Genomic DNA, 68,711 nt, shown 5'->3' with positions numbered 1-68,711 from the left:
TGTGTGACATTGTGTTGCACCACTGCCCTGCCTTCCGCCGAGTCTACCTGCCCTACGTCACCAACCAGGCCTACCAGGAGCGCACCTACCAGCGCCTGCTGTAGGGCTGGGGACTCGGAAAGGGGGGAGGACAGAGAGGTTCTCGGGTGGGAGTAGGCGTGGAGGACTGGGTGAGGAAGGGTGACCTGAGAGGGAGGGCGTCCCTGTACAGGGCTCTGTGACCAGCGTGCAGGAAGGATGTGCTGGGAAAGCACCTGAAGGACCACGGGGTGGCTGGGTCACGGATCCCAGGAGTTCAGACCCAACTGTGACCCCAGGCCCCTCCCCAATTTCCAGCCTGGAGAACCCCAAGTTCCCTGGCATCCTGGCTCGCCTAGAGGAGTCTCCCGTGTGCCAGCGCCTGCCCCTCACCTCCTTCCTCATCCTGCCGTTCCAGAGAATCACCCGCCTCAAGATGCTGGTGGAGGTACCTACAGGGCACAGGCTGCAGTGAGGGCTGGGCGACGGAGATGCCACTGTGAACCTCCACAGCCCCTTCTGGGCGGGCGCCCATGGGTGGGCAGGGTCACGGGGGAGGCCCTGGCCTGCCGCACTGAACCGACCCCACCCTCCAGAACATTTTGAAGCGGACAGCACAGGGCTCTGAAGACGAAGACATGGCCACCAAGGCCTTCAATGCACTCAAGGAGGTGAGCTTGGCAGGGCAGGGGCCTTCTGGCTCCCAGGGACCTCCCCAGAGCCCCGGTGTGTCTGGAAAGGTCCCCACGTGGGTGTCTGAGGCTGGGCTGTGGGAGCCGGGGCTGTGGGGCTGCAGATGACCCGCCCACGGCCTCCCCAGCTGGTGCAAGAATGCAATGCCAGTGTGCAGTCCATGAAGAGGACGGAGGAGCTCATCCACCTGAGCAAGAAGATCCACTTTGAGGGCAAGGTGCATGCCCACAGCGGGCGGGTGGGCACACAAAGGGCAGCTCTTGTTCCCTCCTTCCCTGGGGGCTGCAGGCCAATTCATCTCTGCCCCCCATCCCTCCCTGGCCCGTGCTCTCTGCCCTGCTGCCCCGGGTCTGACCTCTTCTCCCTCTTTGCCTTCTCCTTCCGCCCAGATCTTCCCACTGATCTCCCAGGCCCGCTGGCTGGTGCGGCATGGGGAGCTGGTGGAGCTGGCCCCACTGCCCGCGGCCCCCCCGGCCAAGCTGAAGCTGTCCAGCAAGGCGGTCTACCTGCACCTCTTCAATGACTGCTTGCTTCTCTCCCGACGGAAGGAGTGAGTCGGGGCACGGTGTGGGGGGAGGTAGATTGGAGGTGGGCTCCCTTCTTCCCCACTAACGGGCACACAGCCAGTCCGTCACTGGGCCTGGGAGCCCCAGCCTGCACCGGACGGTGTTGCCAGGGCACCCTGAGCCTGGGAGGCTTCAGCAGGAAAGGCAAGTTCATCTTCTAGAATCAAGGGCTGGACTATGTACAAAGGATTTGAAGCTGCTCTGAGCTTAAGCCAATTAGAGCACAGCCCTGGAGTCCCAGCTCTGCCCCGAGTCATAATGATAACAGCCAGCATTCAGCATGCGCCTGTCCTGTGCCAGGCATGCTATGTGGATCGCTCCCTGTTGCCCTCTAAATATTTCCCTGGTAAGTAGGCTCCCTCGTCATTGTCAGTACCTTGGAGCTGATAGTGCGGGGGTCAGGAGGAGCCCCAGTCTGTCTGACGCTAGACCCCACGAAACAGAGACGAGATCTCATCAGAGTTGTTGCCCAGCTGGCTCTTAGAATGGGCTCAGGGTAGAGGCTCAGAGAGAAGCTGACAACATGCCTGGGGTCAGAGGCTGGTCTCACCCTCCACCTGCCAGTGATCTGGTAGGAACGGAGTTCCCAAGCTGACTCCTTCTCCCTTTAATCAGAACATGGCTGGTCCTGAGGGTGGGGCCTGGGAGCCTGGGCACGGGCCAGGCTGACCTCGCCTCCCCCGGTCCTGCAGGCTGGGCAAGTTTGCCGTTTTTGTCCACGCCAAGATGGCCGAGCTGCAGGTGAAGGACCTGAGCCTGAAGCCCCAGGGCATCCCTGGCCACGTGTTCCTCCTTCAGCTCCTGCACGGGCAGCACACGAAGCACCAGTTCCTGCTGAGGGCCCGCACGGAGTGAGTGGGCCTGGGGCTGGGGAGAGAGGACCCGTCCCAGGCAGGTACTGGCCTTTTTTCTCTGGCTTCAGGACAGTGGCATGAGGCAGGGCATGGGCAGAGCTGGCACCCAGGGGGGTCTGGGCCTGCTCTGTTCTTATGCTCAAAGCTGGGTAGGGAAGGGCTGTGGGAACAGGGCTGTGAGGTGAGTCCTGGGCTGGGCATCATAATGACCTGCGTGGGTCTGGATCATACCCCGTCTCCCAGCTGTTTCATCACCCTGGCCCTGGGAAATGCAGTTTGCCTGTTGTGATAACTTGACCTCCCTTTTCTAGAAGCGAGAAGCAGCGATGGATCTCTGCCATGTGCCCCTCCAGCCCCCAGGAAGACAAGGAGGTCATCAGCGAGGGGGAAGGTAGCAGCCTGCCACCTCCTCCCTCAAAGGCCACATCCCCTGGGCTGGGTGCCTTGTTTCCTCCCTCCCCTCCAATCCCGGCTGCCAGGGGGCCAGCAGGACGGCAGGGAGAGAGATCAGCTGCCCGGGGTAGTCAGGGGCGGCTCTGCGGAACCTGGAAGGATGGGCAGAATTCACATAGGACAGGCCGACCCCCGTGTGCGCAGACAGCATCCTGGAGGTGACAAAGCCTTTTATGTCCTCCCAGTTCATCCCCACAGAAGCCCATCTTACAGGTTAGAAAACAGATTCAGAGAGGTAAGGCGACTTGTCCGAGTTCACCCAACTAGTAAGTGGCAGGGCTGAGATTCAAGTCAGGTCTGGCCCCAGATGTGTGGTTTTCCCAATACGACCAGCCCATCTAGTGTGATAGGAAGACCTGGGGGCCTGGACCGATACAGAGTCCCTGGCTTGAGCTAGGAATCCTGCTCAGGTTGGTGGGTGGGCTTCCCATTCTAAAGAGGTGCTCAGGGAAGGCCCCTGAAAGATGGGGGGCAGGAGGAGATGAAAAGATCTGGGGGAGAGCACTCCTGGTAGGAGGAACAGCCAGTGCAAAGGCCCTGAGGCAGGTGGGAGTTCAAGGTGTCTGAGGAACGCAGGGTGAGCGGTGTAGCTGAGCTTCATGGGGCGGGCGGTGGGGGCGGGCAGGGTTCCAGGAGAACCTCCACACTGGTTGGTTATGTGACCGTGAAGAGGGGAGGAGAGGCGGTTAGCAAGGGGGCAATGCCAGACCACGCAGGGCTTTGTAGGCTGCAGGGAGGACTTCAGATTTTATTCTAAGAGGAGCAGGAAGCCCTGGAGGGCTATGAACCGGGGATCGATGTGGCTTGAATCCCAGTTGAGGAGGGTGGCCTGGAGGGAGCACCAGGGAGCATTAGGGGGCATATGAAGGGGCCATTACTGCTTTGGGGGGTGGGGGGGTTTCTGGGGGCAGTTGGACATTGGCCTGGAGGTCAGGAGCAAGGTGTTGTGTTGAGCTGGGAGGAGAGAGCCCTGGGTGCAGCAACAGTAATGGAAGCTGAGAGGGACTGGACTCACTGGGGCTTGTGTTTAGGGTAAGAGAGAAGAGCAGCCAGGGTGGGACAGGGAGGGGCAGAGGAAAAGAAGCAGCAGCGGCCACCCTCCCACCCCCTTACTTCCTCCTCTGCCCCTCCCTGCCCGCTCCATCACGTCCTGGGGACTCCCTCAGTCTCTCTTGGGCTGTCAGACCGCCCCCAGGTTCAGTGTGTCCGGACATACAAGGCCCTGCAGCCGGACGAGCTGACCTTGGAGAAGACTGACATCCTGGCAGTGAGGACCCGGACCAGTGATGGTGAGAGGGGCCTCCTGGGAGGGCCTCCCGATGGCGTTCTTCTGAGCAGGAGGTAGCTAGATGGCTAAGACATCACAGGGAAAGGTTATGCAAGTGTTGATCAGCCACAGCATGCAGGAATTAAGTTAGACAAGAGGAGGAACTTCCTACTTGTAAAGATGTAGGATTGAGAGAGTGGGAAATACCCTTCTTTGAGGATGTTGGCGGGGGGGGGGGGCATGGGGGGAAACAGGTCAGAAGTTCCTCTACGACAGTGGTTCTCAACCTTTCTAATGCCTCGACCCTTTAATACAGTTCCTCATGTTGTGGTGAACCCCCAACCATAAAATTATTTTTGTTGCTACTTCATAACTGTAATTTTGCTACTGTTAATGCATCGTAATGTAAACACAGGTTGAGAACCGCTAGCAGGGTCGCCTAAGACCATCGGAAAACACAGATATTTACGTTATGATTCATAACGGTAGCAAAATTACAGTTATGAAGTAGCAATGAAAATAATTTTATGGTTGGGGTCACCACAACATGAGGAACTGTATTAAAGGGTCGCGGCATTAGAAAGGTCGAGAACCACTGCTCTATGAAACTGCCAGAGGCAGGGGGTGTCACCACGGCCCCAGGGGTGCAGATGAGGCTTGCAACAGGGCCTAGGCGTCCCCTCACAACCCGGCCCTGGTGTCCCTCGGATGCCACTGATGCTGCCCCTGGCCTGTGTGCCCCCAGGCTGGCTGGAGGGTGTCCGCCTGGCAGACGGCGAGAAGGGGTGGGTGCCCCAGGCCTACGTGGAAGAGATCAGCAGCCTCAGTGCCCGCCTCCGAAACCTCCGGGAGAATAAGCGGATCACGAGTGCCACCAGCAAACTGGGGGAGCCCCCTGCGTGATGGGCAGCCGTGGCCTGGGACCCCAGCTCCATGCCCGCTCCGGGACAGGTCCGCAGGGGACCTGCAGTGTCTCCGTTCCCCAAGCCACGCTGCTGGGACTTCTGCTCTGTGGCCCGGCATCGAGAGTACAGCTGTTCCCTTGCTTCTCGGTGTCCACTCTTCGGGGCTGAGGTCGGTTCCTTCCTCTGGCATGGGGGCCTCTGATATCTGGCAAGGATTGGGGCCCCCTGTCTTCTGTGTCCTTGACCCTGCCTGACTCTTGGTCCCTTCACCAGGGGCCTGGCTGGGAAAGGCTCCAGTACTAATGGGTCCTGTGGCCTATATGTATCTGGGGTCTTCTGGCTAGAGCCTGCGTGGGTCCTGGTTGTGACTTGTCTGTAAATAAACTCCCATCATGCCTTTGCTTGGAGTCTGTGAGCCATCTGATGTCCCATTTCCCCCACTAAAGATCAGGAAGGTCTCGGGCTGCCCCCCTTGGGGATTTCCCTTTGGGAGAGTTCCCCTCTTAACCAGAGGAGGGTGAGAGAGGGCTGCATATCGTTAGACTGCGTTGGGCTGCTATTAGCAAAACAGCAGATTCAAATAGGCTTAAATAGTAGAGAATGTGTTAGTTCTTGCACTTGTTTCTTACAGTTTCTGTAACAAATTCCTGCAAAGCGGGGATGTAAAGCAACAGAAATTTGTTCTCTCACAGTTCTGGAGGCCGGAAGTCTGAAATTGGCATCCCTGGGCCAAAGTCCAGGTGTCTGGAGTGGCGATCTGCTCTGGGGAGAAGGGTTCCTTGCCTAGTTCAGCTTCTGGTGGCTGCCAGCATTCCCAGGCTGGCAGTTGTATCACTCCAGTCTCTGCCTCTGCTCACATGCCTTCTCGGTGTGTCTGTGTCAAATACTTCTCTGCCTCCTTCTTATAAGGATACATGTGATTGCATTTGGGGCCCACCCGGATTCTTTTTTTTTTTTTAATATATTTTATTTTATTTTTTTAAATATATTTTATTGATATTTTACAGAGAGGAAGGGAGAGGGAGAGAGAGTTAGAAACATCGATGAGAGAGAAACATCGATCAGCTGCCTCCTGCACACCTCCTACTGGGGATGTGCCCGCAACCCAGGTACATGCCCTTGACCGGAATCGAACCCGGGACCTTTCAGTCCACAGGCCGACGCTCTATCCACTGAGCCAAACCGGTTTGGGCCCACCCGGATTCTTAATTCTTAACTTAAATCCATCTTATATTTCTTAAGTCTCATCTACAATGACCCACGCCTTTTTTTTTTTTTTTGTCATATGAGATGACATTCATAGGTTCTAGGCATTAGAATATGGATGTATTTTGGGAGACCACTTCTCCCTCTACCACGGTTCTCATAACTGAGAAGTGTAGAGTCAAGGTGGACTTCAGGCAAGGCTCGATCCAGTGGCTCATTGTTCTGAGGACGCAACTCTTTACATTTCTTTACTCGGTTGTTCTTGGTGTCAACTTCATCCTAAGGCTCCCAGGGGCTTCTTCTTCTTCTTTTTTAAAATAGATTTTTATTGATTTCAGAGAGGAAGGGAGAGGGAGAGAGAGATAGAAACATCAATGATGAGAGAGAATCATTGATTGGCTGCCTTCGGCACACACATCCCACTGCAGGATTTAGCCTGCAGCCTGGGCATGTACCTTGACTGGGAATCGAACTGTGATCTCCAGGTTCATAGGTCAATGCTCAACCACTGAGCCACACCGGCCAGGCTCTGAGGGGCTTCTTCATTCACAACCAACATGGAAGAAGAGAATTGTCTTCTCCACCCCCGCCCCCTTTCTCGAAGACCTCTCTGATTGGACGAGCGTGGATTACATGGCTTTCTCTGGGCTGATCATGGTAGTCAGGGGCTGGTGTGTGCTGATGGACCTAAGCCTAGGTCATGTGCTCTATATCCCTGGAGCCAGATTGGGGAATTGTCTGCCCTGAAACTGAATGGATCCGCAAGAGGAATCAGTGGCTGTTGCAAAGGAAGGGTACATGCTGGGGAGGCCAGTTCATTGGAATCCAAGTCACTCAAGAGAGTGGAGGGACCAGGGAATAGAGAACAGTTGGGGGGATGGGAGCGTCCTTCAGCCCTCAAAAGGAGGTGGTGGAGCAAAGAAAACTGAGTTGGGGTGGTCCCTGAGGGCAAACACGGACAAATGGGGAGAAGCTCATGCCCAGGAAGAAACCTTTGGGGATTCCTTCCTGACGAGATGGTTCAGGAGGGCGGAGTGTGTGAGCTAAGGAGGCGGACACACCTGAATTTAAATTCCGGTTCAGATGTTTATACCCCATGTGATTTTTAAAAATAAAGCTTTTAGTTACAGAAAAGTTGCAAAGATTGTACAAAGAGCTCCATACACCCCTCTGGTTTTCCCTGCTGTCAACATCTTCCATTACCATGGAACAGTTGTCAAAACTAAGAAACCAACATCGGTACATGACTATTAACTGAACTCCAAACTGTATTCGGATTTCACCAGTTTTTCCACTAACGTCCTTTTTCTGTTCCAGGACCCAATTCAGGAACCCACATCGCATTTAGTCTCGCCCGGTCTGTGACGGTTTCTCAATCTTTCCTTGTTTTTCATGAGCTTGCCAATTTTGAGGCGTTCTGGTCAGTATTTTGTTAGACTGTCCCTCCGTTTGGGTTTATCTGATGTTTTTCTCATGACTAGACAGGAGTTATGGGTTTGGGACAAGAATACCACAGAGGCCCAGTGCCTTTCTCATCACATGATCTCAGGGGGCGTGTGACGTCTTACTGGTGATGTTAACCTTGATTACATGGTTAAGCTGGTGTCTGCCACGTTTTTGTTGTTGTTGTTAATCCTCATCCGAGGATATTTTTCCATTAATTTTTAGGGAGAATGGAAGAGAGAGGGAAAGACAGAGAAAAACATCGATGTGAGAGAAACACATCGATTGGTTGCCTCCTGCATGAGCCCCGACCAGGACCAGGGGGGCCCGGGCCAGGAAGGAGCCTGCAGCCAAGGTACATGCCCTTGACTCGAATGGAACCCAGAACCCTTTGGTCCGCAGGCTGATGCTCTATCCACTGAGCCAAACCTCCCAGGGCTGCCAGGCTTTCTTCCTGTAGGCAAGTGGAGCCCCCGCTAAAGTGTGTATGAGGTGGGGTGGGAGGCTGGCCCCCCCATCTGGAGGATGGATCTACATATATTATTTGGAATTCTTTTGAAAGAAAGATTTGTCCCCCGTCCCCGTGTATTTAACCAATCATTTATTTCTATCAGCATGGACCCATGGATTTATCTATCTTATCCTTTGGGTTATAATTCCACACGAAGGTATTTACTTCGCTGTGTAAATTGTTCCCGTTTTGGCCATTGGGAGCTTTTCCAGATGAGCTCCTGTGTCTGTTTTACATCCTCCCATCCTTTTGTTTTTTGAGCACTTCCTTACTTTCTGGCACTATAAGATGCTCCGAGCTCATCTTGTAGTCTCCCTGCCTCTGGGGTAGAATCGGCCATTTCTCTAAGGTGTGTGGTTCCTTTTATTGGTGAGCGGTGTTTTAGGAACCAAGAGCTGGTTGCTGGGTGTGCTCATTGCTATCGAGGTTTCATGGGTTCTTGGCTCTCCTATTGGACAGAGGTGGGAGATACCGATCTGTGTGCGTGATTTGAAGCAAGACAATGGCTCTGCTCCTCAGTTGCCGTTTCTGCACGATGGGGATGGTGATAGCTGCACCTACCTCAGGGATGCCACTGTGAAGTAAACTATGTGAGGGTGACGTAGTGCCTGGCCCATAAGAAGTTGCAAAAAATGGTGGCTTTTACTGCGTCAGGACTGCATAGCCAGAGTATGGGGGCCCTTGTGCGGCGGTGAGGCCTCTGTCTCTTGAGAACTGAAGTCCAAGACTGGGATTCCTGCACTGAGTGAAGACCAAGGGGCCTCAGCTTCTCCAGGGCTGAGTCTGCCCGGGGAGAGCCGAGGTCGGCCAAGCAGCGGACACCAGCTCTCCTGCCTTCCACCTGCCCTGGCGGATCTGCATTCTGCATCTGGACTAGATCCCTGGGGGCTGGGCTGGGGGGCGCTGACTCTGAGGTTATGCTGTCATTCAGGGAGAGCAGGGCTGCCTAAGATACACCAGGCCCTCTTCCCTCATTCCTCACCTGCCCGGAGACAGATCCAAGCGAGGCATGTTAGGGGAGCCCCTCTCTCAGCAGGACCTGCCCCTGCCCAGCCAGCCCTGCCCTGCTATTTGGCCTTGGCCGAGGACCCAGGGCCCTGCCTTTGCTTGTTGCAGGAGGAGGGGAGAGGGTGGTGTTTGGGCAGGACAGGCGATGGGCAGGCATGCCTGTGGTAGGGGCTTTGCCCCCTGAGGCTGTCTGTTCAGCTGGTTTCCAAACCACGTAACTTCAGGAGCCCATCTCAATGGCTTCCTGCCGCCCCTCCCCACACAGTGCCAACCCCCTCTGTGCAGTGTCCACGGGATCCTGCTGTTCCCCTTACCTGACGTCCCCAGACTCTGAGTCTATTGTTCACATTTTCTCCTGAAAGGAAACTATTTAAAAATCGTATTCGATTGTTCATTTCTGGGGCACAGGAGGTTTCAGGGTGAACCAGGAGCCCCGGCCAGGCACCTGCCTCTGGGGCCACCAGCTTCTTTGTGGATTCCCAGAACAGGGACTCCCAGACAGTCCTGAGCGTTGGTGGGATGTGGGGTGGCAGACACTCTCCTGTGCTGTTGGCAGGGTGTGAATTGGCACGACTGCTTTGGAAAACAGCTTGGCTGCACCTGCCAAAGCCGAGTGGATGCCTACACTCTGACCCGGCAATTCCAATTCTTTCCTCATACACCCAACAGAAGCAGGCACATATGGGCCCCCAAAGACACAAACTAGAATGTTCTTAGTGGCATTATGCCTTTATTGCCAAAATACTGGAAACTACCTGAATGCTCATGGATGGTAAAATGGATAAATTGTGGTCTAGTCACACATGGGGAGCCTATGCAGCTATGAGGAGAAACCATCTGTAACTATGCGTGAGGACTTGGACAAATCTAGACACAATGGGAGGGAAGCCAGACAGGACCGCGGGCTTCTTAGATTATTGTATTTAACTAGAGGCCCGGTGCACGAATTCGTGCACAGGTGGGGTCCCTCGGCCTGGCCGGCAATCAGGGCCGATCAGGGCCAATCAGGGCCAGCCTGCTTTGAGCATCTGCCCCTTGGTGATCAGTGTGCATCATAGCAACCGGTCGTTTGGTCGCCCGGTTGTAACGGTCACTTAGGCTTTTATATATATAGATAAAGTACAAAAACAGGCAAAACAAACTGATGGCTAGAGGTCAGGATGGCAGGAGTAGTAACTAGTGGGGGAGGAGTCTGATGATGCTGTTTACGCAGGCTGTTCATTTTGGGACAACCCATTGAGCTGCACACTTAATGTCTGTACTTTTATGCCTGTGAGTTCAACTTTGACAGAAACTTTACTTAGTATCCTAGTGGGAGAAATCCTGGCGCTGTGGCTGGGCAAATAAGGGAGCAGCCAGCTCTCACAGGGGCTTAGGGCAGGCTTCCTGGAGGCAGTGCTACCCAAACTACGTCTCGAGGGCTGAAATGGAGGTGGGAGATCAGGGACGTGACCAAGTCAAGACCCAGGATCTGTCCTCTGGAAACCAGCAGCTTGAGGAGACATGAGCTAGAGAGGAGTCAGTGGCTTAACTCCTTGACCTGACCTTGACCTTGGCCTGCTCCTGCTCTGTATCCATGTGGGAGGACCCAAAGACCCTTCTTGCTCCAATACTTTTTCTAGCTTTTGATGGTGAGTTGCCTTCTGATCCCAACAGAGCTTAGCTGTGAGCCAGAACCTTCTGGGCTTAGGGGTCTGTGTGGCAGGAAAATGATCCTTTTTTTCAGATGGAGGAAGTTTGGTAAGAAAGGCCTTGGAGTTTAAAAGTTCATTCTTTGAGCACCTGCTGTGGGCCAGGGCCTGCCAGACCCTTTGCCGGAGCTGACTCCAAAGATTTCCACAGGAACCCGACTCTGCAGGGCACGGAAGGACGGGAGGAAGCACTTTATAAACTGTGAAGTGCAATGCACTTGGACGAGACCTAACACCCTTCCAGGCCTGACTCTTAAATGGTTGGGCAGCCCCCTGTGTGTGTGGTGGGGGTAGCTCTGGGCTGGGGGGTGGTACTGAAATTAAACCCTGAAGCATGCCCTTGAGAGAGTCGATATGGGTCACGCCCCTGGGAGGAGGCCTGTGTGTGTGTCTCCATAGTAGGTAGTATTGGAGATCCCATTTTACAGATGAGAAAACTGACATCAGCCCTGGCTGGTTTGCTCAGTGGATAGAGCGTCAGCCTGCAGACAGAAGGGTCCCGGGTTCGATTCTGGTCAAGAGCACATGCCTGGGTTGCAGGCTCAGTCCCTAGTAAGGGGCGTGCAGGAGGCAGCCGATTGGTGATTCTCTCTCACCATTGATGTTTCTCTCTCTCTCCCTCTCCCTTCCTCTCTGAAATCAATAGAAATACATTGAAAGAAAGAAGGAAAGAAAACTGACATCAGAGAGCCAGGCACTGGGCAAGCCTGTACCCTGGAGCCCTCCCCCCACCCCCCCCAGGCTTGCTGTCCGGCCGTCTTTCTAGTTGGTCTTCAGACTCCAAGCTCATTCCAGTCTCAGGCTTCTGCCCTGGCTGCGCGTCTCCCTGGAATGTTCTCCCGTCAGATCTTGAAGTCTGGCTGCTTGTTATTCAGGCCTCCCCTGAAATGCCACCTCCTCAGGGGGACTTCCCGGACCACCCTTGCATATGGGGTCTCCCCACCCGCAGTTCCCTGTTTGTTCATTTATTAATCTGTTACTGTCACCCCCCCCCCCCCCGCCGTTGGACTGTGAGCTCTATGAGGACAGGAGCTCCGTCCATGGGACCTTGGCTGTGGCCTCGGAGCCCAGTGCAGGGCCCAGTACAGAGATGTTCCGAAGGGATTCGAACCCAGCTCCACATGAATCCTGAGCCTGAGCTCTTCACGCTCCATCCAGACCTGCTCTGCGTCCCACTCCAGCCCCCAGTGTGAGCCACAGGGGCGGGGGTCTCCGGTGCCTGCAGGCTGTGGCTGAGGTTGCAGGCCCCCAGCCCACCCAGCTCCTGCGGCTCACACCAGGGGTGGCTGCGGTGAGGCCGCCCCACCTGGGCTGAGGCCGCGCCCTGGGCACCAGGAGACTGGCTCGGCCACTCTTGCCACCTTGACCTGGATTTGAACCTGGGCTCAGCTCTCACTTCCTGTCCCTGAGTGACCTTTCCCCATTCCACGGTCCCCTTTCTGGGCCACAACTGTCTTCCCCAGACTGTATTTCTGACAGAAAGAACAAAAGGAAGTGGGTTGAGGCTTTGGCAGGAGGGACTCTGGTTAGACAAAAGGTAGACTTTCCTGCCCTAACCGGTTTGGCTCAGTGGATAGAGCGTCGGCCTGCGGACTGGAAGGTTCCAGGTTTGATTCCGGTCAAGGGCACGTACCTTGGTTGTGGGCACATCCCCAGTAGGAGGTGTGCAGGAGGCAGCTGATCGATGTTTCTCTCTCATCGATGTTTCTAACTTTCTGTCCCTCTCCCTTCCTCTCTGTAAAGAATCAATAAAATATATATATATATTTAAAAAAGGTAGACTTTCCTGCCTGTGGGGCTGTGACAAACACCTGCCGGGCGGGGAAGGCCATTGCGGAATCTCCTCTTCTGAGCAGCGTGAGGAACAGGACGAACAGTCACCCGCTGGGGTGGGGGTGGGGCGCAGGCGATGGACTGGGCGGCCTTCGGAAGCCGCTTTCAAGCTCTTGGCTCAGGAGCTGCCCGAGGGCTGGGGACGTGGTCAGGAAGGAGGGAAGGGTTAGCTGCTGGGCCTGGCTGGCATTCTAGATGGTGGCGTGGGTGTGGGAGAAGGTGGAGGAAGAAGCTGAAGGGGCAGAGCTGTGCCTCTGCCTTCGATGAGGCAATAAGGACTCGGGGAATTCTAGGCGCACTCGCGTTCCCAAAGCGGGGCGTGGGGAAGTGAGCACTGAGGTTGGAGTCCGGTTTTACCACGTACAAGCCATGATGCTCTGGGAAAGCAGCTTCCCTTTCTCAGCCTCCATGCCCTCACCTGTGACCTGGGAATAAGAATGCAGATTCCAGGACGTGACAGCTTGAGAAAGCACTTTGCAAAAAGCATACGCAAAGGGGAGGTGATGTATGGCCAACTGGCAAGTGTTATAACGATGGTGGTGTTATTGTCTTCAGTCCAACCTCTGTGCCACGCATCAGGTCATTTAATCTTTACCACAACCCTGTTTTTGGTCACCATTCTATAGATGAGGAGTCTGAGGCTCAGAGAGGTGATATGACTTGCCCAAGGTCACATAACCAGTTGGAAACGGAATCAGGACTTAAATCCCCATCTGATTTCAGTCTACTCTGTGCAGCTTTTTTTTTTAAAAAAATATATTTTATTGATATTTTACAGAGAGGAAGGGAGAAGGATAGAGAGCTAGAAACATCTATCAGCCGAAACCGGTTTGGCTCAGTGGAAAGAGCGTCGGCCTGCGGACTGAAGGGTCCCAGGTTCGATTCCGGTCAGGGGCATGTACCTTGGTTGCGGGCACATCTCCAGTGGGGGGTGTGCAGGAGGCAGCTGATCGATGTTTCTAGCTCTCTATCCCTCTCCCTTCCTCTCTGTAAAATATCAATAAAATATATTTAAAAAAAAAAAAAAGAAACATCGATCAGCTGCCTCCTGCACACCTCCCACTAGGGATGTGCCCGCAACCAAGGTACATGCCCTTGACCGGAATCGAACCCGGGACCCTTCAGTCCGCAGGCCGACGCTCTATCCACTGAGCCACACAGGTTTCGGCCTCTGTGCAGCTTTTGATTGACTGAGAAGGTACATTACAAACTAAAGTGATGAATATCATCATTATTTTATTTTTTTATGGTGATTGCTCTTCATTAACTCGTTTCCCCCAGAGGCAGCAGTATCCTTCCCAGGCCTGCCACCAGGGGGCAGCAAAACCCAGGGCTGGGCCCAAGGGTCCTGAGGGTGGTGCCCTACCCACACCTCGCATTCCAGGACGTTGAGACCTCCTGATGCTTAGCTGTGCAGGTGGGTGGGGACCCAGGGCAGCAGGTGGATCAGGGGCGAGGGAGGGCATGGTTTCAGGGAAATAGGATTGTATGTACAGCCCTGACCTCAGCCCCAACAGGAAAAGATCTGACGAACAAGGTGGTGGTTGGCCAAGGCCCCTCCTCCAGGAATCTCCCCGCTGGCCCTAGGGCTGGGTCAGGAGCCCCTTTCTTGTCCCCATTGCCCAGGCCTCCAGGGCAGCAGCAACACAGGGCATGGCACCATCTCTGTGTTCCCACTGGACAGCTGGCACCTTGAGGACAGTGTTCTGGGGCTAAGCATGGGCTGGGCACTCAGGGGTGCTTCCGGTTTATTGCATACAGGTGTGTGTGTGGGGGGGCGGTGTCTGAACTGGACCCAGAGCCCCACAAAGGAGAAAACCCAGGCTCAGAGAGGGGAAGAGACTTGCCTGAGGTCCCTCAACAAGTAAGAGGCGGGAGAGCCTCTTTGAACCCTGGCCCGCTTGACTGGGGGTGGGGGCTATTCTCTGAAGCCCTTTGCTACCAGGGCCACCTCCCCCAGCTCTGCCGGGAGTCCCAGCTCAGAAAGCCCATGCGTGTTGCCAGCCCCCTGGGGCCGCAGGCGGCTCTGCGAGGCAGGCAGACCGCGAGGTGGCAGACCACGGTGGGAAGCGGGGGCAGCACCCTCCGACCGGCTCTCAAGAGCGGTTCTTCCTGCCCTGCATTCGGTGATGGGAAGCTGGTGCTGGAAACTGGCCGCCTTAGGAGTGTTCACACCACAGACATCAGCCCCCTGGACCCGTCCTCACCCTACACCGGAGTCAGCTGTCAGTCGCTTCCCAGCTCCCACCGAGGCCCAGCGAGGGGAGCTGAGCCGCCCACAGCCCCTCTGCCTGGCCCTCCGATGCCTCTCCCCTCCCTCCCTCCCTTTGTCACGTCCTGCCTGGTGTGAGGGTGATCCTGTTATCCCCTCCAGGGTGTGACAAATGCCTGTGACTGGGGCCCCTGCCCCGCCCTACACCTGTGCGCTGGGGGTGCACCTCTTCTGATCCCAAGTGAAGTCCCCAGCTGGGCAGTGGGATGCTTTGAACCTGACCCCATGGAGGTCTTTGATGTCCCTAAAGCTGTGACCCACGGCATCCTCCTAAGAAGAGTGACACCAAAAGGTGTCGTGTTCACCTGACCTCCGTGCGGCTACACCTGCCCCTGTAGGGTGGGGCGAAACAAGGCGCTGCCGAAGGCAGGTGTGGACGTGCCCTGGGAGGCTGTGTGGCTCGGCTGAGCGGTGGCTGGCAGCACTGGTCACTAGGGTCCCTGTGGAACGCTGGACTCAGCTCCACAGTCAGCCCTGGCTGTTGGACCCAGGGGTTTGGGGGCCGCAGTAGGGGACTGGCCCGAGCACCTGGAGGCGAGTCCATACCGACTGGCTGGGGGAGGAGCTGCAGGTGCCTCGTTTTCCCAAGCAGGTGACTCCCTCCCGGACACCCCCGCCGCGTCTGCTGTTTTCCAGGAAAACCGATGCAATCGCTGAGTTGGCAGATTAAGTTGGTATCACCCTGGCAGCGCTACAGGGTGAGGCCGCTGCTTCCAGGGCCCAGCAGGGCCTGCCCAGGAGCCCCGACCTGGCCGGGCTCCCGTTACCCGCCCTGCACCAGTGTTCCTGCCAGACTCCTGGCTCTGCCTCTCTCGCTCTCCTTCTCTTTTGCCCCACCCTCTGGCCCAAACATCACCTCACGCCCAAACCCAACCCCTCATGTCAACCTTGATTGTTCCGGTGTGTGTGTGTGTGTGGGGGGGGTAGATGAGGTGTTAGAAGAGACCTGGGTGTGAATTCCAGGGCCATACTTATTGGCTGTGTGTCTTTGGATAAGTCCCTTGACCTCTCTGAGCCTCAGTTTCCCCATCGATGAGATTCAAGTCATGCCATGCTGTTAAAGGGTAGAAAGTGCCCAGCAGGGTGCCCGGTGAGCAGGAGGTGTTCAGGAAGTGGTGCTACAGACTCTCCCCCTGCACGACCTGTTCTCCCATGGCCTGTGGGAAGAAGGAAGCGGTGGAACCTTCTGCTCGCCCATCTAACATTAATCAGCACGCGATCATCACGCCCAGCACGCATGATGCTCAGCTCTAATTGTGCGCTTGTGAAATGGGACCGGGCTGCAGCGTTCTCTGGGCTCCCGGCTCGGGCAGAGCTGGCTTGTGCACCAGGTCTGGGGCTCCTGGCTTAGCGGGGCCTGAGGTGTGGGTAGTGAGTGGGCACTGCAGGGGCTGCTGGCTGGGCGAGGTTGGGACTTGGAAGAATCCAGTCTGTCAAAGAGGGCAGTGGGCAAGGCTGCCCTGTGGAGGGCTTCAGCGGGCACCCCCAGACTCGGAGGCCTGGCCAAGGAGCCCATGCTGGAGGAGGGGGCCCACACCTGGTCCTTAGCATGTCACCCCTGCTTCAGACAGCTTCTGGTCAAGGGGGCTCAGAAGGCAAGGAGGCGAGGGCCTGGGCACAGGGATTGCTCAACAAATAACTAGTGAAGAGGAAGTGTGTGAACGGGGGGTTGAATGAGTGAATCAGTGAATAAATGAGGGAGTGAGTAATGCATAAGGTCATACCTAAGGAATATTCACACCTATGCAGCTCTCACTACATGCCCGACACTGTTCTAAGCACTTTACTGATCTGAACTCACTCAGTCTTCGCTGAAACTTTATGAATAGGCACGATTATTACTTCCACTGGACAGAGAATAGACACCCCCGCCCCCGACCCCGACACAGGGAAGTTAAGTAACGGTGCGCCAAGTCACACAACTGGTAAGTGACTGAGTCGGCACTTGAACGCATGCAGACTGGCTTCAGAGTCTCTGGGTAGCAAACGGGAGCATAGCCCCAGGGCTGTGAAGGGAGTTCATAGCTGAGGGGTGAGAAGATGGGTTTTGTAGTTTGTACCTTGAGACTTTAGACTTCGAATTTTTCAGTGGATCATTCATTCTTCATTCCATGTATCTGTTAGTCACCTGCTCACTCATCTACTCATCAAGTGTTGGCTCTGGGAGAGGGAGGGGTGAGATTAATAAGATTCTGTCCTTCTGGGCTCAGCTCAGGTGCCACCTCCTCCAGGAAGCCTTCTCTGATTTCCTCTGGCTTCCCTCAGTATTACCTTCCCCTGTACCTGCTTCCCTTACCAGCTGCGGGTTGCTTTTGTCCCTGAATTCTTGGTATACCGTTGGTGCTCAATAAATGCTTGATGAGGCAGCCCGTTGCTGCTGGGCCTCCTGGGTACTCCTGAAGCTCGCTGCTCTCTGCTGCTTCCTCTCCTCGCTCCAGCCAGGATGCTCTGGTGTCCGGGCAGAGCCCAGCAGCCCCATGCCCCCCAAAGGCTTTCCCATCCCCTTGGTGGAGTGGAAACTCACCGGTCACAGGGGCCATGGTCAGCAGGGCTGGGATTCACTCCTGCCTGTCCCGGGAGGGAGGGAACCGGGCCCATCTGGCTCAGCAGCCGACAGCAGCCTCTTCCTTCGCTGGCTACATGTTTGTTTTCAAATTCCTGAGGCCTTCGTCACTCCCACCCCTGTCCCCACCGGGCCCCTGGCCTGCCTTGGCTTCCTTCCTCCCCTCGCTTGACCAGGCTGGTCTGCAGGGTGGGGCACCAGGCCAAGCCTCTCTCTCCCGCTGCCCACCAGCCTTCAGCTGACTGAGTGGGGAGCCCCAGAGACTGGGGAGATGAGATAGAGGACTCAGGAGCCTCCCCGGGCTCTCTGCCTGGAGTAGGGCAAGGCCATGTCTTCCTGCTCCCCGGGGAACAGCGGTAGGGAACCCCAGGCTGGCAGCCAGGACTCTGCAAGGCTGGGCTAGCTCGGTGGGGAAGCCCTGAGGGGGCACACTCCCTCGCAGGCCCAGCCCGGGCCCAGGAGGCCCAGCCGGATCAGACCTCATTCAAGCTCTTTCTAGCTGGCCGTGTTGAACAAGGAGGGTGATGCGTCTCCACCTTGACCTCCTGTGCTGGGACCCTGACACGGATACAGACTCCTGGGCCCGTCCTCTGCATTTCTGATCCCAGGTGGAGCCGGGGAAGCTGGGTCTTTAGCTCGCTCCCCTGGGGTCCCAAGGAAGGTGGTCCAAGCTGAACCTCCGCGGGGAGGAGCCTGAATCCGACAAAGCTGCGTTTGATGGCCTTGGGGTCTGACCCAGCTCTCCCGCTGACCTGTCACGGGACTGAGTGGAAGGGCGCTGTCCAGTTCAGCAGGCACTGGCCACAGTGGCTGTTTAAATTTTAATTAATTAAAATGAAGCCAAATTGGAGTCAGTTGCTCAGTGACTCCAGCCGCATTTCAGGTGCTCAGCAGCCACGTGTGGCTGACGGCCACCAGGTGGCACAGGGCCGATGGAACAGCCAGTCATCCTCCGCCCACAGGACGCGCTCCGTCACCGCTGTTCCAGGACGTCAGCCCCACAAAGGCAGGCATCACCCTCTGCTTTCTTCACTGCCGTCCGCCCGCGGCATCCGGCACATGCCTGGAACGTGGTTGGGGATCAATAAAGACACTGTAAATTGATTTTTTTTATTGTGATAAAACATACACAAAATTGACCACTTAACCACTTTAAAGTACTCAGCTGAGTGGCGTTAAGCAGATTTATTTCGTCGTGCAATGACCGCCACTTTCTGCAGAACTCTTGCTCATCCCAAACGGAAATTCCTTCCCCGTGAGACAATGCCTCCCTATCCATACACTCTTTTTTAACTGAATGAGTTACCCTGGTCAAGTCACTTCCTGCTCAGGGCCTCAGCTTCCTTCCCGAAAGGAATGGGTATCATCCCTTGTGAGTCTTGTAAAGATTAAATGAGATAAAGCGGTGCTTAGCACAGGCCCCGGCACACAGCAAGTGCTCATCAAATATCAGCTCTTACTGTATGGTTGCCCCACCTGGAAGTCTGGCCCGAGTGTCCCACACCTCCCCGCTCTCTGAACTCCGCAATCAAGTAAACAGAAACAGGGACCCTGCCGGCATGAATCACACAGGTGTGTTCTGTGTCCAGGGTGTGATCCACTGCTGATCCTTTGTGTCCCCAGCTGGGCTCCTTACCCTGACAACCATTGCTTCACCAACTGCCTCCCCTGGGATCCAACCCCCGCCCCCTCCCCTGAAATGGGGAGAGAGGTTGCAAGGAGCCCTCACAGATGATGCCAATGTACAGATGGGAAAGTCGGGGCATAGGTAACACAGGAAGCCAGGGGCAGGCCGGGACTCAGAGAGGGATCGGCTGGCACATGGGAGCCATTCACTGAATGAATAGACGGCTGGCTGGCTGGCTGCTGTCAGGTTGAAGAGCCTCGTGTTGCAGCTGCAGAAACCGGCTCAGGGAGGTTAAGTGAGGCGCTTGGTAAATATTTATGGAATTGAGCGCACGGTGTCCGAGGGCAGGGCATGCTGGCCCTGCACTCTGAACCCTGTATACCTTTAATCCCTGCTCCAAGGGACAGCCAGGACAGTTTCTTGCCCTGGACAGGAAGTTTTCATGGTGGAGTCGACAGAGAAGCTAGCCCTTGGCGTCAGGAGGGAAGGGAGGAATTTCTTTGGCTTTGGAGTCAGACAGGCTCAGATCTGTCACAGGTCTTGAGACAAGGGAGCAGTCTTGCTAAGCTCTTAAACTTTCTAAACTGGGGACCTTTTTGAGACACTATAAAAGCTGTGGCCTCCAGCTAGTGGTGAGCTGTTAAATGTTTAACAACTTGCTCTCTGATAGAAAACAAAAAACACCCAGATTTGTAGCATGGGCCGATTGCTGTGGTGTAAATACTTCCGCTCACAGTTGATTTCAAGGTACCCATGAAACCTGGCTCCCAAAATCCATAAAATTGTATCAACCTGCTCTGTCTGAGTCAGCCCATCACCAGGTCTGTGTGCACTCGGGCAAGCCTCTCCCGCTTCCCCGGCCTCATTTTCCTCATCTGTAAAATGGGGCTAATGGTTCCTGCCTGCAGGGCTCTGTGAGGATGATTTCCATGCTCCTCCCCAGAGGTGAGGAGAGCAGCAAGCTGGTGGAAGGTCACACCTCTGAGCCCCTGGCTGGGGCATGTTGCGGGGTACCTCATCCCCTTCCCATCCCTGGGCCCCAAGGCAGCCTTTCTTTCCTTCCTGACCCCTGGCCCAAGGATTCCTGGGATGCCTAGAGGAGGTGACTGTGCAGCCCCTGCCCTTCCCTTTGGGCCACTTCCAGAAGCCAAGCTGGGGGGGGGGGGGCGCGGAGGGGAGGGCAGAGCAGCTCAGTGGTGATGACAGAGTTCGCCCAAACCTGGAAAGACAGGCTCACCTGCCCCAGGTTGGCTAATCCCCCTCATTTATCTGGCTTAACTCCTGGCACCACAGGAGGGGGAGAAATTCCCCTCTGCCACCCAGGCAGGGACCCCCTGGGATCCCCCCCCTCCTATTCCTACCTGAGTGCCCTGGGCACCCCAGGATCACACCTGTGACCATCAGGTACCAGGTCATGGTGACGCCCCCCACTCTGAGTCTCTTCTCTTGGTGTGGCATCTAAGGCGCTGGTACCCAGGGGTCAGTGATCCTGGAAGTTGAGGGGAACAGGTCACGTTGAGAAGGGTCAGTCTCACGTTGGCAGCAAAGACTGCATTCCTGGCCAGAGGTTCTAGACACGAGAACCCAAAATATTAGGGAGAAAGGCGCCTAGTGGCAAAGACAAGCAAATCTTCTGCTAATAAAGGTGGGGAAACTGAGGCCAGCAAGGGGAAGGCTCACGTGCACAATCACACCAGGACTCCGAGGCTGAGCAGAGACCTGGACCCGGTGCCTGGATGGCTGGTCTCTCTTCTTTGCTACCTGGTGAGTAGCAGAAGGGGCTGGAGGCAGGGGCCAGCAACATGGCTGTCCTGGGGCAAGGTGACCGACCAGTCAAGGCCTGCGATTTCTCAAGGGGACTCTCGTGCTGGTGACCACTTCAGGGCAAGGTGGTCACTCCCCAAGAAGCAGGCCAGCCCCTGGAAGACCCAGGACCTGAGAAGCCGTGTGGCTGTGAATCTGGGTTGGGGGGGGGGGGGACACTCCCCTTCCTGAGGGGTCTGTGATACAGCCTGCAAGTGGGGACCCTGGCCTGCCCACCTTCCCCCAAATCCTCTGTGTGCTTGGGCAAGTTATGGTCCCCTTAGCACCAATCTCTCTGGCTGCAGAATGGGTGGTTTGGACCGCAGCGGTGGTTGAAAACCTGTTTTAGGCTGCAGAATTACTTCTAGAGGCTGCTATAGAAAGAAACGCAAGAAGCCTGGGTCTGGGGGAAGCTGGGGCTTGGACGGAGGAGGACAGGAGGGTGGAGGAGCTTGGCCCTGGAGCCCGAGCTGCTCTGACACCGGTGCCCTGGAGGGGACTCAGCCCTCCCTGGGCAGAACTCCTGCCTGGGGCCATGATCTCCCCCCGCCCCACCCGCTTATCTGCAAGGAGGTGGCAATGCCAGGGGCCTGGGCCACACCCAAGCGTGCCACTCCTGACCCCTGAAAGCTGGAGAGAAAGAGATGAGAGGCAGAGAAGTCAAGAGATAGAGAGAGAGAGAGAGAGACAGAAATAGAGCAAGACAGAGGAAAACAAACAGGGAAAGAGAGGCACCAAAAAAGAGAAATATTTGGAAACGGAATGGAGAGAGAAAGGGAGGGAGAGCTGGAGCGGGGAGAAGAAGGGACACATGTTTCCACTCAGCGTTGTTTTTTGTTTAAAATAAAACCGACCCAATAATCTCTGCTGCTGACGGTTGGCCGGAGCCCAGGCCCCGGCTGAGTGTGACCACAGGCCTCTGGCCCTCTGCCTGGGAAACTCAACTAATAGCTGCTGGGCCCTGCTCTCGGTGGCCTCTGCCACACTGCCTGTCCCCTGAGGCTGGCTCCGGCTGGGGTCCCCGGAGAGACCCCTGAGCAGGGCCCCTGGGGCTCCCCCTGCTAGGCCTTTGGCCATCGGGCTGACAACAAACAGCCACCTTGAGGCCTGGGGCTGAGGGCCAGGCAAAAGACTGCGGCCAGGAGGAGGGCCTGAGCAGGGACAGGCTCAGGATCTGCTTTACTTCGGGGGCCTGGTCAGCAGGGGTCCAGCATTCCCCAGAGGCTCCGAGGCCCTCACCCCGCCTCTCTAGGGACACAGTCTAGGTCCCTGCAGCCCCAGGCCCAGGCACTTGGGTGAGCCCTGTGCCCGGGGATTGTGGAAGGAGCTACTGGAGGCAGAGCAGGCGGCGGTGGTCAGGAGCTGTCTCCCAGAACACATGGTCAGGCTTGCTTAGAGCCCAGCTCACACACGCGTGTGCACGCGCACACACACACACACACACACACACACACCACCTATATAGGGTGTCCCCGAAAAATGTATGCACACTTTAACAGCTGATAACTCACTTAACTTACACTCCTTTTCAGGTTTAACTGATTTGAAATAACGGGTGAAGCCAGACTACTAGTAAGCTTCGAACAAAGAAACTTTATCCCAAAGTGCCGCTAGACTGTTTTTTATGGGGATGCATAAAAGATAAAGTTTACGGCCCCAAACCGAAACAGTCGACAAATGGAGGGCGCACAAATACGGAACGAAATGATTCTTGATGTTTGTGATTCCACTGCTCTGCGTCATCAGCACTGCCTGGCCCCGTGTGAAAACAGGCATCGACCGGAAAATTATTCATTTCTGTAGATTCTTCTAAATCTTGAAAATGAACTGAATGTTATAAACACTGGCTCTATAATCAGTGTGTGTGTACATTTTTAAACCTTGGGGGCCCTCTATCTGATCTGCCCTACGCCCCACGTCTCCAGGCAAGAATGAAGGTGGCCCAACAGCAGCTACAGTCTATAGAGCACCTTCTGGGCCCCAGGCACTGCTGAGCACGGAACACATCATCTCATGTCATCCTCATACTCCATGAGGCCGGGCCAGTGCACTGTCCACTTCACAGGTTATGACACTGAGGCTCAGAGCCGTCAGCGCACTTACCCAAGTCTCACGATGAGTAAGATGTGGGATTTGAATCCAGGTGTGCTCACCCACCACAGCCCCACACCCTGGGGCAGTGGGGAGCTTCTGGGGTATGGGCTACCCTGGCACCCCAGGGCCCACGGAGAGGGCACAGTCTCCCCTCAGGCCCGGGCTCCCGTCCCTTCCGGCGCTGAGAGAGGCAGGTCTGAGAACAGCTGATCCTCTGGGTTTTGTTCTTGGCACAAAGGCGTCCGGATCCAGGCTTAGTGGTGAATGGTAAGGGGCCCACAGTCCCCTCCCGCGGGCAGGCCTGGCTGGCTCTGCTCCTGCCTGCTTCCCCGCGGCTGTGAGCCCTCAGCTTCCTATTCAGAACCCGGCTCAGCCACCGACAGGAGTAATCAAAGGCAGGCAGATCCGGGGGGATTAAAGAGACAGTGAGAGGCTGGGGCAAGCTGGAGGGGCCGGGGGACTCACATGGAACTCCCTACTATGTGCTGGGCACTTAGTGGGATGATGGGAAATAGAAGGCCAGAGAGGGGAAGGAACTTGCCCAAGGTCACACAGCAAGTCAGAGGCAGAACCGAGATGCAAATCCAGGTGACCCAGCTCCCAGTCAGGGCTTTTTTCATGCAACATGGTTCCGCTGTGCTTAAGACACTGTCCTGTGGCCTCTTCCAGAGGCAAAGAGGACAAAGGCAGACAGAGAGGGGCGGGGGGGTGCAACACCAGCTGGCAGGGGCTGGCACAGAAGGGAGTGGGTCTCCTGTGGGGCTTCCCCTGACCGCCTGAGTGGGACCCTCAGGGTCGAGCGAGCACTGGAGTGGCACTGGCCCTGCCCCAGGCAATGCCTGGTCTGGTCTCAGAGCAGAGGAAGGGCAGGGTACTCACCCGAGCCTCCTGCAGCCAGCTCTGCTCCTGGCAGTGCTTGGAGTGGGACCTGGGGATCCTCACAGCCCTGGGACTCAGACTGGCCCAGGAGGGCAGGGAGTGTGGGTCTCGCTAGTGATGGCTGTGGGAGGGCAGAGGATTGGAAGAGCAGAATGACAGGCGGTTGGGCCCTGGGGTGTGGCCTTGCTGTGTGGCCTCGGGGAGGTACAAATCCCTCTCTGGGCTTCAGTCATCTCCCTTTAGGGCCCCAGAGCCTGAAGCTCTCCCTCCCAGGGATACGGGCTTGATACCGAGGGCTTGTGCCCTGCGTCCTTCCATTTAATCCTCACCGCAGTTCCCCGGGAGGCTGCTGCTATTTCCTCCCCACTTGACAGATGAGGAAACTGAGGCTCAGAGAGGTCATGTTCAAGGTCAGACAGCTGACAGAGATTTCAGAGCCTCATGGCCTCACTCTGCCCCCTCCCCCTCCCTCAGGATGCCTGCCTGTGGGCCGGACCTCAGCAGGCTGGCCTGAGGGCCTGGGTGGCTGCGGGGCCCTGGAACCTGGTTTGAGAACAGACCCCCACCCCATGCCAAGGTGGCAGAGGAAGGTGCCTACCTGCCCCACCCCCAATTGCAGGCCCCGGTGCTCCCAGGAATCCGCCGCATTCCTGTGGTGGGGGTGTGGCTGCCCCGGCTCTGTTTGCCCAGGGCCTGGGCTGTTGCTAAGCAAGGCCGCCTCCCAGCGCTGAGTCAGCAGGCTGGGCAGCCCGTCACTCCCGCAAATCCCTCTCGCCCTCTCACCGCCCTCTCACCCACCGGGAAGGCCAGGCGGTGGCCGGAGGGGAAGAGGAAGCTGTACTTCCCTTGAATGGGAAGGGGGTGTGCCTTGGGGTTCACACCTGAGGACACAGGCTGGGAGTGGGGGAAGGAGGAGGAGGTCTGCATGGGGGAGGCAAGACACTCCCCCTCACTCTCCACTCCCCACTTCCCCCCACACCTCTCTCACCCCCTTACCCCCCTGCAGAGAAGTCGGGGCGGGGGGGGGGGGGGCAGTGAGCTCAGGTTGAGCGTGAGGACTTCAGACTGGACCCCAGGCAACTGCGCTTTCCTAAGCACCTTCCATGTGCCAGGCGCCGCGCTGGCTGCTTTGCCCGGTTCTCTTATCTGGTGTAATAAAACTGGCGCACTCTGGTCACCCTCCACCGCTCACGTGGGAAACTGAGGTGCAGGCAGGCCGTCAGTGAGTGGAGGGCACGGGCACCCCGTCCTCTGTGAGCCTGGACTAGCCCCGCCCCGGGCCTCAGTTTCCCAACTCTGCTGCTTTCAGTTGAGGGTCTGCCCACGCCCTGAGAAGGATGGGGAAATGAGGTGCCCGCAGCTTCCACCTCAGCACTGTTTGCTCTTGATAAGGGGCGAGTCACTTCCCCTGAACGGGTCTCACCCTGCGGCCAGACTTTGATCTTCTCGCTGCCTTCAGATCCCTTTATCTTTATGGGCACTGCCATGGGTACCACCTGCACCCCACCCCACCCCCTCAGGAGAAACAAGAGTGGTGGTGGAGCCCTGGCTGGCGGCTCAGTGGTTAGAGCCTCGGCCTGTGCCTCAGAGGGTCTCAGGTTTGATTCCTGGTCAAGGGCACCTACCTGAGTTGCAGGTTTGATCCCCGCCCCAAGTCAGGGCAGTGTGGGAGGCAATCAATGGATGTGTCTCTCTCACATCGATGTTTCTCTCTCTCTCTCCCCCCACTCTTCCACACTCCCTGAAAAAAATCAATGGAAACAATATCCTCGCTTCTCAAGTGAGGATTAAAGACAAACAAATAAAAAAGAGTGGTGGAGGGACTGTGCCAGGAGGGGTGGGGACTTGGAGGCGTCTTGGATGCTGGTCTTGTGGTGCCAGTTCTTTCCCGCCCCGTCCTTTGTGGAACAGAATTGATGGATTGTGGGCACTGGGTGCCAGGATGGGGAAGAGGGCATAGGCAGGGTGGGGTGTGGGGGTCAGGAGGCCAGGAGTTTCGATGGCTAGTTTTGGTGGCTTTTTGATAAGAGAAATAAGGAGTGGTCAAAGTCCGTGGGAGCCGGCTGGGCAAGGGTGGCGGGGAGAGGGACAGGGGGGCTGATTCCCAGACTGCTTAGCCTGTCCCACTGCCCTGGCTCCCTGTCAGGCTTAGGGGGAGGGGACTCTCAAAGACGACATGATTTGGGGGTCCAGGCTGAAAGAGGAAGAGCCGTGGTACTTCCTCTGAGGTGTGCATCCTAGCGCTGATGGGCTGGGGCGGGGGCGGGGGGGTGGGGTCCCAGTCTGATGGGAATGTCTCTACTCTGAGAGGGGCACACACTCCATTCCTCAAAAAACCCAATCCAGCCCGGCCAGCGTGGCTCAATGGTTGAGCGTTGACCTATGAACCAGGAGGTCTCTGGTTCGATTCCCAGTCAGGGCACATGTCCGGGTTGCGGGCTTGATCCCCAGTGTGGATGCACGGTGTAGATGAGTCTCTCTCGCCATTGATGTTTCTGTCTCTCTCTCCCTCCCTCCCTGAAATCAATAAAAAGATATTAAAACGACAACAGCAACCCAGTCCGCTGGAGGAGCTACTGGCCTCTTCCCTGGTGGGTTCGCAGTCTGAGGGTAGAGGCAGGCAGGCCGGATGCTAACTGGCAGGACTGCTTAGCTCCCGGCCCTTCACCTGCTGAGCCTGGCCAGGCCCTTTGGAAGATGAGGAAAGCAGGCAGGATCCAGAGATGCCCCCCTCCCAGTTCCCTCAAACACCCGCCCCCCCCAGGGATCAGCCTGGGGTCAGGCCCGGGCTGGGGAGGGGGTCTCTGTCAGACGGGCCGAGAGGCACCTTTCAGGCTGTGACATGAGGTGGATCCTCTGTGCAAAACAGTTATTACCGCTCCCTCCTCCGGGCGGCGAGACAGGGAGGGTCTATTACAGGGTTGGAGCCGCAGCCCTCCCACCTCACCCCACCCCGCACACCCCACCCTGCCCACCGCTCAGGCATGCACACAGACACACAAACACAGACACACACACACACACACACACGCAGATAGACACGTTAGCTGTATGATTTTGAGCAAGTTCCTTCACCTCCCTAAGCCGGGTGCTGAGGATATCATGAGGATCATAATGGCACGCACACCTGGAGCTACACTATCAGCCTATGCCAACACCTCCCTCCCCCATATCCCCTGCCCTGGACATGCAGACATGGGCACATATGCATTCCTACACACTCACCTGGGCACACACATGCCCATGCAGCCCTGCTCAGATCCCCCTCACATGCAACATGCCCACTCATCCTTGCTTGTAAACCGTCATGGGAGAGCACATACATTTGCATGTGAAGTTGGGGGACTGTGGCAAGATTCCAGGACCCCACATGGAGCCTTCACCCGTCCCCCAGCAGCCTTCTGTCTCTGGGGTGGACCTCCAAGTCAGCCAGGCCCTAGGCAGGCTCGGTGCGGAACTTACCCTCTCTCCTAGGAAAATGCCAATTTCCAAGTTGTGTGTGAAAGACATGTAGATCTGGCTTCAAATGCCAACTCTGGCCCTGAGCCTCGGTTTCCTTATCTGTAAAATGGGGACATGAATAGCCATTGAGAGGTCATACGACAGGGGTCCACTCTATGAGCTGGTCTATATGAAGTGTGATGTGTGTGAAGTGCCCAGGACCTAGTAGATGCTCAATAAATGCTGGTTGGGTTGATTGGGAGGCAGTGCCTCCCCTCCTGGAGTGTGGAAGGTAACAGATAGTATCAGGTGTGTTCACAGAACCTGTTATGTTCCAGGCCTTGGGCCAGACACTGGGGCCTCAGATTTATTTTATTTTTTTTTTAAATATATTTTTATTGATTTTTTACAGAGAGGAAGGGAGAGGGATAGAGAGTTAGAAACATCGATGAGAGAGAGACATCGATCAGCTGCCTCCTGCACACCCCCTACTGGGGATGTGCCCGCAACCAAGGTACATGCCCTTGACCGGAATCGAACCTGGGACCCTTCAGTCCGCAGGCCAACGCTCCATCCACTGAGCCAAACCGGTTAGGGCGGGGCCTCAGATTTAAAACAAAGCAAAGCAAAACCAAACTCTCTTCCCTTCCCTCAAGATGCTCACCCCAACCTGGAGATGAAGAGTCAGCAGCCAGTTTCGAGTCAGAATGGGGTGTGCTGGGAGACAAAACTGAGAGGCAGGCTGCGGGGTGCCAGGGAAAGAATTGGGCGGCCACTGTCAGGGAGATTTGGTTTCCCCTCTACAAAGTGGGCATGAACAGAACCAGCTCACTGGACTGCTGTCCACATTTTGGGGGCGCTGGGCATAGCTCCCTAAGCAGAAGGTGGATGATTCTGTGTGGTTGCTGCCCAGGAGGTGGTCCCAGGGCCCCTTTCTCCTTCTGAGCCCGTGTTGGGGGAAGTCAGAGGGTCTGGGATGAGGTTATCTGTTCCCATAGCAGAGCCTGCATTTCTTCACCAGGAACCCCGTAACATGGACCCCAGATCTCAGGGCCAGGACGAAGGGCTGGGCGGGCCCCCAGGAAGTGCTTGTCCATGGGCAGATGTGGTCAAGCACCCGGGTCTTTGAATTTCTGGCAACCACAGACCTGGGTGGGGGGCAGCGCTGTACTTACCCTTGGAGGCCCCTTCGAGGTGGCTCTCGAGTCATCAGGGGCTCAGCCTGGAGAGACCACTCAGGGTCACAGGGTGGGACTCGCTGTGTGGGAGTGGGCGTGAAGTGCAGGCACTAGGATACACTGGAGCCTGCACGGTCCATCCAAAGACCTTCAAGGTCAGGACTTCACACTCTCCACCGTACCAGACAAGCCTGGGTCGCTCCTGCCCTTGGCTGGTCAGCTGGCGAGCTCTAAGCACACCCTTCCTTTCTACAGATGGGAAACTGAGACCAGAATAAGGGGGCAGTTTTCTAGCGGCGAGTCCTTGAGCGGGCTGTCTGGCGGCATAGTTTCCTCCATCGCTTGGGGTTTGAGGAGGGTATGAGGACAGATGGTGATGGACACGTGGTGATGGATGTGAAGCTTGCAATCCACTGCCTGGCACAGGGATGAGGCTCAGAAAGCGAGCGGTTATTACTACTAATTATTGCTGTTAGCAGGCACCACGGAGGCCTGAGGCCAGGGGGTAGTGGCTGAAGGCCTCTGGAGGAGGTGATTTTTTAGGGGGGCGGGTGGCGTTAGTGGGACTTGGGAAGGAGGCTGGGCTGGGATCTGAGGGGAAGAACAAGCAAAGTAATTGCCAAGTGTCTCCGCCCACCGCACCAGGATGCCCCGGTCCCCCTTCGCCGTCCCCAGGGCTGCCCCCGTTTCCATGGAGACGGGCGGCCCCTCCCCGCGCCCCCACCTCTTTTACAAGGTGCACTGGCGGTTCCTCGCAGCGGGGGAAGGGGCTCGGCCGGGCTGTAAACCGCGCGCGGCGACCCTCAAAGGCAGCACCTGCGGGGCCGGAAGCCAGGGCGGCCAGGGTGTGAGACGGCGAGGGGGCATCCTGGGGCAGGGGCCTGGCCAGCCCCCTGCCTTGCCCGCCTCCACAAAGCGCTGCCCGCCCGGGCCCCTTGTTCACCCGTCCCGCTCCTGGGACAGGAGCTTGCAGCCCGCAGGGCACCGGAGTTCACGTCCCGCCACCGCTATTGTCTCGCTCCGCCTCCTCTCCCTCCTGCCTCCTCCAGGCTCGGCCCTCTCCACCTGGCCCGGCTCTCTCAGGGGCTTTTCGGGGCTTCCCCCACGTTTCCACCTCCCCGTCTCTGTCTCTCCGGGTGTGTCTCTCTGCAGCAGGACCAGGAGAGGGGAGGACCGCATGGCCTCAGGCAGGGACTTCCAGGCCTGGGGAAAGCACACTCAGTGCACAGGAAGAATACACAGAAAAATTACCCTCCCCCACCCCACCCCTGCCAAGGTTCCCGGTCTCCCTCCCTCCCGCCCCCGCCGCCCACCCTCCACCGTCCCCCTCCCCCCCCAACTCCACAGCAAGCTCCTTAAAGCAGGGCTGTGTCCAAGTCCCTAGTCCCCTCAGGCTCAGCACAGGATTCACCACAATGCGTGTCAGAGGTCACAGAGATACCTGCTACCTACGGATGTGAACACGTGTGTCCATGCACACATACACACACCTCAGGGGGCCCAACCTGGGAATATGTGATTGGTGGCAAGTATGGACAAGTGACTGTGGCATGATGGATGGGATGACAGACAGATGGATGGATGGGCCGGTGGACAGACTGACAGACAGCCGGGAGCCGCCAGGAGGTGACTACCTGGCTGGGCAGGGATGTCTTGAAAGTGATGGATGGGACACAAAGGACTGAGAAGGGCCGGGCAGATGGGGGAAGGAAGGAAGTCAGGCTGGCTAGATGGACAGACAGACTGACAGATGAGGGAGACAGATGAGGGGGTGGGGATGGATGGGTAGGGGTGGTAGAGGAGTGATGAGAGACCCTGCTGAGAGAGGGGAAGGGGTCTTGCTGGGGAGGTTGTGGCAGAGATGATGCATAGGACTGGGTGAGGATGGATTGCTCACTGCTGGGCTGGCTGCAGGCAGACACATGGACTCACAGATTGATGGGTGGGTGGATGGGAAGGGGGAGCTGGGGAGGAGTGACCAGGGCCCCACTGGAACTGGTTGACTGGTTGATAGAGATGGACAGACACGTGGAGGGAGACAGGACAGGAAGAGGGGGCTTGGTGGGGTAGGAGGTGGTCCCTACAGATCCCCTGAGACCTGCGTGTGGGAAAGGGGTGTGTGTGTGTGTGTGTGTGTGTGTGTGTGTGTGTGTGTGTACAGACATGTGCTGTGTTTTCAGCACTCACCAGTGTGTGTGAGGATACAGGCCTGGTGATGGGCGAGGAAATGGGAGCCTGGAATGTGTGCTCCCTGCTCTTCCTCGGGGGCTGGACTGGTCCCGGTGGGTTTATCAGGGACGGGAAGGAGTCAGACTTGGAGGGTCTCAGAAAAGAAACAGAACAGCTTCCCTCCCCTTCCTCCCTTCTCCCTCCTGAGCCTCCAGCAGGCCAACAGCCAAACTGTCAGGACTCAGGAAGGGGGTGGCACCTGGCAGGTACTGTGCCAGCCCGGGCTCCCAAATATGGTGTCAGTGATAAAAATAATCACAACTGACATTTACAGAGGACTTGCCATGTGCCAGGCATTGTGCCAAGAGTCTTTCACACTTTCATGCCCCCCCCCCCACAAGGTGGGTAGTGCATTATTTTTATCCCCACTTGACCGAGAAGAACACAGAAGCTCTGAGTGAGAGGGGAAGCTCCACCCTCGGGCCTCACAGTAAGCGATGACACTGGGAAGCCAGAAGGTGCCCCAGCCCCTGGCCTCCCCACAGCCCATCCTCCTTGCCACATCTGCCCAGGGGACTCTGCTGGTCAGGCTGGACCATCGGAACACAGACAGGGAGGTCACGCAGTTAGCTGAGGAGCAATGGGCGTGGTAGAACCTGATGGACTTGGATTCAAATCCTGCCTGGGCACTTACTTGTGTGACATTGAGCAGTCCCTTTATCTGTCTCAGCCTCTGTCCTTGTCTGTAAAATGGGGAACATGCCACTCACAGGGACTGTTGTGAGGATGAAAAAAGACAAATGTAGGAAAAGCACCTGGTGAGTCAGAGTACCCCAGGGGACCCTGGAACTCAGGTAAGGCCACTGGGGCCCCTTCAGGCTCTGACCTTGAGCAAGTGACTGAATTCTCTGAACCTCAAAGTTGTCATCTGCAACATGAGGGTAGAGTTGCTTTTTGTCAGGGTGCTTGTGTGCATGAGATGAAGTGGTGCTGCAAAGCTCTCAGTTCAGGGCGTGGCTCAAAATCGGGGCTCAACAAGTGGGGCACTACCTGTACTTTGATCTTTATTTTATTTATTTTTAAAATAAATATATTTTTATTGATTTCAGAGAGGAAGGGAGAGGGAGAGATAGAAACATCAATGATGAGAGAGAATCACTGATCGGCTGCTGCCTCCTGCCCCCATTGGGGATCAAGCTCACAACCTGGGCATGTGCCCTTGACCAGAATCGAACCAGGACCCTTCAGTCTGCAGGCCAATGCTCTACCCACTGAGCCAAACCAGCCAAGGCCTGTACTTTGATTTATTTTTATTTTTTAAAAATTTTATTTTGTTGTTTAAAGTATTACAAATAGCAGTACATGTGTCTCCTTTTTTTCCCCATTGACCTCCCCCACTTCCTCCCTTCCCCCACCCACCCCAGAACATGCCCTCACCCCCCACCCCCAATGTCTTGGGTTCATTGGTTATGCTTATATGCATGCATGCAAGTCCTTTGGTTGATCTCTGACCCGCCCCCAACCCTCCTCTGCCTTCCCGCTGTAGTTTAACAGTCTGTTGTATGTTTCTTTGCCTCTGTATCTATTTTTGTTCATCAGTTTATAATGTTCTTTTATATATATATATTTTTTTATTGATTTCAGAGAGGAAAGGAGAGGGAGTGATAGAAACATTAATGATAAGAGAGAATCATCGACTGGCTGCCTCCCGCACGCCCCCTCACTGGGGATAGAGCCGGCAACCCACGCATGTGCCCTTGACGGGAATCGAACCCTCAGCCCGATGCTCTATCCACTGAGCCAAACCAGCCAGGGCTATAATGTTCTTTATATTCCACAAATGAGTGAGATCATGTGGTATTTATGTACCTTGATTTTTAAAACACCTGGTTAAAGGTTGGCGCTCAGAGGAGGGAGAAAGGCCAGTGATGGGTGGTCAGGGAAGGCTTTGGGGAATGGGGAGGGGGTCTAAGCTGAGTTTGAAAGGGTAGGATGATGTGGCCAGGTGGGGAAGGGAAGACCAAGAAGAATGGAATGAGGGGTGAAAGCCAGGATCCAGGAGTGAATGGGAGGAGCTGCCCCAGCGACACAGGCGGCGGAACCCCACCCCCACCCCCAAGCTGCGGGCTCAGGCTGAGGCCCCGCCCCGCCCGGAGGCCCCGCCCCGAATCCAGGCCCCGCGGGCAGGATTTGTCCGGAACCCACTTCAAAGGGTCCCAGGAAGCTGCAGGAAGCTCCAGCAACCCCCAAAGGAAGCGGCACAGCCTCTAAGCCAGCTTTGGGGGTGGGGGAAGCCCCGCAATTATGGGAGGGCTTCCTCCCACGCTGCCCCCCTCCAAATGTGGGAGCCCACATTTAAGTTTCTCCTCCCCGGCCGCACTAGAGGAGGGGAGCGCAGCAAAACTGCTCAGGCAAGTTCACGCCAAAAACCTCACCTGCAACGCTGAACACGGAGCTTCCCTCTGCAGCTGCAACTGGGGAATGTGTTCTTTTGAAAAAGATGGGCCCTGGTCGCCCCATGTGTGTGCAACCCACAAACAGTTACTGAGCGCCTGCTGTATGGCAAGATGGGCTAAAACCCGGGCTCTGTCCCTCAAGGAGTTGCCTGCCTCAAGGGGAGACTGGGGCGAAGAAGTCGTTACACAGTGTGAGAGCTGAGGTTTGTTTCAGGGTGAACGGATTTATTTGACTTGGGAGATCTCAGCTGGCTTTTCAGAAGTGACTTTAAAGAAATATACATGGATATATATATTTTTAAGTTGATTTCAGAGAGGAAGGGAGAGGGAGAGATAGAAACATCAATGATGAGCCCTAACCGGTTTGGCTCAGTGGATAGAGCGTCGGCTTGCGGACTGAAAGGTCCCAGGTTCGATTCCGGTCAAGGGCATGTACCTTGGTTGCGAGCACATCCCCAGTAGGAGGTGTGCAGGAGGCAGCTGATCGATGTTTCTCTCTCATTGATGTTTCTAACTCTCTATCCCTCTCCCTTCCCAATAAAAAAAAAAAAAAAAATATATATATATATATGAAACATCAATGATGAGAGAGAATCATTGATTGGCTGCCTCCTGCACACCCCACACTGGGGATTTTTCAGCAACCCGGGCATGTGCCCTGACGGGGAATCGAACCATGCCCAACCACTGAGCTACGCCGGCAGGCCAGAAGGGACTTTGACGGTGAAGGTAATAATAGCTAAGATTTAGCACGCACTTGTAAGTGTGCCAGCCGCTGTGCTAGGCCTTACATATATCACCTCATTTAACCCAGCAGCAGTGCTGGAGGGCAGAAACCATTCCCAGGCCCATTTCTTCACCTGCAAAAATAGGGACAGTATTAGCTTCTCCTTCCAGGGCTGGGGGGAGGGTTAAATGAGTTCACAATGGTGAAAGGGGCTTGGCACACAGTAGGCCTTTAAGAAATGTGAATTGGCCAAAACCGGTTTGGCTCAGTGGATAGAGCGTCGGCCTGCGGACTGAGGGGTCCCGGGTTCGATTCCGGTCAAGGGCATGTGCCTTGGTTGCGGGCACATCTCCAGTGGGAGGTGTGCAGGAGGCAGCTGATCGATGTTTCTCTCTCATCGATGTTTCTAGCTCTCTATCCCTCTCCCTTCCTCTCTGTAAAATATCAATAAAATATATTTAAAAAAAAAAAAAAAAAAAGAAATGTGAATTGAAGTAAATGGTGCGGACTGATTTAGAGCATCACCATCAGGGTGAGCACCTGCTGAATGACTCCTGTGTACACGGCACTAGCTGGTGCCAGGAATGCAAAGCGATGTCTGACTCACTCCTTGCCTTGGGGAGCTCACGGTCTCTCTCCGGGAGACAGTTCGAGGCTCTGGAAGACAGAGTTGAGCCGGCTGAGGCCAGGGTCCAGGGGAGCACGTAGTATGGGTGCTCCCAGGGCTCAAGGGGAGGGCCTGGCCCCTGGGAGCTTGTCATTAGACTGGCCTGAAGACTGGCATCATTCCAGGCTGGGGGACTTCTCTGGGCCCTGTGAGATCCAGTGCTCTGAGAGGCGGTGGACAAGCGAGGTACCTATGAAGGCGTGTGCCGGATCCAGACTGTGGGCTAGAATGCCAGCTCCCACTTTTACAAACAAATTTGTTCCTCTGCAAAATGGGGACCGTAACAGTACCTGCCTCATGGGGGTATGATGAGAAGTAAAGGACTCGGCATGGTGCCTAGAATGGGTCTGGCCCAGAGGAAGCACTTTCTAAGTATTGACTATAAGGATTTTTTTTTGCTCTTGACCAGAGGCAGGCACAGAGCAAAGGTGGGGTAGGTGCAATTCGTGTTTGAAAGTTTATCTTTGTTCTCTGCTTGCCCCAGCCCCCAGCCAAGTCCTAGACAAGGCTGGTGGGCTATGGGTGGGGTTGAGCAGGTGAGGCCGGCAGCCACACACAAGCACGCCCGGCTCCACCTGCCTGCGCCAGAGCCGTGCTTGCTGCAGTGGCACTCAGGCCCCGAGGGCTCTTTGGGGCCTTTATGGGTAATTCCATCTCCATTAGGGCTGATTATGTCACTATAAATACCACTGTTCAGTGCCGCGTTATAAGACTCACCGAAGAACTTTCCTTCTCAGCATCCAGTCACTCAGAGCGGGAAGGCCTCCGGGTTGGAACAGGAAGAGAGGGAAGAGTGGTGTCACCAGGTAAATGACCAAAGACCAGGAGCTGCCACTACCCCACACCCTCCTGTCACCTCACACACTACCCTTCCCACAGGTCTCTGCTCATATGGCATGTCATAGATGAGCGACACCCAGTTCTGAGCTCTCTGCCCCTAGCTGGGCACATACCCCCGGGCATACAGCCCACACAGCCTGCAGGGCCTGTCTGCACCCTGGGCGCAAGCGTTCAACTTCTTGGAGCCATGCATGGAAATCCGCACATGCCACACAAGGGACCAACCAATACCCAGAGACTTTCACGCAACACAGAACTTGCCAATACTTTCATTCACACATTGGTGCATTAATTCATTCATTGTTGAACTAGAGGCCCAGTGCACGAAGATTTGTGCAAGAATGGGCCTTCCCTCCCCTGGCTGCCAGAGCTGTCTTTCCACCTTCCCATGCTGCTCAGAGGCCCTGCGTAAATTAACCCGCCAGCTTTGTTGGGTTAATTTGCATACTCACTCCTGATTGGCTGGCGGGCATCAAGAAGGTGCGGTCAATTTGCATCTTACTCTTTTATTAGTGTAGATAGATACCTGCTAGGTGTCAGACACTCTCTGTTTTATACAGACAAACATTCCTGCCCTCTTGGAGCATATATTCTAGCAACACATTCAACATGCAGAGCCTGCAAATGGCATGTAACACACAGGTACAGACAGAACCTTACATATAGCACACATGACATTTTATTTTATGTATTTATGTATTTATTTTTAAATATATTTTTATTGATTTCAGAGCAGAAGGAAGAGGGAGAGAGAGATAGAAACATCAATGATGAGAGAGAATCATCGATCAGCTGCCTCCCGCACACCCCACAACTGGGGATCGAGCCCAAAACCTGGGCATGTGCCCTGACTGTGAACTGAACCATGACCTCCTGGTTCATAGGTCGATACTCAACCACTGAGTCAGGCACACATGATGTTTTATACCCACCACACAGTGTCTATAGCCCCGAGGTCCAACACAATATGCAAAATACTTATTCATACTGGGACAGGACAGTAAGAAACTAGGAAAATTCCTGGGCAAGTGGAATGGCGAAAATTAGACAAGATAGTTAAATAAGGTCAAACAATTAGAAAAATTTACAGCCAGCTAGTGACTCACAAGACCTTATGTTCCCCAAGACACCTGAGAGCAAATTGTTTATACCTCTCCTCCCTAACCAGAGAATACATAGCTTAAGTCACCCAGGTTGAGGAGACAGAGGACAGAGACCCAGTTAAAATTATTTGTGTCAGTCAAATCCAAGGATGGCTGAAGTCAGGGGAACAAATAACAAAAACCCAGTTAGAGCCAGAGAGACCCAAGATAATAGTAAAATAGTAAAGCCAACCAAAGAATAACCCCAGACTCCTCTATGGGCTCGTTTGGATGCATTCGCATATTAAAAACGCACCTGAAAAGTTGGTGAATATTCTACTAAGACCCTCCACTTAGATTCTCACCTGCCTTCAGAAGAAAGATAAAAACCCTTAAGACAAAGACCCCACTGGGGGTCTCTCTATAGCACCCATGCCTGTTCTGGGGCATGAACTTTTTACCTTCTCTCTCCTACACTCTAAGGGTCCCCACGAGACTTGCAACCAGGGGAGCGGCGGGCAGCGGCAGCTCATCCCAGGCTTACCCCCTGAACCTGTCTCCAAGGTCCCCTTCTTCTCAGACTTTCCGATGAGCTGCCAGCAGCCCCGCCCAGGCTCATTTCTTTCCTATAAGGTTTCTAGGGAGCCAAAGCCGAGGCTCTCTCCTGTTGCTTCTTCTAACCTAAGCCCTTCCTGTTTTCCATGGTCCCCAGCTTTAATAAACGTGCTTTCAAAATGACCTGGACTCATATTGTGAAATCTTTCCTGCTTGAGGTCAAGAACCCACACACTATGGCCAGCCTGAGGCAGACCTGCTCCAGGCCTCCTGGTCCTTGTCCAGTGATACATACATGTATCTCTCTCTCTCTTTCTCTCTCCCCCTGCATGTGCCAATGAGATGCCCTTGCATACCAATGCCCCGCCCACCCCAGATGCTGCTTCCTCTGGCTGTACCATGTGCAACCGTAATAGCAGCTGAGAGTTAACAAGGGCATTCTGTAGTCATGGCCCATGTGGTTTACATGCATGACCTTATTTGATCTCTGAAGTAGGTAGGTTTGTACATCTTCCAGATGAGCAACATGAGACTCTAAGAAGTGAAATTTCAAAAACTTTAGGCTGACTCCTTAGTCTCTGTTCACTACCACTGCCAAGTATGGCACCCTCACCCTCACACTCATACCCAAACCCTCTCCTGTCCACACATGCTCACACACACATACACACATACACCAATACGCCACATACGCACACCCTCACTCTCACGGGCACTTGCACACTCACACACTCTCCTCCCACCATCTTGGTCAAAGGCTTTAATTACACTACCCTCGGCACTTGTAATTAGCCCTCCTCCCCCCTCTAGGGGAGATGTCTGGACCCGCTTCTCAAGGGTAGGCATCAAGGCCAAGAGGCCAAGAAGTCCACATCTGGCAGGGAGGACCTGGGTACAAGAGTAGCCCAGAGTAGCTCTTGGGCCAATGTCCAGGGGAGTCAAGGAGAGGATGGGGTCTGAGAGAAGGAGGCGGGCAGAGGGGGCTGGATTTTCCCAGGAAATCAGGTTTGCTACAGCTGCTCCTCCCAGACTGGCCAAAAGGCAATTGGGCAACAGCAGCCGTGGGTGGCCAGGCAGGCGGGTGAGAGGACATTTCCCGTTTGTTTCACTGATGTCAGCCGCTTCCGTCAGGAGGGAAGGTGAGCTCATGTCTGAGGAACCTTTGGGGAGAGGCCCTTTTGAAGGGGCAGGTGGGAAGCTGGTGTCCTCCAAAGTGTCAAACAGACCAACTGATTCTGTCCTTGCCAGGGTCAGGGGGTAGGTGCTCTGCACAACAGCACCTTGCCCACCCTTCCCCTGGATGGGGCAGTGGTTAAAGCAGCAACTACCCAGATTCAAATCCTGGCTCTACTACCTTTGGGCTGTTTAAGCCCTCGGAACCCATTTCCTTTTCTGCAAAATGGGTATAATGATACCTACTTCCCAGATGAAAATTAAATGAGATCACGCATGTCAGACTCATTTCTAGAGGTGGCTGCTCTAAGGTTGCTGTATTCTTTTTCTTTTCTTGTTTTATGTTCAATGATCTTTGAACTTTTTATTGGCCTCCTGCCCCTCAAAGAGGCGCCCTTCTTCCGGCAAGTTTTGGTAGGTGGTGATCTCAGCCGCCAGCTGACCTTAACGTTCAGCAGGGTCTCGTACGTACTCCTGGGCTTGACACTGCCTGTTTGCGGGGGTCTGGGTCAGCTCTGACCCCAGGTGCAGCAGGATCCCGTGGAGCTGTTCCATCTGCATGGCATAGCGCATCTCCACCTCCTCCAGGCTGTTCTCCCAGATTTCTCATTGAGTCCAGGTCGATCGCCAAGGACTGAACCGTACGTCTCAGCTCTGTGTCCTCTCAGCAGCCCCTATCTCAGCGGTGTCCGAGGTGACCACTGTGATGCCCTCCTCAATCTGATGGGAGTGACTTGTCTAGCTCCTCTTGGTTCTTCTTCTTCTTCTTCTTCTTTTTTTTTTTTAATATATTTTATTGATTTTTTACAGAGAGGAAGAGAGAGGGATAGAGAGTTAGAAACATCAATGAGAGAGAGACATCGATCAGCTGCCTCCTGCACGCCCCCTACTGGGGATGTGCTCGCAACCCAGGTACATGCCCTTGACCGGAATCGAACCTGGGACCCTTCAGTCCGCAGGCCGACGCTCTATCCACTGAGCCAAACCGGTTATGGCTCCTCTTGGTTCTTCTGAGCCAGCTTGTCATACTGGGCCCAGTTGTCTGCTGTGATCTTGCTGAGGTCCTGAGATTTGGGGGCATCCAACTCCCCAGTCAACACAGAGTTGTCAATCTGACCATTTACTTCCTCTGCATGGACAGTAGCTCCTCCCTGGAAGCCTGATCTCTGTCTCTGGTCTTGAAGCAATGCTCCTAGTCTCTGACCTGGCCTTCTTCCGATTCTGCTCTCCAGTCTCCGTCTCTGATTATCAGCCTCCAGGCTCCTCAGCCTCTCCATGTAGGAGGCCAGGCTGTCCCTGAGGCATTGCATAGTCTCCTTCTTGCTCTGGATGCCTCAGCCACTCTGGACACTGGTGGAGTGGGACACGGAAATCTGAGAGCCAGAGCCCCTGCATAGACACTGGCTGTGCTGCTGGCTGGCTGCACGGAGCCCAGGGTCCGGTAGTTGGTGGGGAAGCTGGAGCTGGTGTTGAAGCTCATGTAGTTCAGGGAGGAAGGCAAGGGGTCCAGACTCAGGTTTGAGATGAAGGCTGCTGTATTCTTAGAGGCTCCTAAGCAGAGCTGCTCTCCCCAACTTCAGAGGTCCAGGCATCGGGGTCTATTTTGCAGCTCCCCTCCTAGGCAGGCTCATTTCAGCTCAGGTCTCAGGCCACACTGTTCAGCAGGGTCCCAGAGGGCAAAGGGTGAGAGTGGGGATGGCTCAGAGCAAAACCATCCGGGTGCGTGGGGCAAGGATCCAGGCTCAGAGATCACCTAGGACTAGCCCTGCAGGCACTGGCCCTTTGAGACACTCAAACTTGGGAAGGCCTTGGGGGCGTCAGCGAGTCCAGAGGGCCCCTTGGTCCTTTCCAAACCTCTGGTGACTTCCTCTCCCTTCTTTCCAAGAAGCTAGTCCGGTCCTGGTCGGTTTGGCTCAGTAGATAGAGCGTTGGCCTGCAGACTCAGGGGTCCCAGTTTCGATTTTGGTCAAGGGCATGTACCTTGGTTGCGGGCCCATGCACAGTAGGGAGTGTGCAGGAGGCAGCTGATCGATGTTTCTCTCTCATCGATGTTTCTAACTCTATTCCTCTCCCTTTCTCTCTGTAGGGAATTAATGGGATATATTAAAAAAAAAAAAAAAAAAGCAGCAGCAGCTAGCCCGGCCCCTTTAAAGACATTCCTGGGGGCGTGGCTTAGGTGACGTCAGCTTGGGGCATGAATGAACAGGAGCCGGTTCTCACCCAACTTCCATTAAGGATTGGGGCAGGAGGTGCTGAAGTTGCGCGCGGGCAGCGGGCGGGAGCGGAACACCGAAGCCGGCTTGCGGGCGTGCGGGAGCCGGGCAGGGATCAGGCCTAGAGCAAGGAGCGTGGCATGGAGCGTCGGAGGCCCCGTACCTGCCTCGCCCTGTTGTGGGGCTGCATGCTCGTCGCCACCGCGGCGCAGGGCAAGGAAGGTGAGTTTGTGTGCGCGGCGGCTGCCCAGCCCGCCCCAGCCCGGGCTGCCGGGTTCCCAAACCGCGGCGCCTCCTCGAGCTCCGTGCGCTTCGCCGCGCGCAACTTTGGAAACCGACCTGCCGCCGCCCAGCCCCGGAGCGCTGGGGTTGGGAGGCGCGCGGGCCGCGACTGGGACAAACCTGGGACCCCACCTCCCACACCCGGGGTTTTAGAAGCTGTGGGGTAGCGGCCCGGGAGCGCGGGGCTCGGAGGCCGCGGAGAAGGGAACGAGACCTGGGCCACGCGGTTGCAGCCCCGGCGCGGATTCAGGAACGCATCCCGGCCGGGGCGCGGGGGGTCCCTTGGAAAATGGGGTGTCGGAAGGGCTTTCGGTGCGCGGACTCAGCTTCTTGGTGATCTGAATTCACTAACCCGTTTGCTCCGATTTTGCGGAGAAGGCATTTCTGTGAAGGCCCCTCATTTTGGGGAGGGGGCTCCTGGGCTGGCGGGGAGCACACTGCCGAAGTCCCTGCTCCCTAGATTTTCTCCACCCCCCTTTCTGCCTCCAGGCTGGGAAGAGAGCATGAGGGGAGTTTCGGGTCAGTCTGGCCACGCGTAGCCTTTCCTCCTTCCCACCCCGCACTCCCAGGCGCGGGGTACAGGTTCGTAGCCACCAGTGCCGACAGGAAGTCCCAAAGTCAAGCGTTCTGGGCAAGCCAGGGGTGACTCAGAACGGGGAAATGCGGCAGGTGGGGGCGCGGCCTCGAGGTGTGGAGCCATCACCCTAGGGCCACCAGGGAGTCCGGGCACCCGAGGCTGGAGACTGAATCACCCACCCCCGCCCCGGCGCTCCCTGCGCCGCACTTGGTGAGGGGCCCACAGGCTGCCCTGGCGCGGGGAGTGTGTGGATGGGGGCGTTGCTCCTCAGCTAGAGTCGGGGAGAGGATGGGGGCTCCTGCCCGTGGCCCAGGACTTTCCTGTCCACCCAGCAGAGGCCGGCTTCAGCTTCCAATGGTGAGAACGAGTTTTCTGCGCTGGCCTGGGCAGAGGCTTCCGCAGGCTCCACCAGGGGGAAGTGCGGAGGAAGCCCTGGCCGGGTGAGAAGTTTCCTTGAGCCTTGCCTTGGTTTTCCGCCTCCCAAACTGAGGTCGGAGGTTTTGCTCCTGCGTGTTGGGCGCTAACGCTGGAGCTGGAGCTCTTGGGGGTGGAGGTGTGGGGTGGCATTCTGTCCCAGTCTCTGGGTCAGCCAAGGCTGCTGGTTCCAACTCCCAGGAGGAATGGATGGCAGGGATTTCTGTGGCCCTCAATACCCCCACCCCCTCAGCTTTTGGTCCTCCCCCTTCCTTGGGGACTGTGGTTGGAGAGAAGGGGAGAGACAGCTGGAATCACTACAGTCCCTTTTCAAAGGCTGCCCGTGGGGGCTGGGGGATTAGGCTGCACTGACGCTGCTGGGTGATTGTTATCCTGCAGCGGCCTTGTCCCCTCGTTCCCACGTGGAGCCCTCCCCAGCCTAGGTGACTTCCATGGGATGGGGGAGGAAAGGGTGTTTATGGCAGAGTCCTGGGATGGGGGACTATTTATCTGTAGGCTCCCGGAGTCCCTTTGAACAACTCCCATAGGGAGTTGAGCCTTGGGGTGGGGTGGGGTGGGGGGACTGATGGCCCAGATGGCAGCTGCTAGTTTGTTACGTTTCTGGGAATCAGGCTGATGTGGTGGATCTGCCTAGGGGTGGGTTGGGGGTGAGAGAAGGACACACATGTCCCTTTCTCCCTTAACCCGGCTGCTGCTCAGTTCCATTCTTCCTTCTCGCCCCCTCCCCGTGGGTAGAGGAGCCAGGCTGTATTTGGAGACTCAGATGGAACCTGCTAGATTCTCAGAAGACATTGAATCTTTACAACAGGGCCAAGCCCTCACCAGACGGGGCCCTGTGCACAGCGAGGGTCGGATCTGAGCATCTGGCTTCTTGGGCAGCCAGAGCTCGGGGCCCCTTGCCTTGTGGTTTCATGGTGGATTTTCCTGGGAAGTGGGAATAGCTGGGCAGGGGTGCAGGGGTGCTGGCTTGAGGTGCTGATGGGAAAAGGCCTGGAGAGTGCTCAGGAGGCCTGAAAGCCCTTGGCTTCCTGATCCTGTAAGAGCTCAGCTCTGTCTCCTTCCCTTTTTACTTCATTCCCCTCCCCCCTCCCCCCTCCCCCTTCCCACCCCCCACCACCATACACACAGAGTCTCTTGAGCCCGCCCCCCCCCCCCTTTAACCAGTCTTGGTTGCAGGGAGATGGGGAACAGGGAGGTGACGGTAGAGGAGTGGGAGGTAGTATTGCCTTGGGACCTGCAAGGGTGACAGATGCTGGAACTTAAGTCGGAGGAGGCTTTCCTGGCGGTGGAGCGAGGGACCCAGGGCTCCTGGATGAGCCCGGCCCGGCCCAGGCCTCTCTGGGAAGCCTTTGGGCGCAGCGGAGGGGCTCCCAGCCCCCACCCGCCTTCCAGGGAAGCAGGTGCCTCAGGCCCTGGAAGAGCAGGGTGGAGGGACAGCCGGGGCTGGGCTCCTGTTCCTGGTGATGGGTTCGAGGGAATTTCCCGGGAGGGGCTCCTTCCTGTGTGAAGGCTCTTTTCCTTCTCAGATTGAGACCTGTGATACTTCCAGGGCCAGGCCTGAGGGTTGGAAGGGGAGCCCCGCTCCGGCAGGGGTTGTGGGGTTCCCGCTGTGTCAGATGAACCCTTCAGAGCCTGGGAGACATGAGCCCCCTCCCTTGGCATGGACTGTGGCTTCCCACCTGTCTGTGGAGGCGGGTGTGCACTTACCATTGTCCTGGTGCACCGCCCCCCCCCATACTTCCCCCCCAGTGGCAGCCAGGAACCTCCAGATTTCTTCCTGTGTAGCCCAAACATTCCATTTGCTAGAGGAGTTAGTGAATTTTCCAAGCCTGGGCCCTGGGCATGTCTGAACAAATCCAGGCCCCATGCACCCTCCAGCCCCCCTCCCCTCCCCTCATGGTCTTGGGGCAGGTGCCACCTCATAGTCCCTCGCCCCCGTCTGGGCTGCTGGGCTCTTCCTCGAGAGCGGTGGCCCTGGCCTTCGGTCAGATGGCAGTGCCTCACACCCAGGGGAGCCGGCAGTCTTACCTTGGGGAAGGGTTTCGAAGACTTCTCAGGCCCCTGGCTTGGCCCCCCCCCCAGCCCCCACCTCTGAACCAGGCCCCTCTCTGTTCCCTGCTGCCTGGAGTTCCGCCCCTGGAGCCCTTCTCCCAGGTCCTGGCCCCGAGCAATGCCGCTTCTTGAGGTCCTGTTCCTCATGCTCCAGGGCCCAAAGGAACTGGGTACTTGGGGTCCCTTACCTCTCACCTTAGGGCTTTACCCTCTGAATTTGTGGACCTGTCTTAGGTCCCATGCCTCAGTTTCCCCAATCTCCTTGCCCTCCAGGGTGGGTGGCACCTGTTGGCAGCTACCCAGGCTTTACTTGGAAATGGAGGAGGAGCAGCACCCATTGGGTCTTGGCTGCAGCCGTTGAGCCTGGCAGAGAGCCAGGGTGGATGGGTGGGAGCTGCCTGGATCTAGGGAAGCCCCTGGCGGTGAGTCCCTCCCTCAGGCTCCAGATACCTCTCTGGGGCCAGCGTCGTCCTGGAACCTGGTCCCTCTGGGCCTGGAAGTCCCCTCCCAGGGTTCCCATCCCAGTCCCACAGGCACCTCTGCAGGGCAGTGGCCAGGGGATGGGGACAGGGCAGCGGGAGCGACTTTCCCAAGGAGGGGACCTCGCCAGCTGTGTGTATCTTTGGGCCCCTCCTCGAGGCCCCGTGGGTTCAGGGCTTTATCCCGCCTGCTCTGTGGCTTTTGTGGTGGGAAGATCGGTTTCCAGACACCCCCTACCGGTTCCCCCTCCACTCCCTGGAGCCGTTCCCACCTGTTAACAGGCCTCTCTCCTTGCGGGACCACGAGACGTGTGTGCACATATGCGTGTGCTACGTGGTTTGGTGGGGTTGAGGATGGGGCGGGAATAGATACCAGGGCCCCCAAGGCCCATGTGCCTGTGAAGTGCTGTCTAGAGGCCTTATCCCATGAAGTAGACAGGGCAGCGTGGTGTCACCTAACAGCTCAGCCCTGACAGCCCCAGCTCTCTGCCCAGCTGCTGTCTCCCCGCTGGGCTAAGCTCTGTCCTGCTCTGCCCAGCTGGAGGCTGACTGAGAGGGTGGCGTGGCTGGAGTCGTGGCCTACGAGACAGGAGGCCTTGTCCTCACCCAACCCGCTGTGTAGCTTTGACTGGGTCCCGTCCCTTCCCTGGGCCTCTGTTTCCCTATGTGTTGAGGGATCGGTCTCATGGATATGGTGACCCTGTACAGTGGGGTCTCTCTCTCTCTGGGCTGAAGAAGCCAACAAGGACTCTTGGGGTTCCTGGAAGACTCTCATCTTTCCCACCGTGGCCTGACCCCCAGAGATACCCCCAAGCTTACTGGCCTCCTCTCCTGTCTCTTCCAGTTGTTTTGCTGGACTTTGCTGCAGCTAACGGGGAACTCGGCTGGCTCACGCACCCGTATGGCAAAGGGGTAAGCCTTAGGGGTCCGGCGGGAGCATGGGAATGGGGGCGCTGAGACCCAGGGAGGATGAGGCCAGTCTAGATCAAACAGCTCAGTCAGGGTTCATACTTAGTGTCCTGCTTCTCACACCAGCTTCCAGGTAGACATCCCAGGGTGGGCTGGGGATTAGAAGGTGGTAGGGAGGGACCTGAAAGGTGGAAAGGGCTGGGAGACAGCTGAAGGCCCTGGCTGAGCGGGGACCCTTGGGAGTTCCCTTTAGCCCAAGGCTGGGAGGGGTGGTGGCAGCCACCCTGGGCTTGGATACCCCCAGCGCGGGGGACTGTCTTGGGAGGGAAGGGGTTAAAAGCTCCCCCTGTCTTCCAGGTCCCAGCCCAGGAGGTGCGGGTGAGGGAGAGACAGGGACAGTGGCTCCCAGGTGCCCGCAGCCCCTGCCTGGGAAAAGGATTAAGTTCCTTTCTGCTCCCCCAGCTGTTGCTCCCCCTTCCTGCTCGGGACTGAGTTTGTTTTGCTTCATCCCCATCCAAATTGTCTTCCCTCTGCCCTGGCCTGTGATGACCCAGTCTGGAGGGCAAGATGCTGGGGTCCTTTCTCCAGTTTTGTGCGTCACTACCACGTGGTCTTGAGGAAGATATTGCTGCTCACTGGGCCTCAGTGTGCCCTGCTGTACAATGGGCCCTTGCTGAGTTTGTCCTGGGGCCCTGAGCCATGGAGAAGTGTGTCTCCAGGGGGCTAGTTGGGACAGCTCCCACTGCTGGAAAGATCTGCGTGAGTGAGGTGCTTGTCTCTGGTCCCCTTAGCTTCGAGGAGGCCTGGATGGTCACTCTCGCGGATTTCCTGGATGCTGGAATGTCCAGCTGGGAGGCATCTCAGTTCATTTCATCTAACCTAGTCATTACACAGAGGGAAACCGAGGCCCAAGGGCATTGGAGGCCTTGGATTGTGTCACACAGTGCGGCCCAGGCTTCTTTCCTCAGCCCCTCTGCTTTCATTCATTCATGCACTCATTCATCCAACAAATACTTTCCTGAGTGCCTACTCTGTTCCAGGTAGGCTCTGTGCATACAGAAATGCATTAGACCTAGTCCCTACCCCAAGGAGCTCAGAATCTAGTGTGGGAGCCAGAGGTAGGTGTTACCACGTAGGTGCCAAGTACTTTGACACGGGGGACTTGAGACTGGGAGCCAGAGAGGGGCACGTGGCCCAACCTTGGTCCAACCTGGGAATTCTTCCTGGAAGAGGCCAAGCTATGTTTTTATTTTTTTAAAAAAATATATTTCTTTATTGATTTCAGAGAGGAAGGGAGAAGGAGAGAGAGATAGAAACATCAATAATGAGAGAGAACCATTGATTGGCTGCCTCCTGCACACCCCCCACTGGGGATCGAGCCCGCAACCCAGGCATGTGCCCTTGGCCGGAATCGAACCCGGGACCCCTCAGTCCGCAGGCTGACGCTCTATCCACTGAGCCAAGCTGGCCAGGGCCAAGCTATGTTTTGAGGAGGGAAGAAGATGCACTTGTCTGTCCCAAAGCCAAAACCTAAATGATGGGAGATCACCCATTATTTCTGGCTTAGCCTCTTCCCCTGTCGCTCACATGTGCACACAGTGAAGAAGAATAATGATGATGATGATGATGATGATGATAATGCTGATGATGCCAGTTGTTGCATGACAGCTCTTTCATCTTCCCCTGCCAGGCAGTGTGCTCAGCAGTTTGTAGACATCTGTCATTTACCTGACACCAATTCTGTGGGCTAGATCTGTCCCCAGTCTACAGATGTAGACTTGGAGGCTTGGAGAGCTTCAGTGCTCCACCCCAGCTCACAGTCTAATACAGATTCAGCACCCTGACATTGGGATCAGAAACCACAGGGGGCAACTCCCGGCTCACTCGGTACTTCTAGTGTGTGGGGGTGACACACAGCACCTCTCTGGGCCTCAGTTTCCTTCCCTGTAGAATGAGGATAGCAAGAACTGAAACGTGTCTTCCTGGTGCCCAGGGCTGCCACCTGGGCATTCCCTCTGGGCCTCAGTGTCCCCCCCCGGGGGCCTACCCACACTAACTTGTTGGCCCCCACAGTGGGATCTGATGCAGATCATCATGGACGACACGCCCATCTACATGTACTCCGTGTGCAACGTGGTGGCCGGCGACCAGGATAACTGGCTGCGCACCAACTGGGTGTATCGCGGCGAGGCCGAGCGAATCTTCATCGAGCTCAAGTTCACCGTGCGTGACTGCAACAGCTTCCCGGGGGGCGCCAGCTCCTGCAAGGAGACCTTCAACCTCTACTACGCCGAGTCGGATGTGGACTACGGCACCAACTTCCAGAAGCGCCAGTTCACCAAGATCGATACCATCGCGCCCGACGAGATCACAGTCAGCAGCGACTTCGAGGCACGCCACGTGAAGCTGAACGTGGAGGAGCGCTCCGTGGGGCCGCTCACCCACAAGGGCTTCTACCTGGCCTTCCAGGACATCGGCGCCTGCGTGGCGCTGCTCTCTGTCCGCGTCTACTACAAGAAGTGCCCCGAGCTGCTGCAGGGCCTGGCTCGCTTCCCTGAGACCATCGCCGGCTCCGATGCACCCGCCCTGGCCACCGTGGCTGGCACTTGTGTGGACCATGCTGTGGTTCCCGCTGGGGCTGAAGAGCCACGCATGCACTGTGCAGTCGACGGCGAGTGGCTGGTGCCCATTGGTCAGTGCCTGTGCCAGGAGGGCTACGAGAAGGTGGAGGACGCCTGCCAGGGTGAGTAATGGGGCAGGGGTGGCTGGGGAAGGGGGTTCTGGGGTGGAGCCTGTGTTCCCAGGACTGTGGGATCTTGGTAAGGTCATCCCTGCGCGGATGTGGTTCTCTTAGTGGAAACGGCAAAGTCTTCCTAGACTTCAGGTTTTTTATTTCATTGAGAACGAATGAATTGTGAAATGAATGAATGGAGTCTAGTGTGGACGTTACAAGCAAGGACTCCAGGTCGAGAATGCCTGGCTTCAAATCCCAGCTCTCTGTTTAGCTCTGTGACTTTAAGCCCATTCCTGAACCTCTCGGTGCCTGTGTTTTCTCACCTGCAAAGTGGAGATGAACATAGTGCCCATCTTGTGGAGTTGTAATGATAATTAAATGACTTAATGCTCATAAACTGATTAGGTCAGTGTCTGACACATAAGTGCTTTTAAGTGTGATTGTTATTTTTGATTCATCCCACAAGAATATCTTGGGTATCTACTACATGTATACCAGCACTGTGGACAACTGGTACAGTCCCAGGAACTAGTTCCAACTCTGTTAACTCACTGTGTGACCTTAGACAAGTCACTTAACCTCTCTGGGTCTTGAGCTCCTTTTTTGTACATGGAGGTAAGTGAATTGGACTCAGGATTCACATCCCCTAGCTTCCCAGAAAAATTATCTGGGAGCTTTTGAAAAATGCCTGTGTTGGGGGAAAGGTGGAAGGAAGATATAGGATCTGTGCGCCCCCTCTCCTCACCTGACCCTCCACAGGCCATAGACCCAGATTCTCTCATAGGGGCTTCTACTCTACTGATGACAAATCAAACCAGAGAGGGAGCCAATTAAATCAGACTCTCTCTGGGCATTGGTGAGCTCACGTGGGGAGGCTGTGGCTTGGCACAGCCAGGGCCTGTGACAGCGGAAATCGCTACAGCAACATGGACTTTTTTCAGTGGGTGATTTTTTTTTTTCTGGAAACGGCTGTGGGGCGGGGCATTTGTGGAATGCAGGCCGACCTTTGGAAGGCCAGCTCATCCCCTTTCTCTGGGAGATTCTTTGCTAAGGTAAGCGGGGTGCTGAGAAATTGGGGATTTAGTCCATGCAGTTGCACATACCCACTGGGTGACCTTGGGTAGATCTCTATTCATCTCTGGCCTCACGTGTCAATAAAATGTGAAGTTCAAGTGTTACCGCTGACTTGATACTTGGTTTTAGCCCTGGGTCCTACAGCCTAAGAAGTGGGTTGAAGTGTTAGAGGAGCGTGAAGCCCTTTCTGATAGGCCCCCCTTGTCCCCTAAAACAAATCCTCAGAACCTTGCCTAACACAGTCTGCAAAACCCTGGATGGGAAGTTCCCTGAGAGCCTCTCAGGCCATCAGTCCGTGGTGCAGTCTCTGTTCTGGCCGTTTGTACCACCCCGTTGTCCTCCCAGCTCCCCTTTGCTGGGTGAGGCGGCCCCTGATTTAGGTGACCTCAAGTGCACACTCCCAGTTTCAGACAATGACGAGGGGGTGGGGTGGGGGGGGCTGAGGCAGCCCAGTGGGTTGAGCAGACTCCTCCCACATGACATCCTCACACAAGAATGCGGGGGTGGGGGTGAGGGGCAGCTGAAAACTTTCCACAGGCTGGTGATTCAGGCCCTGGAAAGATAAGTGGACGGTTGGGACTGGGGTGGGGGGGTCTCCAGCAAGCAGGGCAGCCTTCCCTCCCCCGGAGGTGGGGGGTCAGGATTCTGGCAGGCTTTGTTTGTGAAGAGCTAGCAAGCCCCGGGTAGGGAGGACTGGTTTCCGAGAGCGAAATCTTTGACTCTGCCGGTGGGACCCTCTCAACTGTCAGCCACCTGTTGCCTGCTTTTCCCTCCTCAGGATCCTTCTACCAAAATTCCCTTCAGTGCTCAGGGGCCCTCTCTAAGGCTGTGAGCCTCCAGCCTGGCTTCCCTGTATCCCTCCAGGCTTCTCCCAGCAGCCCCTGACCACGACGCCGATGGAGAGAATAACAGTAACTTTCATAGACAAGTGCTCTCCAAGGGCAGGCACCAGCTAGGCAAGCACTTTATCCGGATGCTCTTGCTGAGTTTGCACCGCCTTCCTGCCATTCCTTTTTAAAAATATATATATTTTTATTGATTTCAGAGAGGAAGGGAGCGGGAGAGAGAGATAGAAACATCAATGATGAGAGAGAATCATTGATTGGCTGCCTCCTGCATGCCCCCTACACTGGCGACCAAGCCTGCAACCCAGGACAAGTATCCTGACTGGGAATTGAACCGTGACCTCTTGGTTCTTAGGTCGACGCTCAACCACTGAGCCACACCAGCCGGGATCTGCCATTCTATTTAACAGACAGGGATTTGAGGCTCAGAGACTTGCCTAGAGTCACACAGCTGAGATGTGGCTGCATCAGGATTTGAATCCAGGCGACGCAGCGGCATCCAGGCTAGAGGATGGATCAGGAAATGGGGCGGGAAATGACCAGTTCCTTTGGAATCCCTGACTCAGCTCTTGGCCTTGGGACCAGTTCTCAGGGCAACCCCAGGATGGCAGGTCCTCGTGCAGGAGGTGGGGTGATCGGGAGGGTGTTTACTGCGCATGTTGAGGGAGAAACTGAGAGAGGTGTAGGGTCTGTCCCCCTGTTCCTAATGGGAGAACGCTGTTGACCTGGATTCTCCCATTGGGGCTTGTATGGATGACAAACTGTGCCCAGAAAAGGGGCGTGGGTACCCCGAGGTCACCTAGCACCTGGTCCAGGTTATTCCCAAAGTTTGTTTCTCCTCAGGGTTCTTTCCCCAGGAAGCTCCGAGCGCAGGAAAGAGTTAAATGGACAGCGGAAGGGAGGCACCTCCCAGGTGCTGTTGGACAGGTGGGCACACTGCCCGGAGAACTCTCGTGAGCTATGTCAGGAATGAGCCAGCTTCACTCTGGCACCCCCACCCCCGGCCCCGCCTGGAGGACAGTGGAGTCACTCAGGCTGACCGTCGTCTCCCCTGGGGCGGCTTTGTCTCCCTTTCGGCTCCGCTTCCTGTGCTGGCATTGGCCGCTGAGCTGGCGGGCCCCCCGGCTGGCGCCTCGGCCAGGGGATTGCTGGCCAGGTGAGCAGGTGGCCAGCGGCTTTGGCCAGAGGCTCAGCCCGGCAGCTGGGAGGCCAGAGCTAGAGGTGGGGGTTTGGGAATTCCCTCCTTGGAGACTCTTGCTCCCTTAAGGGGCTCAGGACCTCGGGAATGTCTCCTCTCTACCTTAGTTTCTCTATTCCTGGTTCGTAGGGATACCCCATTCCAGACCCCATGCTAAGCATTTCATAAGCAAGGTTTTCTTCCATCTTCACCAACAACCCAGAGGGGCTGAGGATTTTATTCCCACTTTACAGAGGAGGACACTGAGGCCCAGAGAACGGAAACAGTGGCCAGGAGAGCTGGGGCCTAGAATGAGGAGGCCAGTACATTGTCCCCAGTTGCCCCTGGCATGTGTCCTTCCATCTGTAGCTGGGTGACCTTGGTGAGTCCCCTCTGGGCCTCAGTGACCAGGGTGTACCTCCTGGGACTTGGTGCTGTGGCTCAGTCTGAGAACCTGGGCTGCTCTGCCAGCCTGTTGACCGTGGGACCTCACCCCGTGCCGAGGAGCAGGGTCCTAGCACTGTCATCCGAGTGGCCCCGGCCTCGTCCAAGGTCCATAGCTGAAGGGAGGCATCCCCGGGGCACGAGAGGCTCTGGTTGAGGTGGGTCTTAGGCAGGTGGCCCTGGGCCTTGGCAGGAGCCCCGCTTTGTCAGGACATGGCTGGGGGCCCTGTGTGCCAGGGGGCCTCAGTTCTGTGGGGTTGCCCTTGCCGCCCCCCCCCCCCCCCCCCCCGCTTCATACCCTGTCTGCCCCACCCTCAGCTCACACTGGGGCAAATTCAGGTGATGGCAGCTCCTTGGGGAGGCCCCTCCCTCCCTCACCGGAGGTGAGTGGGTCCCCAGAACGGAAGGAAGGAAGGAAGGAAGGAAGGAGGTGAGGGAAAGCAAACAGAAGATAAAAGGCTGGTGGTGGGGAGAGAGCAGGAAGCTGGGAGGCTGGGGGTGGAGGGAGCCTCGCTTATCAGGGCTTGGTGGAGGAATGCCCCCAAGATAATTCCCCAGAGCGTGTGTGTGAAAGCGTCAAGGTGCTGGCAGCAATCACCTTGCAGGCAGCAACTGGGGCCATGGGGGACACCTGTGTCTGTGGGGACCACAGGGCCTGGTAGGGAGCGAGAAGCCCCCAGGGCCCAGAGCTCTCAGTTTCCCTCGTTCGCTGGGTCAGTAACTATGGGTTGCCACTGGCTGCCTGTGAGGGCACGAGACAAAGCCCACACTCTGCATTCTTGGGAGGAGGTGCTGCACGCCAGCTGGGCACGGCTTGAGGAGGTGACTGGCCCCGGGTGAATTGCTACTGTGACCTCCTGACCCTGTGACCTCCCCACCACTGGCCTGAGAGGTGGTTGGGCCTGAGGAGAGGAGCTCTGCCAGGGGCTGGATTTGCGTCATGCCAGAGGGCGTCTGTCCCTGAGTCACCCCACGCTGCCACCTGAGGGGCGGGTATCGGGAACTGGAAAAACTGGGGTACAGCCCAGGGTGCAGCCACCATGCCCCAGTTCCCCTGCTTAGAGTGATACAGGCCTGCCAGGTGAGTGGGGCCAGAGAAGATCTCCAGGTGTGCCAAAGCCAGGTGTGTGCCAGGCAGGTAGGCAGGTGGATGCCCTGGCACGCCATCCCCACAGGGTCTCCCTGGGCATTGAAACACTGCTCACTTCTTGGTCCTAGAGCATATGTTTAATGTGCACATTGTAGGTTTTGCCATTTATTCATTCATTCATTCATTCATTCATTCATTCATCTATCCATCCATCCAGCCCACAAATAGTAGCTAAGCACCTACTGTGTGCCAGCCCCTCTGCTGGGCCATCAGACACAGATAAATTGGACTCCCTTCCTGCTCTCCAGGAGCTGCCAGTCTCATAGAGGCTCCTAATATGCGCAGAAATAATTTCGGCCGGAGCATTACAGCCAGGCTGTGAATTCCCCTGGAGCAGAAATGGTGTTTATCTCTCTTGCCGTCGTATCCCAGCACCCAGCATTGTGCCAGTGTAGGAAGTGCTCAATTTCTATTTGGTAAATATAAGATTGAGTAATAGATGCCCTAATGGGGCAAGAAGGGAGCCAGAAATTGGGCAGTTTGGAAGGGCTGTGTAGAGGAGCTCTATAATAGCCAAGCTGGGTTATTGAAGGATGCATAAGAATTTGCTGGTTGGCTAAGGGACAGTGAGTATATTTTGGTGTGTGACTGTGTCTGAGTGTGTGTGAACACCCGTGTGTGACCCCCTGTCCCCGCTTGCCTGCCCAGAATGCCAGGAAATCCCCAGTCAGGCCAAGTGAGGAAGACACAGGAGCTTGCTGGTGTCCTACCCATGAACTCTGAGGCCCCTGCGCACTGGCACGCTCTGGCGCGGCCCCGGGGAGAGCCCCTTGGAGTTCTGTGGTTGGAGGAGGGGGCAGCACATTCTCGTCAGGCAAGCACATGCCCTGTTGATGCTGCCTCTCCACTGTGTTATCTGGCACATCCGCAGCGGAAATCTCTCCAAATTCCCTCTTTCCTGCCGGCAGCAGGCGGGCCACCCCCAGGCTCTGGGGCCAGAGAATGGAACCCGACTCTTCCCCCACTTCCTCCTCTTGGCATAGGGCTGGGGGGCTGGGGCGCAGCCACGTGGTTGTGGAGTGGGGGCATGGTGGGGGGTTTGCAAGTGGCTAAAGCCTTAAGCAGAACCAAGCCCGCGCTGTGGAGGCTCCGCAGCCTGAGAGCCTGGACTGGAAAGGTGCGATTGAGATTCTAGAGGCCCTTGAGCACCCCACCCTGCTGGGACGAGACCTCCTGCAGCACCGCTCACCCAGGGTGTAGACCCCGGGCAGACAAGTCCGAGCATCGGGGGGAATTGAAATCCCAGGATAAACATGGCCCGGCTTTCTGGAGTCTCATTTTTACTCGAAGATTTGGGAGAGGAGAGAGCTATTTTTGTCTTCTATGAGCTATGAGGATGAATGCATAATACCCAGGGATTTCTTAAGTACATTAGGACACCTGAAGGAGACTTTGGCCACCCCACCCTGGGTTTGATTCCACCCTTCTCTTCCCATAGGACGTAAATGTGCCCAGTGTGAGAAGATCTATGTTAGGACCCCCCACTCCCACCCCCTTTCCCAGCTGCTCTGAAGTCAGTCTTGGGATGTTCTGGCTGTTGACGCAGGCCATCGCCGCTTTGGGCTTGTTCCAGAACATTGATCCCTCTTTGCTCCGAATTGAGATGCTTGTGGAAAAGGAGAGGGGCTCAAGTCCAGCATGCTGGGTTGAGGTTTTGTTTTTGTGTCTCAGGAGCTTGCTGAACTTGGGCAAGTTGTCTGGCCTCTGCACAGCCATTTCTCCGCCTCCAAGCGAAGTGAGTGGTAGCAGTGCCCAAGTTTAACAGGCTTATCGTGAGGACTAAATGCATGTCAAGCGCTTGGCCCAGGAGCTGCACCCCGTCGTTGTTTAATCAGCGGTCAGTGTTTGTTATTGGGGCTCCAGGCCCCCTCTGTCCTGGACAGGTCCCCTTTCCTACAGCACGTGCTGAGGTTCTGACCGGGCAGGACCAGCGGAGGGGGTGAGAGAGGCTGCTGGGACGGTCCCCGGGGCCCCCCTGTAAGAAGAGTCGTTAACAGGAAGTCATTGTCCAAGGCCGTAAGGAACTGGGTGTTCTTTGAGTCCTCTCTCCTGACCCCTGTCCCGGTCCCACCTCTCCTCACACAGGGGACATGACAGGAGGGAGACTTTGTCCAAGGTTTTTCTTGACAATGCAGATCTGACTGTGCTATTATTCTCTACATCAAACCTTCAATGGTCTCATTGCCCTTAGGATAAGGCCCCAGCTCCTTGGCCTGGCATTAAAGGCCTTTCTCGTTCTGGTTCCTGGAGACCTCCCAGCCTTTATTGCCTAATACCCCCCACCATTTGTGCCCACAAAGCCACTCATGCTTTCTGTTAGTCTTGCTGTTTCTCACCCCTCACTCCTCCCGATATTTCTGCCCTACCGAACTCCTACTCAGCCTTTAAACCCCAGCTGAAACATCTCCTCCATGACTCCTCAGACCTCTGGCCAAGGTTGTTTCCACCCCCTTAGCCCTTTGCCCACTCCTTTATGGCAGACACTGTCACATGCTCCTGCTTCCTGAGGTCAGGGGCTTTGTCACACCTCGGGCCCATGCCCACCCCAGGGTCAGTGAGTGTTTGATCCACAGATTAAGCCGAAGGAGGGCTCTGGAAGATGTCCCTAGGGTGACCCCTCTCCACTCTGGCCACTTGGAGCCCTGGGTAGCCCCGCACAGTGGGCCTTGTGTCTGGGCAGCTTCCTGCCTGTGGGGCCGGGAAGGGGCTTGGGGCAGGGGCAGGATAGGCCAGTGTGAGAAAAAAGGCTTTGGAGTCAGGTGCCTGAGCCCCTCGCCGGCCTTGCCAGGACAGGACCTACCAATCGGGGGAGGAAGAACTGCTTCCTGGCTGCCTTTGTGAGTGGCGGAAATGACTCGGGCCTGGAAACAGACCCAGAGAAAATGCTGGGGGCCTGGCCTTTCCTGCTTTCTGGCCGGCCAGCCCTGGAACGGAAAGACGGTCGGATCTGGGTGTGGGGGGAGCACCTGCAGGGTGGCATCCTGAGCTGGTGTGCCTGGCTGACCAGTTGAGGTGGTGGTGGTGGTGATAGTCATCAAAACAAACAGTGAAGAAGACGCAGTTATTGCCCTGGGCAGCCCGACGTCCAGGTGGGGACCCGTCAGGCTGGTTTGCACAGATGAAAGGAGGGACAGCATGCTCTGTCCAGTGCTGAGCAGGTGTGAGAGAGGGTTCTAAGGAAGCTGAAGGGTGAGACGTGGGCCTTGAATGCCGAGCTCAGGGGCATGGCTCTTCTTGCAAGAGCCAGTGGGGAGTGATGCACAGGTTTGGAGCATGCAGATGAGGTATTTCCTGAGTGTCCAGCGTGAGGTAGGTGCTTGCCATGCATTTTCACATCACAAGACATTTTACGATGAGAAAATAGGCCCATAGCGACTTAGCGACTTGCCGGGGTCCCATGGCCAGGGAGTGGAAAGGTCGTTGCCGTGGGAACTGGTTGAACTGACCGATGTCTGTCCCTGTGCCCACCAGCCTGCTCGTCTGGATTCTTCAAATCGGAGGTGTCCGAGAGTCCCTGTTTGGAGTGTCCCGCACACACCCTGCCGTCCTCTGAGGGGGCCACGTACTGCGAGTGTGAGGAAGGCTACTTCCGGGCTCTGCAGGACTCGCTGTCGATGCCCTGCACAGGTGAGTTTGCAGCGGGTCAGGGAGGTCGACCGGTGGCCAGGGTCTGGTGGTTGACATGTCCAGGGCTACCTGGGTTCGAGCTCTGCCCTCTGCCCTCTGTGCAGGCCCGCCCTCTGCCCCAAGCTACCTCACGGCCGTGGGCATGGGTGCCAAAGTGGAGCTGCGCTGGACGGCGCCCCTGGACAACGGGGGCCGCGAAGACATCACCTACAAGGTCACCTGCGAACAGTGCCTGCCCGAGTCAGGCGAGTGCAGGCCCTGCGAGGCCAGCGTGCGCTACTCCGAGTTCCCGAATAAGCTGACCCGCACCAGCGTGATAGTCAGCGACCTGGAGCCGCACATGAACTACACCTTTGCCGTGGAGGCCCGCAACGGCGTCTCGGACCTGGTGGCCAGCCGCAGCTTCCGCACCGCCAGCGTCAGCATCAACCAGACAGGTGGGGGCCTGGCCCAGGGTGGTGGCTGTCGCTCAGGTGGGGCTTCAGAGGACCGCCACCCAGGGCTCAGCTGTGTTCGGAGAGGGAGCAGCAGAAAATAGTTAAAAGCACAGTCTCTGGAGTCACTTCCCAGCTCGGTGCCTGTGGGAAGTTACCTAACCTTTCTGAGCCTGTTTCCTCACCTGTGACATGGGTAGCAGGGCTATTGAGAGGATTTAATAAATTCTTGTATAGAAAGCTCTTAGAACAGTGCCTGCTCCATAGAAAGGCGAGAGCAGGAGTTGGCTGTTACTTTGTTTTTATTATTTATGCACTCATCAATGCTCTCAGGGATCTCGTGAGGGGCTAGCTGTGTGGGGCCGGGGTCTGGGGCTCTGTGAATAGAGCTGGAAGTTAAGAATCCCAGGTGGGGGTTTAAAAAGCTTGGGCTGTGGATGGATCTGGGCCTGGGGACACTTGCCCCCCCACCCCTGGGTGGCTCATCACACCCCTCCCCCACCTGCTGTTCTGCCCAGAGCCCCCCAAGGTGAAGCTGGAGGGCCGGGGCACCACCTCGCTGAGCGTGTCCTGGAGCATCCCTGTGCCACAGCAGAGCCGCGTGTGGAAGTACGAGGTCACCTACCGCAAGAAGGTAACTTGCAGAAGGCCAGGGAGGGGTGTCACAGATATTCACTACATGACACAGCCGTCTGAAGAAGCTCCATTCTGCAGATGGGGAAACTGAGGTCTGGGCTTTTCCTGAGTCACCTGTCCCGGGCCAGCACAGCAGAGATTTGGGGGAGAGGAGACACAGTGCTCTGGAATTCCCAGACGAGATAGTTGGGGGAAAATCCAGGTCTTGGGGATCAAGCAGACCTGGGTTTGAGTCCGGGTCATGCATTTGCTGGCTGTGACCTTGAGCGAGCCACTTGACTTCTGAGCCTCAGTTTCCCCCTCCGTAAGGAGAGCATTGAGTTTGCTGCATAAGTGAGCTAAGCAGGGGTGGTCTCTGTGGGCTGAGCTGATGCCCCTGCCGGCCCTCACCATCTGCCTCTGCACCCGCTGCCCACCCCTAGGGCGACTCCAACAGCTACAACGTGCGCCGCACCGAGGACTTCTCTGTGACCCTGGACGACCTGGCTCCGGACACCACCTACCTGGTCCAAGTGCAGGCGCTGACGCAGGAGGGCCAGGGGGCCGGCAGCAAGGTGCACGAGTTCCAGACGCTATGTGAGTCGGGGACCGGGGTGTGAGCCAGGCCAGGGCCCTGAAATGGAGCAGCTAGGACATCCTGAGAGGAGGAAATGGGTCAACAAACTCAGAAATCCACCCTCCTGGTCAGCCTGATTCTAGGACAGCCCCGTGTGGGTTGACGGCCTGGGGAGGGGCCCGAACAGGGAGCTGCGGGAGGGGACCCAGCGATATTCGTTCAGAGCAGAAGGAAGGATGAGTCCCACACCTGGGAGTGCCTGCTGTATTCCCGGGGGACGGCCTTTTCTTGCCCATCTGTGAAATGGGAATAAAGAGCGTTATGACCATCACATGTAAAAATACCCAGCATGTGTCCCTAAGGTGGGGTGCAATGGGGTGTGGAGTTGGGGGGGCTTCCTTATCATCAGTTGGTCTCCCCAACAGCCATGGAAGGATCTGCCAACATGGCGGTGATTGGCGGAGTGGCCGTCGGCATTGTCTTGCTCCTGGCATTGGCAGGAATCGGCTTCTTCATCCATCGCAGGTTCGTCATGGGACACAGAGGGGTGGGGACCTCGGTTTCCTGTCTGGAAAATGGGCTGATAGTGATCGCTCTTTGCCGCTGGCGGGGGTGAAGATGCAATAAGCTACGAAGTGCTCAGCACAGCGCCTGGCACGCCGTGCGGGCCTGGGACACGGCGGTCATCATCTCTGCCCTTGTTATTAACTATTAACGGTGTGTCCACACTTCCTCTGGACACGCAGGCAGGAAGCGCCAGGGGAGCGCTAATGAGGAAAACCCTCCTTTTGGCCGTGACGGGGCACAGATCCCAAGGAGTGAGCCCACTTGTCGCTTCCTGTCTGCCCCACCCCAGCCTGCCCTCCGCCCTCTGCCCACAGAGCAGGGCGCTGAGCACACATAGTCCCCACTCAGGGCCACCGCGGGGTCAGGAGGCTCCTGGCCAGAGCAGCCGCTGACCCCCTGTGTTTGGTTCCTGTGGGTTCTCAGGAGGAAGAGCCAGCGGGCCCGCCAGTCCTCGGAGGATGTTTACTTCTCCAAGTCAGGTGAGATGCCGCCCCCTCCGTGCCCCTCCCCCTGTCCCCACAGGCCCCCTGCCCTATCTCAGCCTGCAGCCCGGGCACTCCCAGACTCCCCGGGCAGCTCCGAGGGGCTGAGCCAGAAGCTCCATGTCCCATGGCCTGGTCCCGGTCTCCTGGTCCCTGGTCCTGTAGCTTCCGCTTCCTCCTTGAGGGCAACCCTTCCCAGCGACCCTCCCTGGCCTGTCCGTGACCAGCCCCTCCTCCGCCTTCCAGAACAACTGAAGCCCTTGAAGACATATGTAGACCCCCACACTTACGAGGACCCCAACCAGGCCGTGCTCAAGTTCACCACCGAGATCCACCCATCCTGTGTCACGCGGCAGAAGGTGATCGGAGCAGGTGAGGTTGGCACGCCTGCGAGGGGCCTGGTACGGGCTGGGAGTGCCCGGTCCCGGCTGACTGGGGTGCTCCTTCCCCCTTGCCTGCCTGCAGGAGAGTTTGGGGAGGTGTACAAGGGGACGCTGAAGGCGTCGGGGAAGAAGGAGGTACCTGTGGCCATCAAGACGCTGAAAGCCGGCTACACCGAGAAGCAGCGGGTGGACTTCCTCAGCGAGGCCAGCATCATGGGCCAGTTCAGCCACCACAACATCATCCGCCTGGAGGGCGTCGTCTCCAAATGTGAGGCTTGTCACCAGTGGGGGGAGAAGGGGGGGCCCTTGGGGGCCTGACCTACAAGGGGGTGGAGAGGGCTGCCCACCAAGGCTATCATACAGGGGCTCTGTCCATAGCTGTACCCACTACTCCCCATCTGTGCCCACCCCCCATCTGTGCTATCCCCTTACACCTGTGCCCACCCCCTGCAGACAAGCCCATGATGATCATCACTGAATACATGGAGAACGGGGCCCTGGACAAGTTCCTTCGGGTATGTATGTGAACTGGGGTGGGCCGGGACCCTTGGCGGCAGGCTTGGGGGTGCCCTGCTGGGCTCCGGGTCGGCTGGTGGCTGAGGCCTGTGCTCTGGCAGGAGAAGGATGGCGAGTTCTGCGTGCTGCAGCTGGTGGGCATGCTGCGGGGCATCGCGGCCGGCATGAAGTACCTGGCCAACATGAACTACGTCCACCGCGACCTGGCCGCCCGCAACATCCTCGTCAACAGCAACCTGGTCTGCAAGGTGTCCGACTTTGGCTTGTCCCGCGTGCTGGAGGACGACCCCGAGGCCACCTATACCACCAGTGTGAGTGCCAGGGGGCTGTCGCCGCTGGGGTCCACGGCTTGAGGGTGCAGCAGCCTTTGCCTCGCGGTGGGGTCCTCGCACCTGCACACCTGGGGCACGGGCCTCAGGAGGCGGGAGCACCTGTAGGGTGCACGGAGGAGGGGTCCTGCCTGCAAAATCTGGCCTGGCTGCAATAGTCCTGAGGCTGATCAGCGAGGACAGTGGTGACTGGGCCTGGGTCCCCTACAGGGTGGCAAGATCCCCATCCGCTGGACAGCCCCAGAGGCCATCTCCTACCGCAAGTTCACCTCGGCCAGCGACGTGTGGAGTTATGGCATTGTCATGTGGGAGGTGATGACGTATGGCGAGCGGCCCTACTGGGAGCTGTCAAACCACGAGGTAGGCCCCCTCATCCTACCCAGCCTGGCCTGCCCTGGACCCGAACTTAAACTCTACTCCTTCCTGAACCCCAAGGCTGGGCAGAGAAGAGATTTGGGTGCCAATCTTCATCTGATCCCCATTCGTGGGTTTGTTCAATTAGGTTTATTGAGGGCCTACTGTGTGCCAGGCCTGGTGCTGGGTTCCAGGTCCAGTCTCTTACTACCGTCAGTGGAAAGACAAGGAAACCAGTTAGTGGTGTGTGTGCATGTTTGTGGGTGTGTATCTGCATGTACCTTCACGTGTGTGTGCACATGGGTGTGTGTGCACATGCCTGATGCCTCACCCGGCCTGAAGGCCTGGAAGGCTGCTCAGAGGAGGTCACATCTCTGCTGAGACAAAACACAGCTAGGCAGCCAGGCGAACACAAGGAGGCGAAGAGTGCTCTAGGCCAACCTCGCGGCTGGTGGGCCGCATGCCGCGCGTTGGACATGCCTGCCTGGGCGAAAGGGGCCGCTCGTATAGATGTCCAGAGACCGGAGGGAGGCTGGCTCACAGCATGGCTGCTGCCTGGTGCCTGTGAGGGACCAGGGTCAGAGTCCCTTCCTCCATGGAAGTATGGAGACAGCCCCTGGACACCTGCTGTTTGTCCAGCCTTGAAGGCTGTGTGTCAGCTCAAGAAAGGAGGACCAGCCTGTCTGTTTCTGGGACCCCCCGGGCGTTCGTTGCTCCTCTGCCCACCTCTCTGTACCTGCGCTCCCCGGGGACCTGCGTGGGTTGAGGGCTGGGAAGGCATCCTGACCGTCTTGCCTCTCCTGACCCACCAGGTGATGAAAGCCATCAACGACGGCTTCCGGCTGCCCACGCCCATGGAGTGCCCCTCCGCCATCTACCAGCTCATGATGCAGTGCTGGCAGCAGGAGCGCGCCCGCCGCCCCAAGTTCGCCGACATCGTCAGCATCCTGGACAAGCTCATCCGCGCTCCCGACTCCCTCAAGACCCTGGCTGACTTTGACCCCCGGTGAGTCCCATGCCCTCCACCCGTGGCAGCCCCCAGCTTGACTCCCGAACCACTTCAGCGCAGTGGCCAGCCAAGGCTCGTGGGCGAGGGCTCAGAGTCATGCACGGCTTTACTTAGACCGGACAGGGGCTGGCATGGGTAACACGGATGAAAGCCATCAACACGTATGCTAAGTGTGCCGGGCACTGCTCTCAGCCCTGACATGTTTTAACTCATTTAAACAACCTACAGGTGGGTCCTAGAATCCTCCCCCTTTTGTAGATGAGGAATTGGGAAAGGCAATTCAGTATCTTACGTGCGGGCACGTGACCAGGCTGGGACTGTGACGCTAGGAACCTGAGTCTCACTGTTAAGGTTTCGCTGTTTTGTGGTTATTGGTGGTGGTCTTGTCAGTAGGGGCAGAGGGGCGGCAGTAAGCTTCAAGCACTGAGTGTTCCCAGCATGCCAGGCTGCCTCCCTGAACCCACCTGACTTGGCTTTCCCGATGCCCGGTGAGGAAACTGAGGCCGGGGCAGCTGGGTGAATTGCCCAAGTTAAAGAGCCACAGGCTCAGGGCCTAGGGCGGGCTGGGTGTGCAGCCCTGACCCGAGGGTGGGTGTTCATGTTGCAGAGTGTCCATCCGGCTGCCCAGCACCAGCGGCTCCGAGGGGGTGCCCTTCCGCACGGTGTCCGAGTGGCTCGAGTCCATCAAGATGCAGCAGTACACAGAGCACTTCCTGGCGGCGGGCTACACGGCCATCGAGAAGGTGGTGCAGATGACCAACGAGTGAGTTTGGGCTCTGCCCGTGCCGCCTGCCGCCTCCTGCCCCTGGGTCCACCACCCTTCCTCTCTCCTCTCCACCCTCCTCTCTTCTCTCTCCCTCTGCTTTGGGGAGGAAGGGCAGAACCAGGCCGGCAGCCAGCAATTCTGCTTGGCTCCCTCTTCTTCCGGCGTCTTTTTCCCAGAGCGGGAGAGTAACAGTCACATTAACAGGAGCATTTCTCGAGGGAGCCTGTGGGCCGGCTCTGTGCCGAGCACCTGGGATTAGTCCTCTGCTGCCTGGAATCAGTCCTCGTGCTAACTCGGCAGGTGGGGCCTGTCCGTGTTCTCAGTGGACACGTGAGAAGTGGGTGCAGAGAAGTGCAGTGACCTGTCCAGGGTCCTGCAGCCGCTAGGGACAGAGTTAGGATTCCAGCCCTGGTCAGTCCGGGTCCAGAGCTCAGGGACCATGGAGGTCATCAGTGGAGGAACTGAGGCTCCGAGATTACGTGGCTTACTTCAGGTCACAGCGTTTATAGCCGGGACTCTGGGAAAAGAATGACTTCCCTTCATCGCCATTGCTGATTGAGTTCCGTTTGCCTTTGGAATAATAGATGCTATTATCACTTCCCCGTTTTACAAATGGGGAAACTGGGGCCCAGAGGTTGCAACGCTTGCCTGGGGTCACAGCCAGTTAGGGGCAGCCTTCCTCTCCAGGATGCCAAGAAGAAACGGGCAGAGCCCTTGGACACCCTGGCTGATGCCCAGGAGAAAGGGCCCGGGCCAGCCCCTCCCAGGCACCTCTCCCCACATGGTGACTGTCAGCCCTTGGTCCATCCTGGCAAAGAGTGCCAGTTCCCCTTGCCCAGCCCTGCTTCTGCCCTTCGTCAGGCTGTCCTGTGGGAGCTCATCTCTCCTCCCAGCTCCAGCATCGGGGACCTTTCCCGGCAGGGCCTTGGCAGGGATGCCTCCTCCCACCCCGGAGGGAGAAGACACTATCCTCTTGGCCTTTTGTGCTTCTAAAAATAGTGTGATGTCCTCCAACAGCCGCACTTGTATAGGGTTCAAGGCCACGGCAGGAATGGGCGTTGGGACTAGGAGGTTTTGGGAACCACATGGAGGGGATGACCCCAGCCTCTCACGGTTCTGGGTCACAGAGGTTCTGGGACTTGGGCCTGTGCATGAACATTCTCCAGGGCCTCTGAAAACCACTCAGCGGGGCTTCCAAACTGCTAATCAAGGCCTCTCAGACCAGGCCCTGGCCCATCCCAGGGGATGGCTGGGGATGGGAGCCAGGGGAGGACAGACTGACCAGAGGGAGACATGGAGATGTGGAGAGAGGAGACGGGTCCCGGGTGTCTCCTGTTGCCAGCCAGCTGCAGGGTCCCAAGCTTGGGCTCCGCCGTCACACCTGGGCTCAAGTCCCACATTCGCCACTTCCTAGCAGGAGACCTTGTTCAAATTCGGTTTCGTCTTTGAGTCTCGGTTTTGGGTTCCCCACAGTGGGGACTGCATGGGTACCATGCATATGACACGCCTGGTGCACAGTAGGGGCTCATCCCTCTATTCCTTTGCTTTCCGCCCCAGCCCGTGGGCAGATGCCCGGGTTCCTGGGTCCCCACCTTTTCCCTGGGAACCTGGAACAGCCCCCTTTGCCCCTCCAGGGGCTCCCCCCGAGGACAGAGGACAGCACAGCTTCTCTTCTGGGTGAGCAGGGCTGAGGGCAAGAGAAGTGCTTACAGGAAACACGCTCTCAAAGGCTTCCCGAAATAGCCCGGGGTGCTCCTCGGCCAATTCCTTTCCCACGAGCCGGGACACGGCTATCTTGGATGGACGGAGGCTGTGTGTGTGTGCGTGTGTGCTGTGTTTTGAAAAGGCCTGGATAAAGGCAGGAAGTCATTCCACGCTCCTTCCCCCTCCCACCAACCCGTTGGTGCTCAGAGCTGGGGTCTGCGTGACTCACGGCACCGCTGCCTCCTTCTTTACTTCAAATCAGTGAGATGGATGGGATTGCAAGCACTTTCTCAACCTGAAGGCTGTGTCTGCACATGCGTGGATCCCAGGGGGAGGCTCTGAGCAGGTCTCGGGAGAATTCCGCTCTTTCTCCATGGGGTCTGGATTTAGGCCTCAAGGTCGTCCCCGGTCCTTTGGCCTCCCTGCTTCCAAGGCCTGTCTGTGCCAAGGGGCTGGCTGCACGTTTGCACGTTCCCCGTGGTCCCATGGTGCCCCCTTTCCTCAGCTTGAGCACTCGGTGCGTTGTTATTTGGGAGCCACTGAGTTTCCAGCTAGACCAGGGCCTCTAAATGGTTTTGAGGAGCTAATGAGGTGGTGGTGTTGCACCCCAGAAAAATCTTCGTCCTCTCAAAAGGAAAGGCCCTGTCCAGTGTCTGAGGCTGCTGCTGCACACAGCGTCCTGTGAGGGTCTTACGGTCTCCGCGTGCCCTCAGCCTGGGCCTGGCGCTGACGGGACGTCTGCTGCATGAATGACTGATCGGGGATACGAGGCCATTTCTCATTCCCCGCTCCTTGGGTCCAGGCGGCACGTAGTAGGTGTTTCCTGGGGAGGTGTGGCCTTTGAATTTCCCAGGGCCAGGGCTGGCATTGCGAGTGCTCAGGAAAAAGGTGGCCTCGGCCCTGTGTGTCCTCGTCCCAGTGATGGGAGTGACTGCCCTGGATCCTGAGGGGGAAACGGGAGCTGGTGTGTCTCTGGTTAAGAATGGAGGCAGGGGAGGCTTGGGGGCTTGGTATTGAAAGAGAATGGGGCTGGGGCAGGGGTCTCAGAAGCATCTAATCAGAACCTCCCATTTACATGTAAAGAAACTGAGGCCCAAAGACAGGACAGGACGGCCCAAGGCTTGGGTGGAGTCCTGGACTGGAGTTGGGCCTTCTGCCTCCCAGCCCAGGGCTTTTGCCTCCTAGACGGGCCTCAGAAGCAACCTCAGCTCCCACCCTGTCACATGAACCATACACCATTGCGGGAGACAGGCCCAAGGTGGCCTGGGCAGTGAATCAGCATACACTAAAGCATTCATCCACCCATCCATCCATCCATCCATCCATCCATCCATTCATCAGACACTCCTTGAGGACCTACTGTGTACCAGGCCTATCCTAGACCTCAGGAGGGCATGGGGATAAGGGGATGGGCCCAGCCATTGCCCTCCTACAACTCTCATGCCTCACTGGTTCTTTTTTTAATTTAATAAAGCTTTATTTTTCAAAATGTCTAGCTGGTGGGACCTGTTGTTCCTGCGTTTTCCCCAGTAGCTGGGGCATCCCCACTCCTGGAGTTTCTGGGGTACATTACTTGAGCTCTGTGCTTGGAACTAGTTTAGTGAGTCCTGCACTAAGGACCCTGCAGGGCTGCCCTGGCCAAGGAACTGGGGTCTCCGTCTCAGAGACAGCAGCCGGGTCACAGCTGATAGTTGGGAACTTCCCTATTAAGTTTGTCATATGTGGCTTTGTCAAACAAGACTAGGTTATTGAGCTTGTCCCGAACTTTGCCCTTGGCCCACGTCTTCTTTTTGGCTTTGTCCCAGATTTGTTCTCTGGTCTCTGTCTGTCTTGGCTGACTTTCCGGAACCTTTCTGCTTCTTATCGACTTGAGCAATGGCTACCACTGCTGCCTCGATGAGATGGACTAAAAGCAAACCCTGGGTTTTTAAACCATGCACCAGGATCTCTGAGAGCCGGCAAAATGCAGGCTCCCGGCCCCACTGCAGAGCTGCAAGGCCAGGGAGTCTGGAGGTGGCCCCAGGAGCCTACCTCTTTCCCCGGCGGTGCAGATGCTTCTCCGGGAGCCACACTGTGAAACCTACAGGGGTGGGGAAAACAGTTCTTGTTTGTAACACCCCTCAACTGTTTAGGTTAGAAACGGGAGCCAGGGGAGCACAGACTGACCAGAGGGAGGCACGGAGATGTGGAGAGAGGAGATGGGTCCCGGGTGTCTCCTGTTGCCAGCCAGCTGCCAGGGTCCCAAGCTTGGGCTCCGCCGTCACACCTGGGCTCAAGTCCCACATTTGCCACTTCCTAGCAGGAGACCTTGTTCAAATTCGGTTTCGTCTTTGAGTCTCGGTTTTGGGTTCCCCACAGTGGGGACTGCATGGGTACCATGCATATGACACGCCTGGTGCACAGTAGGGTAAAAGGGTAGGAAGTTCTCCCAGATGTCTGACTCCTGGCCTTCCTGCTGCAGTGGGAGCTGCCAGTCCCTGAGCCACCCTCTCCACCCACCTGGGTCTGCTCTCCCTGCTCAGCACTCCTCTGAGGGTTCCAGGAGCCAGTGGGAAAGTCACGTCTTGGAATTGCAAATAGGAACTTGCACCATATAATTAGCTCTAGTTACAGCCAGGAGACGGCCCATAAAAACCTGGGTGTTTTCATGGGTTTGGGCTGGTGGGTGAGGACGGCAGAGGAGAAAACTCCCAGAGTGAGCAGGAACCGTCCTGCTCCAGGGCTCGGGAGCATAAGTGGTTTTACAAGGGGATGGAGGTTGCATGGGAAGGGCTGTCGGGGAGGGGGACTGTGGGCTCCTGGTACACATGCCGCTGCCCCCCGCCACCGGTTCCAGGGTCTCCCACCTCCAGTTGGACACTTATTTCATTTTACCGGTGGGAAATTGGGGGTCCAGAAGGGGAAACACCTGCCCCAGGTGACCCGTAAGCCGCTCCTATTAGAGACCAGCAGGGCGTTAGCCGTTGGTGGTCCCTCAGCAAGAATTTCCTTGGTCAGTTAGCAGCCGTGAGGACTTGGAGGGAGTGGGGTGAAATAAGGTGGGGGCTGGGGAGAGACCTTGGAGCAGCAGCCTTTGAGCATCCCTGCCCTTGGGGATGGCATCAGTGCTGCCTGGGCGGGAGACCTTCGCTGGGGACACTCGGGACAGACCCGAGGTGGGGGAGGGAATGCAATGTTCACAGCGGTTTGGTCCCCAGCTCTCCCACCTCCTAGCTGTGTGACTTTGGGCAAGTCACTTACCTCTCTGAGCCTCCGTTTTCCAATCTACCAAATGAGTGTGAAAGGAGCAGCTACTAGTAGTACTTCACAGATAATCCTGCAGATTTGATTTAAAGAAAAAACACTTCACCGAGTTGGCTTTTCTGTCATTTTTCTATTTTTGTCAAAGTCAGCATGCTTTCAGGATGTAGATCCTTCCGTCAGGCCTCTGCCCTGCCAGGTCCCCAAGGTCCCCCTCTCCTCCCCCCACCTCAGCCCCCCTCCCACAGCTGCCCACCGCTCCCAGCCCCTGACCCGCCCTCTCTCCTTCCCGCCCACAGTGACATCAAGAAGATTGGGGTGCGGCTGCCTGGCCACCAGAAGCGCATCGCCTACAGCCTGCTGGGACTCAAGGAGCAAGTGAACACAGTGGGGATCCCCATCTGAGCTCCAACAGGGCCTCGCGCCCCCCTCGGCCAAGAATACTTGAAGAAACAGTGGCCTCCCTGCCAGCTCTGCGCCTGGCACTGGGGACCTTATTTATTTCCAGTTGTTTCTGACGGATGCCACTCTGAGGCCTCTGCTGGGGGGCAGGGCGGGTGTCTAGAGGACACCTTGGCCTGAACTGAACTGAGGAGGTGCTCAGGGATCCCGGGCCGGGGGTGCTTCGTCCACAAAGGACAGAGCCAAGCACTTAGCAGGCGCCGCCGTGGTCCCAGCATCCTGGGCAGGAGCCCCACCAAGGCCTTGGGACATACACGTGGGACATTTCCAAATCTCCCTTTCGCTGTCTCGGGAGGTGAGTGGCCACGGGAACAGGGTACCTCAAGCCCCGCCCACTCACGAGAAGAGGACAGACAGCACACTCAGCTGGGAGAGGCCCAGAGTTGTTCCCCATCTTCTAGTGCCTTCCGCAGGCCCTGTCCTCTGCCCCCAGGGCCCTCGCAGGATGCTCGGTTGTGTTGAGGTTTTTTAAAATATGTATTTTGTACTTTGTGGAGAGAATGTGTGTGTGACAGGGGGCCCGGCTAGGGCTTGGGGCAGAGGACGGTGTGTGTCAGACATTCCCAGGCTGGGGGCTGGTCCATCCATCTCTCGCCTCTTTAGACAACATTCATGACTCCATCAGTGTTAATGATTTTGTTTTGTGGGGAGTTTTTTTTTTTCGAACCTTAATTTATTATTATTTTTTTATATTTATTGTTAGGAAATGACTTATTTCTGCTCTGGAATAAAGTTGCAGATGGATCAAACTGACTTTGGTTTTTGAGTTTTGGAGGGGCAGAGGGGGAGAGAGGCCTTCTGTGTTGGAAGTGGGGGGGGGTGAAGGGTCGCCCCCACATTGAGTATTTAAACAGCTTCTTTCGCAAGGCACACATGTCATGTAACCCCGGGAGTGGGGGTGGGTGGGAGGTGGGCAGGGAGCCAGGGAGCAGGCCCAGCCAAGCCCAGCCTCCATGCCAACAGGCCTCTGTCACCTTTGATCCGTAGGCTTGAGGGGGGCTGGGAGACGGGAGGACGGTGAGAACAGCCATGGGCCCCCTCCTACACATCTCCACGGAGCTGTTGAAATACATTCTTCCGCTGTCCATGTTGGGCTCTGAGGTTTCCAAAAGATTTTCACAAGTGTTGGCTTGTTGGAGCCTCAGCACTTTGAGTTTTATAGGCAGCCCCATTTTACAGAAGAGGAAAAGTGAGGCTGGGTCCAGGGACAGGGCTTGCCCAAGGCCACACAGCAAGATGGAGACAGAAGCCAAAATTGAAAGCAGGGCCGGAAATCCCAATTAGAGGCTTTTCTCACAGAA

General features: G+C 56.7%; 2 protein-coding genes across 6 annotated transcripts in view; both read left to right on the top strand.

Annotated features, from left to right (window-relative positions):
* The window catches only part of ARHGEF19 (Rho guanine nucleotide exchange factor 19), a 14,930-nt gene extending 9,773 nt beyond the window's left edge, over positions 1-5,157 (top strand). For all 5 annotated transcript variants that reach the window (XM_080655497.1, XM_080655495.1, XM_080655493.1 and 2 more), the window contains 9 exons: positions 1-100; positions 337-466; positions 615-689; positions 839-928; positions 1,101-1,261; positions 1,970-2,128; positions 2,443-2,522; positions 3,769-3,873; positions 4,597-5,157. The exon at positions 1-100 is cut by the window's left edge and continues 53 nt beyond it. In XM_080655497.1, the coding sequence (XP_080511623.1) occupies positions 1-100; positions 337-466; positions 615-689; positions 839-928; positions 1,101-1,261; positions 1,970-2,128; positions 2,443-2,522; positions 3,769-3,873; positions 4,597-4,754 (1,058 nt within the window). In that variant the 3' untranslated portion in view covers positions 4,755-5,157. The remainder of the gene's footprint in view (positions 101-336; positions 467-614; positions 690-838; positions 929-1,100; positions 1,262-1,969; positions 2,129-2,442; positions 2,523-3,768; positions 3,874-4,596) is intronic.
* Positions 5,158-40,203: 35,046 nt separating this feature from the next.
* On the top strand, positions 40,204-68,160 carry EPHA2 (EPH receptor A2). The gene is made up of 17 exons (XM_080655051.1): positions 40,204-40,409; positions 44,857-44,924; positions 46,995-47,664; positions 55,817-55,972; positions 56,077-56,409; positions 56,925-57,040; positions 57,465-57,618; positions 58,024-58,123; positions 58,589-58,644; positions 58,894-59,019; positions 59,113-59,298; positions 59,484-59,545; positions 59,648-59,857; positions 60,086-60,235; positions 61,042-61,235; positions 61,846-62,001; positions 67,248-68,160. Exons 1-17 carry the CDS (start codon positions 40,328-40,330, stop codon positions 67,351-67,353), a joined length of 2,925 nt encoding a protein of 974 aa, XP_080511177.1. The 5' UTR covers positions 40,204-40,327; the 3' UTR covers positions 67,354-68,160.
* Positions 68,161-68,711: the final 551 nt, after the last annotated feature.

This window comes from Plecotus auritus (assembly GCF_963455305.1).
Source record: "Plecotus auritus genome assembly, chromosome: 2".
Classification (NCBI taxonomy): Eukaryota; Metazoa; Chordata; class Mammalia; order Chiroptera; family Vespertilionidae; genus Plecotus; species Plecotus auritus.
This window is presented reverse-complemented; position numbering and strand designations above follow the sequence as displayed.

Coding starts and splice junctions, on each gene's coding strand:
- EPHA2 (XM_080655051.1), top strand. CDS start 40,328: ATGGAGCGTCGGAGGCCCCGTACCTGCCTCGCCCTGTTGTGGGGCTGC. Junction 40,410..44,856: donor CGCGGCGCAGGGCAAGGAAG/GTGAGTTTGTGT, acceptor TGTCTCTTCCAG/TTGTTTTGCTGGACTTTGCT. Junction 59,020..59,112: donor GCAGAAGGTGATCGGAGCAG/GTGAGGTTGGCA, acceptor GCCTGCCTGCAG/GAGAGTTTGGGGAGGTGTAC.